The sequence below is a fragment of the Myzus persicae genome, unplaced genomic scaffold (assembly GCF_001856785.1).
Source record: "Myzus persicae strain clone G006 unplaced genomic scaffold, MPER_G0061.0, whole genome shotgun sequence".
Taxonomy (NCBI): domain Eukaryota; kingdom Metazoa; phylum Arthropoda; class Insecta; order Hemiptera; family Aphididae; genus Myzus; species Myzus persicae.
In genome coordinates this window covers 866,957-939,045 of record NW_019103123.1, presented here as the reverse complement: position 1 = coordinate 939,045, position 72,089 = coordinate 866,957, and the positions used below count along the sequence as shown (strand labels likewise).

Sequence of the window (72,089 nt, the reverse complement as noted above, 5' to 3'; positions counted from 1 at the left end):
CTTTATTCTACTGGGTCAACATCTACTTCAGTCTCGAATTCACCAATTTTAAATTTTAAATAATATAAAAGTATGTAAATATTATGAATGAGAAAAATGCACAGTAACTCGATAAAAGTTACCAACTGCAAAAGTAACTTCCAACTTAACTTCTAATTTTCTAACTAGTTAATACTCAATATTATTGATAGTTAGTAATTACTTATTGTACACACTACACATATATGGGACTTTCTGTCATTTGGCAACTTCTCAACGACTGTAGGGCAATTGAAATATTTTCTATATTTTGATGCAAGTTTCTGGTGCTTGGTAGGTATAATATACAAAGCTGGGTATTAACGTGTTAAAAAAATAAGTTACTTAACGAGTTACTTTTATTTTCATAAGTAACTTCTAACTTAACGAGTTTTTTTTTAAAGGAACCTCTAATTTACCGAGTTCATTTATTTTAAAGTTACATTAATTTATTTATTTTTCGTAATATAAATTCTATAGATTTCAAATTATACATATAAAAAAAATAATTGCCTGAAAAATCAAATACTATTTTATGTTATGACTTTTTATATTCCATATTCTAAATGAGCTCTCAATTTCAAACGGTCACAAGTGTTGTGCACTATTACTGCATTTGAGATTTTAATATGTATTAAAATAACGTAATAAATAATAAGTACAACTATCTTTACATACAATTTTGAAACGATTTACGAGTAAATAACTTGCGAGTAACAAAAATTCATTCAAATAATTTATTTGTTTTGTTGAATTTTTATTGATTGAAGTATGTAAGTCTATTATTACTTACTGTAATATTAATACAATTACATACATTTTTTTTAAATAGTAAGACCTTCTACATTATGTTATTTATTAAGCTGTAATGAAAAGGTATAATAATTAATTTTAACTTATTTTTAACTAAGTTAAGTTGCTTTATTCCAAATTAACTTTTAACTTTTAACGAGTCGTATAAAAAATAAAAGTAACTTTTAACTTTAAACTTAACTTAAATTGGTCCATATTAACTTAACAAGTTAAAAAAATGAGTTAACTTGCCCAGCCTTGATAATATTGAGATATCGTTTGACCCAATTTAACAAGTGCGTCATAAATTCTACTCATAATAATATACAGAAATTTGCAACACCCAATGCATTATTTTAGGGTTTTTTTATTATTATCTCTAGTGATATGTTTATAAATTACATTTTAAGTAAATGAACACGTTGCAGTGATAATAACATGCGGTAATTTACGATGCTCCGTTTAGGGTTGAGTATTTATATATACGACATTATATAATATTACATTAATACTTTGTAGGTTATCTACTATATTATATAATAATATTATTTGGTATTTTGGGCTGACTGGCGATATTATATTAATGTTGAACAATAACATGGAATAAACGGATCGAGTCATTATAATGCCAAAGTCAGTCTCGTAATATTTTAATATAAAAATGTAAAAATTCTTAAGTTTTGCAAGTCGCATCAATTTACAAAGCTACAAAATAAAAATTCAAAGTTTTTCTTTAAACAAGTAATTACCAGTTTCTATAATTATATTAGTGTTTATTTTTTCTTTATTATTCGAGTATTTTAAAAATTGAAATCAATTTTTGGTAGGTATTAGGTAAATTTTTAGATTTTATGATTTACAAATTTTATTTTTTTTTCTACATACCAGTAATGAAGTAACATATGGTTAATAAATGTTTTGATGTTTTAATAAAACATTATAAGAAAATATTAATTTTATTTTAATTAACAAGCGCGCTAGAAGTAATAATATCAAAAAAATCATAATAATTGTGTTCAGTAAATTATGAAAATAGTATGTTTTAAGTTTTCAATAATATATATCTACATTATAATTGTGAATATGTCAAACCCGTTTCATACACGTATTGTTAAAATACATATTTACCTTTTGTGAAATTGAACGTAATAAACACAAACAAGTAATAAATATGGTAAATTAACAATAATACTTAAGAGCGAACGTCTGTTTCATTTTTTTGACCGACATATGGCCAATAAGAGTGTACACAGATATTATTAAATTTAAATCGATTAATCTATAAGTATATGTTACCATACTTACTACCTATAACCTTCTGCTAACAAAAAACTCTAGCGGTGACCTCATTCGTATCCTCTCAAAATGGTATATATGGGTACCATATTATATACCTTATTCAATCATTGGGCTTAAATGCTCAATAAATAAAATCGTATCAAGTCCAATAGCTATTTATATATATACTATATAGAGACAGCCCCCTCGAAAATTGTCCATACATCGAACGTGGTCGTTTAAAAGTCAAAATCCGAATAACCAACTTGGCAACTTCACTGGTTTATTAGTATGACTACACCTACCGCTATAACCTGCGGAGTATAATTAAGTACATAAAATACCTATAATAATATCTGTACTCCATTGCTCTATCATTACGAATTATCGATATTATAATCATTCAAAAACTGGCTGTTTGAACCTATTTCAGTGCCCAAATCGTATCTACTTATTTTAACGCCCTATGCTTTGATTGGTTCGAATATTGGTTATATCTGGGGCGTTGTTTGAAGTGATGGCTAGATTTTTATAAGCTGGTTAAATTTTTAGTTTTGACCAATTTTAGAACGACTAAAATGGAGGCTCGCAGTCGTAAATAACTGACATTTTTAAGGAACTGAAGTGCACAAAAAATTATAAAAACGAAACTTTAAAACTTTAATAGTGGTTTGATATTTTTGTTACGATCACGATTTCGATACAGATAATGTAAACATAAGAAAACAAAAAAACCATCACGATTCAATCGATTCCTGTAGATATCCTTTGATTATTTTAAAGAGTTAAATAGTATGTAAAATATTGCGATTAAAAAAAGGATCAAATATCGCAGAAAAATTTTAATATCTTCAAAAAAGAAAACTTCCAAATACACACATGTTCTTAGTTCTTAACACACTTTCTAGACACATTAAGTTTGATAATAGATTATTTCACATTATCACTCTAATATTAAAGCTAACAACACAAAATTAACGATGCTGAACTTGAAATAAAAATAAAAAATATCCAAGGTTTTATTATCTCCATGTTTTAATTGAAAAGTTCTTTTCATTATTACCAAAATATATTTATTAATATTTGGACCAATCAAAGCATAGGACACGAAAATTGGTAGATTCGCACCAACCACTTCCTTTATTTATACCCATTCACCAACATTCTCGTTAAGTGTTACAATATTTCAATAATTATTAGGTATGTACTATAGTATAATATTATATAATACAATATACTATCCAAACAGTCCGATGCTTCTATTCGGTATATAAACGAGTAGTTTTTATCTAATGTCCAACGATTAATAATTATACCGCAGTGCTCGGCGTATAATAATATATACATAAAAAATTACATGTAACACACAGTAGAGTTTATTATATTATAGTTTATTATATAGTATACCTGCCTATTACATGATTCGCACAGACACCTATCAATCTATAACAGTTTTTTTTCCCCCGGAGCACGACGACGCGCCATAATAAGTATAGGTAGGTAGTAGGTACTACCTATGTTTTGCACTGAATAATAATATAGACACTATATAATAGACAGTATATTATTATGTATTAATTACATGCACATTGTCAAGAATAACTAATGTGTATGTTTATAGTTTTAATAATCTGTTTTAAACTATCATAAGGTATGCATATACTGATTTGGATGAGTGATATTGGCAATGTATTATTACAATTTATTGGTAAGTAGGTAACTATAGAAATAAGTAGGCATATAGCTTCAAATCTTGTGTATACAGAAAAATAGAAACTCTATAGATTGGTTTGAGATAATCGGTATCATAATACCTACGTATCTTGTAGTAATATAGAATTGATTGAAATGTAGTAACACAAAGTATAATATCTAAATAAAATGAATACTTAACAAATTAAATTTGTACCAAATATAACAATAATTATTCTTGCTTATTTTTATTTAAAATCACCTTGTTTAAGAAAAAGGAAAAAGATTTATTAAACTAAAATTGAATGTTAATTTATAAACTTGCTTCATTACTGTGGTGCATCTGTCTAATAATTAATTAATTAATTTAACATTATTTACTCAGTTTATTTAATTGTACTAAGTATAATGTGTACATTTCAATAAAAATTAACCACACATGTTGATATAGAATTTTTTACTTAAAATGAATAAAATGAATAATATTAAGTGATATTATGTCTGATTTTAGGTTATAAATAATAAGTAATATACTTGACATAAATAATTCAAATAAAGTTTAAGTCCATGTTAATTTATTAGGTATTAGTGGTATTACCCTGCGGCCTTTATAATACTTTTCAACGTACATGGTTATAATAATGGATATAAAATTATAATACTGTCAATATTTTATATTAATGTCCATTAAGAATTAGGCTTGGTTTTAGTAGTCATAATGGAAAAAGAGTTATCCTCGATGACGAGCAATGACAGTACAAAATATACCTAGGTATATCACAGTATAGTGATGAACCAATTTCACCAGCAAGTAGCAACACACGTCTCAATGTCACTACGAAGCACTATACAATAAAATATGTGTCCAAATAGTATAATTACTCGTTTTAATTATTTAATTTACTACATGTGTAGGGGATGAGAGAGAGAATGTCTCCCGCGGGTTACTGTGCAATATATCCGCTATCAAACGGTGTTTTCTAAACTAAAATCAGCGCACGTTCTATATGACTTATGTTCTTTAGTGGATCCGTACTCGTTATCGACATTCAAATAGTCCTTATTTTCTCCATTCCTTTCTGGTATTTTAGACTATTATTTTCTTTTAGTTTAAACCCTGCATGATGCACTCTCATTCATCTCTATTTTTCATTTCATATTACACAACCCAATATTCAAATTTTACTATGTTGTTTTTAAAATTAAAGTGAATTGACCATAATATGAAACATTATAATTTAAATGTAAAATTATTATCTAGAGCATTTTGGAAGATTTAATTACGAAGAAAGTTAAATCCATTTTTTTGTAAATGGATTTGTGTAGTGAATGCATTTACTCCAATTTTAAAAATAACATACCGAGTACAATTGATTACGAAAATGTGAACGCAAAATTTGGTGCTGTATGTTTCTTAAGGTGTATTCTGGACACAAGCCTGTTTTTTCTTTTGTAAATAAAATTATGATTTTCCAAGTTTAAGAATTCAGAAATAATTTTACTTATGACATAATACGTATACAAAAATATCGATACTTAATGACATAATAAATTATGATGTAAGTATTCAATAACTTAAACTATTAAAAATAATCATTTATTTGTCATTCAATTCACATATAAAAACCCACCAAATTATTGGTTCATAATATTCTACAACTTTTTTTTAATCGAATAATCCATTATAATTATATGTATGAGTATTAAGCTACAAATATATTTTAATTTGTATTGGATATATGACATTCGTTTAAATGCCTATACCTAATAAATCAACTGCTTCATAGTTTCTTGTTATGTGAATTTCTATTTTTAATAGTATGTGATTATATCATATTTTATTAAACGTAAATAAACTAGGTTTAGACATACTAATATTTGTCTATAAGGTCACCTACTATTTGGAAATCAAAAAATAGAACCATCGGAATCAACATCATAAAATCATATTTTTTGATTTCACTAGTGTGTACTTACAATAATGCCTGTAAGCTACAGATTAAACGATAACCTGTTGAAAGCTACATAAATTATGGGATTATATACCCATACAAAATATATAACAAATTGTAACGTTTAAAGTATGGCTCAAATTTGAATATAAAACAATTAAAACATATAATAAGAAAACGATGATATTTTGATAAATTACATTTTAATTAATTGTTTTGAAATCTGTATAATTTATAAAATAATTTATTGTATATAGTTTAAAAAATAATTTTGTTTTCAACTTCCAGATATCATATCTACCAAAGTTCATATAATCCTAAAATAATTTTATTTTAAACAATTTTATCATAAATGATTTTTTATTTAATATTATTCATAACATTTCAGTTATAAGAATAAAAAACGAAATAACCTAAGGGGCTCTGCTGTAAAGTGAATTTCAAATGTACCTTTCTCGTTTTTCAGTGGCATACTGTAATAATATTTTTAAATTTTTCTTTGAAATGGAATTTTAATTCAATGATAATAATCATTACGTATGAAATACGATTCTGAGCGGAGACAGAGCGTCTTTAATTCTATAAGACTAAATTTCTAATTGCGAGCTAAGTATAAATAGCTTAAAACGAAAATAAATGTTTCAAAAATGTAATTCTGTACAGAAAATTATAATATATATGATAGCGTAAAATGTCAATAAATATTTTTTTTTTGAATCACGACAAAATAACCATTAGTTTGGGTTTAATTATATAACTTTGTAAAATTTTGAAGGAAATTGTCTGATCTAAAAAGTGATGCAAATATTATTTTCTTTCTGCTTAGAACTAAAAAAATTATCTAATTTTCACTTTTTTAACTATACCTGCACATAATAATATGTATGTTCTTATAGTGTTAGCCACATTAGTAAACTATAAGTACAAATGTATGCAACATTAATTGTTACGAAATTATATAACTTAAATATAAATAACATACTACTCAATACTTATTTATATGATCTTAATTTCATAAGATCTTAATCGGTTTAAAATATTGGTTTCTTGGACTTTAAATATAAACATATTTTTGCCTTCAATAATATTATTATATGAATACAAATTGTTTTTACATCCATTTAATTAACAAAATATTTTTATTTAACCTGATTGATAAACCTCCCCAAAGATGGTCCTTAATCATCGTCATCATCTGAATGACTGAATCAACTTAATGTTGTATATTTTTTTACATTTATACATAGAGTACCTAAGTATTATTTAACACAAATAAGTATAGTTAATTTATGTTGTTTAACCTCTCAAGATGTTTACAAACAAATATATATGATAATAATTATTATTATTATAATGATACTAATTATTCCTAATAATTTGAGAAAATCGCAGCGTGTTACATGTTTCATATTTCAGTAATACCTACCATAAGCTATATTCAGTTAAATTAGAGAGTAACAAAATAAATGATATAAAGTAGGAAATACGCCCATAAAATAACTACTATTTAGCTAATAATTAGCATAAATGAAACTAATTGTTGTGTTCAAGTATAACCGCAACTAACAACTACTGGTTATGAATATATGGAAAACAAACTTTACAATTATGTACAGCGTTTTGATGGTTTGCTCTAGTAAGAAATAATGCTGATATTTGATTAAAATATTTCTACGAAAAATCGTTAGCAGATTCTAATATTAGCCAAAAAAGTTGTGTAACTAGTACTAATAGAGAATGTGTGTTAGAATAATATGATCGTGCGGAAGTTCAAATTAGTGTTAGTAAGCACTGAATATTCTTGTAAAATATTCATAATCCAAAAAAACAGATAGCCACCTCCATGGCTACAAGTAATTTAAAAAAAAGTTACCTACAATAATGAAAATAATGATAACATGTATAGAAAAATCGGATTTATATTACCAAAGCTATCCATCCGTCCATCGGTCCCATTATTTCGTGATACTGATTGCATCAGCAACGTGCCGCATGTGAAAACGTTGAGGATCATATAATATAATTCCTTTGATATAATAATCGGAGCTGATCATCTGGACCCATGAGTGCCGCGTTATGCCGAGTGGTCGAATGACGACATATATCTGCACATCACCCGTTCGGCAATGATGTTATGTAATAGATATTATGCGTACACATTTGTCTTTATAAATAGCAGGTTTCTATATACAAGGACTTCGATAGACCGCGATGGGTCGCATCGCCCCCTGGGGAGACAACCAGAGATTCTGAGCCGGTCTGATATTATATATACATGCACAAAGACAAAAATTCGTACGTACATACATGCATAAATAATATACATAAGGGTTAGGAGTGAACTTTGACACGGCAAACTCGGGGGTGGCGCCCTCGTGAATTTTTTTGTTAAATTTGTTTTTCTTTCTGAGGGAGCGTCTTCCAAAACGGGAGCTATGCATGGGATGAAACACTGGACAATTGTAATATAATATATCCCCTACAGCTGGTCATCGGCGTGTGACCTGAATGGGGTACCACGCATACCTTATAGGTGTAACAGACGACCAGGGAATCAACGCTGTCAGGTTTTATGCTCCAGGCGATAATATTATAATATATTATGATTTATAACTATGTACCAACGACAAAACATATTTTATCCTGTGATGATGACGAGGGATTCTAGAGTCGGAAAATGCTTGTCATCCCGAGAAACACAGTAACTATTTATATTATATCGTAGCAGAGAACACCCATATACCCTCTATGAGTGGATAGAAATGTTTTTTCGCTCAACGGTATCACTGTAACAACATTTTTGCAGCAGTATTAAATCTATTCTATAAATTTAAATTTTTCGAATTTTCAAATTGTTTTTTGTGAATATTGTCAGTAACAATTGTAAGAAACGTTGCATTGTCGTTTTCAGATTTTATTGAAAATCTTATGTATTAAGTGTTGCTAAAATGATATGCTTTTAATATACGATATAAGTGTTTGGCATTATTTAGAATAAATATCAATTGTCGTTTATCGAAATCGAAATCGAAATCGTTATCTTTATTAATTGAATACTATAACAATTATCATACTAATATAAATCTAATTTATAATCAAAACGGCGTTGAAGGATTTCTTCAAAAAAGCCACACTTATATTTAATTTATTCGTGCTACACGACGCATATTATTTATGATGTTTAAAGTAATAATATAGTTGATCAACTTGAACTAAGTGGCAGTTAATTGTCTGAACCTAGCAATTAGTACCCGATCTCATATTTGACAGTTTATTTTAAGCCATAATAAATATGATTAAAACATTTTAATTCAATAAATTATATAATATTTAATATACAAACTGTTAGTTTTTTATACCATTTAAGGAGTTCCCTATGACAATATCATCTATTACCAGCATCTATTTTTAAACGAGAAATACCTATTTTAATACCTATTTCACGTATAAATTGTAAATCAATTTAATTTTTTTCAAATTTTGAATTTTAATTTAAGCGAGTAGTTTTCGAGGTATTAAAATGTATATATCGTATAAATAATGATTTTACAAAAGTATAAAATAGATAAGAAAATCAAATCTAGTATTTATAATATACTTGGAACAATTTTTTAAAATTATTTAGTGTTGATATTAATCACTATAATTTTCATATCATTATATCTCCCATTGTATATCGTCTAACCATAAATTATCATGGACATGATATCCTTAGTAACAAAGATAAATAATTCAAAAACTGTTTGATTGAAATATGATTTGATACTTGATAGGAACATCAAAATTTCGAAAAGTAATTTGATTAACAATTTTTAAAAAACAGGGTGGTTCTAGTTTAAAATTAAATTTTGGTGTCGTCACTGGAAACTCCTTAGATAAATAGTATTAAAAACTAAATATTTAAAAACATGATTCCTAAGTAAACTAAAAAATTCAAAAAATCATAATTTGAATAAATTTGAGAAAATTGAAGTATCATCTAGTACATTATAAACTGAAGTCAGGTAAAAAATATGTATTTCAAATAATTAAATATGTTTTCGACAATTGAAAATTAGATTTAATTCCCATCGAGTTTTTAAATTTATATTTCATACGTTGTTTGACATTTTCTTGAAAACTCAAATAAAATTCTAAAAATTACATATTTGTACAAACTGCATTCAATTTACAACACGAAGAGGTATTTTTAACTGTTTAAATGTATCACTTTTCAATTACTTATTCAGTATTATAATTTATAACGCCTGTTTTGGGTATATTATTACAATTATATTTTCGTGCTTTCGTATAAAAATTAAAAATAGTAAACACGATTAAGGAATATTAAAATTTGAATATTAGGACACCCCTTGAGTAAGCTTATTTTTGTCCCCATATTAACTATTAAGCTATATCAAGGTTAGTAGATTAGTTAGATTGACGACAAAAATTATAATTAAAATAACTCAAGAAATAGGAGTACTTATTTCATTAAATTTTGAATACACCTTATACTAACTATTACTAAACACATAATATTTTGTTTTGATAATATGTTCAATTATGTTTAAAAATATTCTTACAGAAACAGAAAGTGAATAGACTTGTTCTTATTAATAGTTCTATTGCCTCAATCGACCTACTCTAATTATATATTAATGATAGTTGTAGCTTTAATGTATTGTGATTATTATAATATTTTACCAACCAAAAATGTATTTAATATATAAATAGTTCTAAGGACACCGGGTCGTTATTGTTGCACACTAGCACATGGATCTAAGCACATAAAACACATTTTAAAAATAAATAAATAATAACTTCCTCAAACTATAAAATTTTAATGTATAAATTGAATTTCCTAATTCGTTTTATATCACATTAAAAACTACTAAACAATATACTAGTAATTGTTTTCAATTATGATAGTACCTATAGTAACTATAGTAACTTCTAAAAATATATAAAAATATAAATATATCAATTAAACGTGCAATCAAATTATAGAAATCACATAATTTTAAAAAAACTGTTTACTTATATGTTGCCGTTATCCATATAGTCACTATTTTATTATGTAGTATGACTTGATAAGACACAAGACATAATACATTGCCTTAAAATGAATATGATTGGTTTCCAAAATAGTTTTGGCTGAAACGAGTATCGGATAGTGAACAAAATCTAGTATTTTTGTAACATGTCTGCAAAACAATAGAATATTATTTGAATGGAAAGTGTTTTGACTTTTGAGCACTACAATATTGAATATTCTAATTTCTAATCAAAATAAATTATCATTTGAGAATATAAATAATACCTCAAATTTTCCAGTTTATACCATTTGAAACGTCTCAGTTTGTAGTTTTTGTACATTTTACTATTTTTTTTTTTTTATTAGATTATAAGCTCATAATGAAATATTTGTTCACTTTAAATCAATAAAATTATATTTTTCACAGACATTCTAACTAATAATACCGTTGTTTTTATATTATTTTAGGCGATTAAAATATGTGAGTCTACACTCTACAATCTACATGTCAAATCAGGATTTGTACACAATATTTTAAAAGGACATATAAATAATAATAGCGTTATCTATAAAATAATAACACTCTAAATTTAGGATTATTTAAAAGTGCAAACTATAGGACATCGATGTTTCGATTATATTTTTTATCAAAAATGATCAAATTTTGTTTAATCGTTAAATTTTATAGACCAATAAAACTGAAGAATGAATAATTAAATATAATATTACACTTTAGGAATCCGACAGGAATTTAATATATCTACTAAATAGATGCTTCTGTCTGAAATCAATACTCCTAATTTGTATATAATTTATTCAATGAATAATTACTTCACACTCCACTATAATTTATATGTATATTAGTTTGTCTATTAGTGAGTAAACACCTATTTAATTATTCATTTTTATAACTTAATACATAATAAATATTGCACTATAATTTTTTTAGTTGTGTGTTAACATGACATTTAGTATAATAAATTACAAGTATGACTATAAAATTACTTTAAACTTGGTATTTCAAAAGCTTTTGCAAAACTTCTATTTATTCAATTTCTCTTATCTACTTCATTATTTTTATTTTTTAAAGTGGAAAAACAAATTATTTAAAAGAAATGTTTTGTTGTTTTTCTCATCTGAAGATTTTCAAAAATAGTGTTTATTTATTCAAGAAATATTTTCAGATTATTAGTATCAAATTATGTTATATTTTTGGTTTGTGAATATACAAAAATATTAATGAATAGATTTCTAGTATAATTTTATACAAATTATAGGTAGTTACTCTTTATGTATTTTCTTTTGACTCTAATACTATTCAAATTAGTTCATTATATTTTATGGGTTGTTTATCGAAATTATAGTTCAATAGATTATTGCGTTGTATAATATAGGAAAAGCTGCTTTTTATTACTTATACTCTCGTCTAAACAATTAATTTATGTTATGGTGATTTCTAATTTACCTTATAGTAATATTTTAAGTATATTGTCATTATCAACTGACAAATTAAATTAATTAAAACTATACATAAATTATTTTATATTTGATAAATTATAACTATTCTATTCCTATCAAAGTGTTGATTAAATTATTTGAAATATGCTCCAATCCTTATGATATATTTTTCAATGGATAAATGTTACCCATATGTTGTCATATTATGTTTCCAATAACTGATCCTCTCTATTAATGAATTGGAATTCAAATAATTAATCAATATAAATATTAAAAATATTAAATAATTCTAAGAACAAATTTACAAGCTGTCTAAAATATATATAGTTGATGCCCAACAATAAGAGGATCTAAGATCATTATGTATCGAAAATCAAACAAAACTTTTTTAAAAAACACAATATTGATAAATTTAAAACATTCAAGTGCAAAGTTTTAAACGATTTGTTTAATTTAACGAGAATAGACAACTTCCTAATCGGTTTTCCCATGAATTAAATAGATGCTATATTATGCATTACAATATAATATTTTCCTATTATGTAGTTATATATATGTATATATCTTTGTTCACGTTGAAGAACAAGTGCTCATCATTTTTTTTGCTGAACGTTGATAAATTTCCATAGAATGTTGGTTTTTATAATCAGACAATTTATCGATCTAATCAGTACTTTGAGAGGGTGAAGCCTTGGGATGATTCAGCCTCATTAGCTGTGCTTACATCGACTTCAAACCATTGTGATACATAAGCACAGTAATTTTTTTTATAATCTTTTGAAATTAAAATTGTTGATAAAATTTGTTATACCTAACATGGAATAATAAATATCTGTCTAAGACTCAAGAAAATAATTTAATTTAAAAAATAATGTATTCACGTGATGAGCTATATTATGATGTAATTTTAAGACTAATAGGTAAAAATGCATTTGGTACTTACCATTAATACGCATAATGTTACATTTAATTAATAATTTACATTAATTTTACTGTAACCTAACTTAAGTGGCTACACGTATGACTAATCAGTAGATTGTAGATATTTTTTTCGGTCTGAAACATATAGGTGCCGATCAAATTGCCATTTGGTTCACTTTACTATTTACCAAAACTATTAACTTATAACCTTAAGATTTTATAGTTTATACGACCCAATTTGATACATTGTCAATTATATATTTATCGTATTTTGTCGGAACACGTAATTTTATAAATTGTAACCACATTTATAGATATTAGAACGTTGCATTTTGAATATTATTACAAGATATCGATCTATATAATTATGAGTAATAAAATATTATGACCACCGAATTTCTTATCAAAATGGTGAGTTTAACTCGAGCAGAAGAAAGGACGAATGCCAAACAGATGGATTTCTCGTCGCTTGAAAAATATTAAACGCCAAACACTTATTATTTAGTACCTATTTTTATTTAATCGTTACGGACATAATACTGATAAACGGTTTTCAAGAATCAAGATTTTGAGTCCAACCGTAAACCAAAATTGTATTATGTTATGGTACGAATATATATTTTTTTAAATTAGTTATTATTTTAATAAATAGGTGTGTACCAAATATATTTTTGAAAACAATAATTATTATTTTAATAAATAGGTGTGTACCTATAATATTCATAAAATATTTATAAAATATTAATGTATATAATTATTTATACATTTATATACATAAACTAGATGAGTAGGTACTTATTTTGGCTCGAAGCCTGTACATTCAAACATTTAAATGGGGTAACCCAACAGTGACCGATTTTCATTTAAGGTGGATAAATAAATATTACAGTTTATGTGAAATTCCGAAAACAAAATTTACACTTCATTAGAACAACATAGTGAAATACATAAACTTATATATCTTTATATATATATAATTCTACTGTACGTGTGTGTGTCACTGAACTCCTTCTAAACGGCTAGACCAATTTGAATGAATTTTTTTGTATGCAATTGGGTGACGCCCTGGATGGTTTAGATTCACAATTGGACCCAATATTTAAGACCCAAGGAGTTGCTCAAACGGGGATTTTAAGATTTACGAAGGAAATATTTGTTTATATGCGGTTGCTATTGGTTATAGCCTTATAGGAGAAATATAAATATACTTAGTAGAAATTCATATTTTTTTTGTTTGTTGGTTGCCTGCAGTGGTTCATCGGGCAGATTAGGTATGAGCATACATACAATTGAATTTTCGCACATTGCCTAACAAGGTGGCTGAGTGCACTTATAGCCGCTCATCGGAGTGTCCTCAATCAAAATAAATATAAAACATATTATTTATATAAAGTTCTCATCAAGCAGGGTCGGCAATCGACAGCAAGTAGGCATAATATACTGCTCGCATTATCACCATCGAGTCGCATATAGAGTTGGCATTTTTAACGGGCAACAAAGTGCACAGGATCAGCTAGTATGTATAATGTATATAAAACCTTTGTGAATTATTGATATACACTATCGTAGCTACGAAAAAGATATAATTTCAAGATAAACAATTTTGAAACCTATACACAACCAAACAATCATATTAATATAATATATCTATTTATGAAATTTATAAACTTAAGCTAGGGGCATATTATCACTTTACCTGAACTCAAGTGCTATTCCGACCACTCACATCACGCGAGTACCTAACATAATATGAAGCATAGAAATTTATATAAATGCATTTATATTGCTTAAATAAATTAGGAACATATTATGTGTATATTCCCGTTCACGTGATATTGCAATGTTTGTGTCAAACGTGATAATATTACGTTTCTATTTGTTTGAAGTCAAACTTCTTTCTATTATTTTTATATCACTCCGCCATGGCTTCTATTTATAAAGTTACATAATTATGGAAAAAAGCTAATTGAATAATTTAAAATTCAAGAGATTTAATTTAGTAATAAATTGACTGACTATAAGGGACAAACTTGTCCAGTGAGAATTAGTATGGGAAAATATTTGGGGGGAATTGAAAATCCCAGGTAGGTTATACTTAAATCTATATTTATTTAATATATTTAAAAATATTCATACATTTGAAATTGTGTGTGTTAAAAAATATAAATAGTATTATTTGTGATCGAATTGACGTTGTGCATTCATGTAGTTATGATATTTTGTTACTTCATAAAAATAAATTAGTTGGGGGAAAGTTGTATCATACGTTCTTTTTTTTTAAACATATAACTGTCAATATTACTTATAGGTATTAACATTACATGTTCAAATCTTTAAATAATTTTACATAATAAATTTAATTTTCTGTACCGTAAATATAAAGAATTATCATTTTAGCTTTACTTTGCAAGAATAAAATTATTATTAAATCGATTATTTCGATTTTATTTTTATAATTTAACGTCGAAATTGTCAGTTTATTTATGATACGATTACGAACAAAATTACGCAAAAATATGATGTAGTTATTACTTATATTTTTATGATTTATACGTACTTAATTATTCGTTATTTAAATATTTTATGAATTTATTAACTAGTATTTTTAAGTATGAATACTTATTCAAAGATTAGGAATAATCAATCATTTGAAAATAAATTTCAAAAATTCAGGACATTCTGAGATAGAACAAATAAAACCACATGAAAAAGCTAAAAGTTATAACTTTAAGATAATCATACAAATCAATAGCAATAATAATCCGGCTCTTCAGATACTTGAAGTTATGAAAAAAACTTAAACACAATAAAAAGAATATAAAACCCAAAACTTCCAGTTAATTTTAAAGCATTTATGAAAACGATATTTTTGTTTCAGTAAGACAAAATGACAAAACCATTACCACGTGTAGCGAACAGGCTAAACTTTAACTGTCATTGAGTGATTCTGTATGACAAGCCTAAATTAGAAATGCAAACATTCATCTTTATCTACTTTGTATCGAGTTGACGAGTTCCACCTAAACAACTATTTATTACATTGGCATCTCAATGTACTCAACAATATCTATAAAGAATCTAAAATTGACCAAGATGGAGTAACAAATTACAAGCACACATTAATGCAAAATATGTGAAATATGGTTTATAAATAAATATGAATTTAGAATATTTGTAATTATTTATAAATTAATATTATATTTTTTCTAATTTATTCTAATTATTTTTAATCCTAACAAACATTTAATTTTAAATTTAAATGCGTACCTTAAACAAACAGGTTCATATGAGGAATTGCTTTTTTTATTTTATATATTTATATTTGGCCACAACAGGCGGGACAGCTAGTTCTAAATATTTTTAAAATACGATTGTGCCTAAAAAATAAAAATCATAATAATACAAATTGGTAAGTCCTTACAGTAAATATTATTGCTATATTCTTTTTACTCTCCCTCTCCCTCAAAAAAAAAGTGAAAACTAGACACTATTCATTACCAGAAGTCAACCCTAAAGAAGAAGATTGAACCATTTTTACTCATCCAAAACGCGACAAGCCGACAACAGACGCATATTTAAAATAATAATAAAAAAAAAACCCGTCATTGTAATCTGTATAGTGTCCAGTGCGAGTAAACATGGCTTCCGAATTATTGGTGATTGAGGTGTATCATAAGTTTTATTTATAAAATATTTTTTAAGCAATGAAAAGTGGATTGGATCAATCTACGAGAAATTATTTTTTATACACATATAATAAACATATACCCAAATTATACGCACAATATATTATTATCTATAAATCAGCCTTCTTTTAGTATTCCCCTTCCTACCATTTGATATTAATTATGTAAGTACGTCATATTAATCCGTCAACTGGTATTTAGATTTTAAATCATAATGTATCATTAATCTCAATTTCTCAAATATAAATGTATGGAAATGGTCTATTGAGTTTTCTTACCACATACTTTGTGAAAGTTAATATTTAAAACCCAGATATAGAAAAATTATCCAATATCCATGTACATACAATAAAGCATAAAAATTATTAAATGTAGGTAATTGGTACATTATATAACCGGACAGTGGTCCTATATTATAATTATTTCATTTTCTTAATTATTTTAAATTAAAAATTATAGTTTAAAAAAAATTATACAGGAGCAATAAAATTAACATAATGTATACCAAATGTCCAAATTGCAATAGAATCAGGTTAAATATTTTCTATCATTACATAAGTTGAGACAAATAATAGGGGATATGTATATAGGAAACGATAATATGGCATTACGGACATAAAGCCACAGGCTCACAACTCTAGAAACTTATCAGTTATCACTGAATATATTGAACATTTAAGTTGTTGCAAATATTATTAAAAAAATGTTGTAATATTTTCAAAAAATAATTTTAATTTTTCATTATAAATATATGGCTGAAACTCTGAACACATTGACTGAAAATAATCTTTTTCTCTGGGCGAAGTGATTAATTAAATCAACAGTATACAGGTGTCATATTTATTTCGTCAATATTTAATTAATTTAAAATCCATTGATATACTTATATCTTACTATATTTTATATATCTGGTTATGTTTTTTTATTGTTTGTAAAATTATTGTTGAGAGGGCATCTTACTTATTTTTTAATGAACAGTATAATCCTAGTTACTGAGCAGCAAGATCTCGAGATTAACTTTGCCCCAATCAAGAGTGCCACATTTTTTTCACTTTTCATAATTATTATAACTTTAGTTACGCAAAATTACTAAAACCTAAAGGTATAAAAACTAAAAAGTAATATAATTTATTTTTCTCGGAAGCTCGGAGCTATAGGCACCAATAAGCGATACGTTATAAGTATTAGCAAACATAACATATATTTACGTTAATGTCACCGTAGATTGTATGTTAAATAGTATAACGTTTAAAATACAATAATTGTCGTTCACTTTGCAGATATATAATAAAAAATCTATATGATATTTCATGAATAAATCATTCACAATCCCGTTGATTTGAAACCAGCCAAAAGCCGTTTGTTTACATGTTGGAATATTCCAAGTTCCGCTAAACCCGTTGCACCTGTAACATATTGTTGTATAGCGGTATGCAGTCTTGATCTATAATAACGGTATGCCGTGCATTCATAATACAGTTGCTTGAAATGAGAATATACCCAAAAACTTGGCACGAACAATCAAATAAAAATGAATTGCCATTTTTCTTGTATGCACGTTCTGAAAGTAGGAAAACCGGTCCAGATTCATCTTTCCTTCTGTTAAACGAGTCAATGCAGTAGTACTTATCAAGTAACAAAAATATAAACTACATTTTGGCTAGTCTGGCTAGAGATCCGTATGCTAACCAACCTCTCGCCCGTTTTAATCCTCCTTATTGTCTTATAAAAAATAAAAAATATATGAACAATGCCTTAACGACGGTTAGTTACCCTAACCATTTGTCTAAGGGCAAATAAAGTTCCCTTATAGACGGAAATCACTTAAATCCATAATATTCAAATGTTTTCTCCTAATATTTGAGTGGGAAGAGGTTTGAGACATATTCATATCATATGTGTTTACTTACTTAGCAAACGACCTAGACGCTTCCGGTGACAGTTTAACAGTGCGGTTTTTCTCAGTACATATTTCAATTATATCGGCCGAAGCCATTGTTAGGTTTTTTTTTATTCCAATGTTAATAATTACTAATTACTATCATTCATAACTATTAATAATTTTTATATAGTCTAAATTTGTATAGTCTAAAGGTATTATTGTGGTCATTCACGCCTAGGTAACGGTAAGTTGTAAGTTATAGTTCACCAATGATTTACCGGTGTTTTACCGATGTTATACTGACTTTTGCTGATAATATTCATACTATTGTGAAAAAACGATGAATTTTCAAAGAGAAATTAAGATAAAGAAAAGCAAAAATATAAAAAATTGAATTAACATACAAGTAATCTACTCTTGTAATTTATTGATATGAATAGTTGCGGAATTAATCAATAATATAGAAGCTGCCGGCTATGTATTGATGATATTATCTAGTAAGGCATTAGTTATTACGTCGACGACGCACACGTAGTTCGTGTAGGTACTTTCAATTTCCAAACACTCGTCTAAACGTACACACTGAACACTTGTGAATTCGTAAAACATATCTACCTAGAACACACAAGTAAATAAATTAACAACACGGCAATATGCGTTATAGTAGTATTACTACGCGTTATAATTATTTACTAATATGAATATAATACAGAAAAATTGTTCAAACAATTTTATTAGATACAACCTCAGCTATAGATAGTATGGTTACCGATCGACCGATGATTACCGTGTTTGAAAATTGTACCAAAATGAATATATGTAATCAGTTTTAAACATCTGAAAATTCCCGCACTATCGTGTTAATTTCATAGTGACTATCGTGGAACTACGATTTGCGTTCGAATGGTAACTGCATTTATAGTCACTATACGTCCTCACCATATAACTATATTTACTATATATGCGATAGTTGATGAATGTCCAGCTAATTACAGAGATTAATTTCGATAGACACTTTTCAAAAGTCGTTGGTCCACAATATGATCGTTAATCGTAGATACAACAAATTTAAAACGATGTACAAGCTTAATAATATCAAGCATAACTAATGTAAGTATAAGTTTTAATAATTCAATTTAATTATGAGGGACAGCGCGAACGCAGTCCCGCTACCAAAAATTACGTGACCGAGATATCCCGGTTAGGGTATACCCGCAGGGTTCAACTTTCCCAGTGTGCAATGGGAAAGTCTCATCCTGGAGGAACCGCCTCAGTGATCACGGTTAACCTCGACACCAAGTAAGTATGCCGGAGCTTTCAGTGCCGGTTACCTATATAATGAATCGGTTCCGATGGTCCCAGGTGGTTTGACGGTAAGACCGTCGGGCCAGTTCTCTAATTGTTCAAGACAAATCGGCCACAGTTTGGCTAATCACGGTCAACAATCGGTCAGTGAACGACCCGTGTGGCTGTCGGCGGCGGTCGGGCGCAACGCACAGGTGACAAATCGCAAGAAAATCGGTCGGCCAAAAGTGCGGCCGTTAACGAAGACCGGAGCTCCGCCATCTGTCGGCGAGAAATGACTCACGAACTTTAAGTCGCTGCTGCTACCGTCTACCTATAACCGAATAGTCGATCGCTCGAATCCAACTTTCTTACTATTTGGACTTTTTGCGAAATTTTATAAATGGCTGACGGTACGTACTTGGAAATTAATTTGGCATACAGGTTTATAAATCATAATCAATATGAATAATAATTGTTTACAAATAATTAAAAATTTAAATGTTACGACATTTTAATGGGCGAAGGTTTGAGACCTATATGTACAGTATACATATCACATATGTGTGGGTAATGTTTACTTACTAGCAAACGACCCAGACGCTACCAGTGGCAGCTTAACAGTGTTGTTTTTCTCAGTAAGCATATTTCAATAATATCAGCCGAAGCTATTGTTTGGTATCTTTAGTCAACTGTAGTTAATAATTACTTATTACTATCATACATACATATTAATAATTGTTATTTGTGATTGTAGTGTATAGTCTACAGGTAATATTGTGGTCATTCACGCCAAGGTTATAGTAAATTGTAAGTATTAAATACAGCTATTTCACCAATAATGTACCGACGTTTTATGTAAAATACTAACTTTTTGTGTTAATATACTTAATATTCATACTATTGATGAATTTTCATAGAGAAATTAAGACAAATAAAACTAAAAATATTGCATGAACATACAAGTAATCTACTCTTGTAATTTATTGATGTGCGTAATTGCGAAATTAATTAATAATATAGAAGCTGCCGGTCAAGTGTCGATTATATTGTCTAGTAAGTTATGTCGACGAAACTGATGTAGTTCGTATTTTCGAACACTCATCTAAACGTACACACTGACCACTTGTGAATTCGATAAAACATATCTAGAACGGCTAGAACACACAAGGCACCCGAATTAACACCACGAGTGCTTGAATTTCCAGCTGTTCAATATTCTGATTACAGAGATTCGTGTCGGTAGACATTTTTCAAAAGTCGTTGACCCACAATATGATCGTTAATCGTAGATACAACTAATTAAAAACGATGTACAAGCTTAATAATATTAAGCATAACTAATGCAAGTAAAAGTTTTAATAATTCAATTTAATTATGAGGGACAGCGCGAACGCAGTCCCGCTACCAAAAATTACGTGACCGAGATATCCCGGTTAGGGTATATCCGCAGGGTTCAACTTTCCCAGTGTGCAATGGGAAAGTCTCATCCTGGAGGAACCGCCTCAGTGATCACGGTTAACCTCGACACCAAGTAAGTATGCCGGCGCTTTCAGTGCCGGTTACCTATATAATGAATCGGTTCCGATGGTCCCAGGTGGTTTGACGGTAAGGCCGTCGGGCCAGTTCACGAATTGCCTACGAAAAATCGACCATAATTTTGCTTATCACGGTCGACGATCCGTCAGTGAACGGGTCGAGTGGCCGTCGGCGGCGGTCGGTCGCGACGCACAGGTAACAAATCGCAAGAAAATCGGTCGGCCAAAAGTGCGGCCGTTAACGATGACCGGCGCTCCGCCATCTGTCGGCGAGAAATGACTCACGCCTTTACGTCGTTGCTTCTATACCTACAACCGAACGGTCGATAGCTCGAACCTGACTTTCTTACTATTTTAATATTTGTTACAAAATCTAATGAATGGCAGTATGAATAATAATTGCTTACAAATAATTTAAAATTAAAATGTTTTTACATAACTTTTTTAGTGGGAGGAGGTTTAAGACCCATAACCTAACCGCCCTCCTAAGATAGATGGACCAGCATATTAAATTATGGCATTGCAGGGCGTATTACCGATTGGTAAATTTATATGGACTTTACTAATCGTATATGGTTAATAATTGGAATCTTAAATTGTGTGCAATTCAAAAATAATCTCTACCAAATACACTTTGAAAACCAATATATATATTTATCACTTCGTTCAGAATATTCAAAAACCAGTTTAAAAATGAATAGTTTTTACATTCAAAGAATTTTGACATTACATAGGCCCAGTGAAAAGTAAGTATACATGTAACCATTTTTCGTATAAACCCTGAAGGTTAACGAGACTATGTTATTGGCTTATTGCCATGCTAATGTCATGGTTGTTTATTTTTTTTTAAGACGACAAACGTATATTATTTATTTCAATTATAAATTATAATAATATAGGTACCTGACTTACAAAATAATATTATACGTTTATTATTTATCATATTAACACATTACGATAATATTGATTATAAATAATGTACTATGTATAATAATATGTGTAGGTATATTTTAATACTATAATATAGTATTATTAAATAGGTACTATATAATTATAGTATTTACTATTTACCATTATGTATAATCAATGATTTACAGGTATAGGTATACAGTAATGTGTTTTTTATTTAGTTTGTCGCTTTGGCCGTATAATATTGTTATTAATACGGTTGTCATCAAATTTTAATTCGCTACAACCTACAGTTGACGTTTTACATTAGTGAAAGAATAAGTGAAAACTCAAAAACAATCATTTAAACATTGTGATCATTTTCATTTTATCTGCAGTATGTTAAGTTACATTTGTAGTCTGTACTATGGCACTTTTCTTAAAATGTACATAACTATATATATATTGTGAGGATAACACTTTATTGCACAATAATATTCTGATATTTTGACGAAATAGATGAAACTAATTGTATCGCTTTTTCCCTATCGCATTATGCATTATTTAAGATGAATGACATTCATTGTATAATACATTGTATTGATTTTCTAATGATTTGTGCGTTGTTTTTTAGTGTGTGTAGGTAGTAGGTAGTAGGTACTTTAAAGATTTATAGGAAAAAATGCTTCAATTTTCAACTTTGGGGATAGTTTCTTGTTAAAAACTGGATCTAGTTTTAGTTGGTATTTAGGTGTTTAAAACTAAAAAAATTCTAATACTTTTCAAAATAACAAAAAAAATTTTAAAAAAATGTGAATTTCTACGCAAAATCTGTATTTGACAAAATTGGTTTTGTTTTTCAGTGTAACTCAAAAACTATTAATCATAAATACCTACTTTAAATGTTCACCAAATGTTTAAAATAATATTTTCTGTACATGGTTACATTTTCAATACATTTTTTATTTTTATATTTTTATTATTTTCTTTTATGAATGTGGATTTAAAAAAATATTAAAGATATTTAAATCACTAAAATGTGCAAATAATTTTTATTTAGAAGCTCATAAAAAGTTCAATTATTATAGAGTTATTTAATAATATTATTTAGGATTGAAAATGTAGGACAAAATATTTCACTTTTTCATAAGTAGTTCAAACTCAAGCTAAAAAATCTAAAGAAATGTATAAATACAGTTTTTTTAATTTTTTTATAGACGTTTTAACTTCAAGTTTGGACGAAATTATATATTTGTACGAAGAATAACGATTTGAGCTATTGTGTTGTGATATAAAAATTAAAAATATTATTCGTTTGTAGGTAATTGACACTTTTAACGTAAATTATTATATTTTATAAACTTAATGATATCTTCAAATGCAATTATTTTGTTAAAATTAAATTCAACCTGCCTTATTACTAATAGAAAAATAAATTATTTGAATAGCATTATAAATATATTATAAACTATAATGTATACGTAGTAATAATATAGTCTGACACTCTTTGCTCAGGATCGTTTTTCGTTTGGTATAATTTATAATTGAATTCTAATTTCACACATCGTACATTACAGTGACTCACTGTTAAATGACGAGGTATACTCGAAACCTACTGTACAACAGACTGGTTACCCACTTTCCCCCTTTATATACTTGAATATTGTACTAAATAAATGTTATTTTTAATAGGATTGCACTATGTGCGTTGAGTAGCCTACACATTCATGAATAAGGGACAATCAGTTTTCCGTTTGTATTTTATTGAATTCTTTAACAATTAATATACCATTCAATGAACAAAATTATTAACTTCCAACTCGTATGTATCTAAATCCTAGATATTAAAATTCATTGTATATTTCTAAAAATAATAATCTCACGGAAGTTCACTTTAGAATCACCTTTATAACAACCTTTATCTATAACAAAGATATTACTGAGATTTAATACGTATTGGGATAAAAAGTCTAGAATACGTCTAGAAAATAATATTATGTACCCGAATTCCGTAGTAATTATTGTTATCTCTAGTTCATACAAGTCGATAAATTATTTATTTGTTGGCTACTAGGCTGTACGTAGAACTATACTGAAGTCTAAACTATATTTCAATGAACTAATATTCATATAATTAACACAACATTTTCTGAATATCAGAAAATAATTTATTTCGCTAATTATGTTAAACATGGCCAATAGCAATTATAAAAATCTACTATGTAGTAACAGTAGTAACATATGATTATATATTACTAAATGCTCATTGGTTATCACTCATAAGTATATATAATGTGACTACTCATCATAATTAAATAATCAAAAATTAATTTTAATAGTTAATAATACGTTGTTAAATAATCAATACATGATAATTCAATAGGAATTCTAAAACTATTATTATTATATCAAAAATCGTTTTATTAATTGAATTATGTGTTAGTTAATAAATACCAATTTTATTGAAATATATATTTAAAAAATGATAGTGCCTTATTTATAGTAAAGTATGCAATTTAACACGTAATTTTAACACGTTATTACAGTGACGAACCTTTAATAAACAGAAGAATGGTACCCACTTCCTCGCCTTTTTTGAATTTAACTGAGAAAAAAATTCAACATCCCCTTTGAAATAAAAATCACTTAATTTTAACTGTTTATATTTATTTATATATTACCTAGAAAATACCTAAGACATCTACAACAGTGACGTCTACCGAAAGTCTAAGCCATAAGTACGCATACCTACATTTTTTTAAATTTTTTTATTTAAAATAAATACCAGGGCAGCTGTAGCCATTGATTTGACAGTGACTTAAATTATAACATATAATATTTTGGATACATCATACATACGTATAACTTAAAGATCGCTTTTATTTCATTATACAAATTTAATATTTCTTTTTAATAAATAGATTGGATCCGGACTAAGGATTTCATATAAATGTATACAACAGAAAATTTCCAATCGATATTTCTGGTGATTATTGCATTCAGTTTAGGATGTGCTGGATGTCAATTGAACACCGCAGGTAGGACATTTGGGTTGAACGTCTCTTGTCATAAGATGTCGATGGGTGAGTGAGGTGTGACCTATTCTGAGATGGTTTAATGTTTAAAACTGTTTCTTGTCTTCTGGAGCAATCTAACAGTGGAAGCCTAGTAGGAAGATTGACATTTTAATTTCATTGAGTTTAGTCGTCTGTTTTTCCCAGTATTGTTGCCACACGTGTGAATAAAATGTATATATTAGGAATTATATTCTTGATCATGAATATATAGAAAAGTATGGTGTTGCGAATAATATATAAATATATAATCCACTTTCAGAACTCGCAAAAACAACCATAAAATGAATTCTATTTGAGTCTAAAATTATAAAATAATAAAATGTACATTAACATTTAACCTTACACATAATATAAATTATGTTGGTTATAAGATCAAATTCTAGTACACCATATATTATATACCTATATTAATCACAAACATTTATAAGTGACATTTGATTATTTCATCATACATAGTATGTAGGTATATATTAGATTATATTTTGGCATTTTTAAATTATTTTGCGATGTTGTAAAATTTACCTACTCATCAGATAAAATGCTCTAAGTGTATTTAATTACATAAATAACGATGTATAAGTAGCCGACTCTTACGTAACCTAGTATTTATTTACTGTGTAAAATCTTTAGTGAACGCTGTAACTTATAAGGCTACTAATTATTTTACAAAGTAAAAACAAGGTTAACGATGTAATATATTTTTTTTCGTACATTATATTGTGACTGCAGTCAATAGTCTTACAAATATATGATTTGATTCACATAAAATACGGCATTCACCGTGATCATACTGCTTTATTTAATTCGCTCATTTTAAACCATCGACAATTTACCTATTAATATAACATACATTCTATCGAGCTTCCTATAGTCCTTACCAATATTATATCATTATAACCTTCGTCATATTTTGTTTACTTGTTCAAAGTACTTTTCACACCTATATAATATTTCAGTACCTAATCCATTATCACTATAGAACTGCAGCGTTGTGTATATATTAAAGTATTAAATTTATCCTATAGCAGATTCCACAAAACAATATTAATCCAAAGCGTATTACGAATGGTACTGAATTTCTTATTACAACACAGTAATCTTTGCCTAACGATTATAATTAAACATTTTGTTTTTTTTTTAATACATCAACGAAAACGATCATGACATGCGTTGACATATTATTATCTTTATCACTATTCACTAAACACATAGAACAAAACTCAATCAAGTTTCAAACATTATATATTTATATTGAATCAGTGGCGTAGCCAGGGGGAGGCTGAGGGGGCTGCAGCCCCCCCCCCCCCCCCGAAAAAAAATCCTTGCTACGCCACTGTATTAAATAGCTGCATTTTAAATAATGTGATTTTTAAAATATTGTACACATTATAATAAATTGTAAATAATAAATATACTGTTATATAAATAACTACAAGGCTACAACAATATAAAAATATAGATAAAATCACTTGTACTCTCATATTAAATAGGTACACAATATTATATCAAAGCATTCCTTAATAATAATGGATATATTTATATATATAATAGATTTCTATGGTTTTGTTTTAAAATGAACCAACTTTAAACCCTAAAATCTATTTAAAAAATACTATTACATTCACAAGTACTATCACAAGTAGCAATCGTAGTAATGTAGTACTTATACTATAGGGGCTGTTCGAGTTAGTGGGGAACTCGTTACCTGTCTCCAATTTAGAGTTATGCTATATCAAAAATAATAATAGCAGCGACTGTTATTTTATTTTGTTGGTATATTTCTCTATTGCCTACCCTGATGATATAAATGATTTGGCCGATGTTTAACTGTTAACTGATATTTATATTTAGCTAGCAACACGTATTAATAGCACAAAATACAAATAAGTTTAAATATATGTATATAATACAGTGTTGTACACACGGGTGGGGGGGGGGGGTTCAAACCCCTCCTCCCTTTAGTATTTTTTCAGTTTACGTAATTACGTAAAAATGTATAATAAAAATGATGACAATTTAAAAAAAAATTAATAGTACTGATAAAAATAAATACAAAATTAAATTAAGGGAATTTCAGTGTTACCGTCACAATCGAGTTTCGATTAAAAATGTACGGCGAGAAGACCGTCGTCACCGAAGTTATTATTTAATAATTATTATTATTAGATATGGGATATTCCAAATTATACTCCATTATATTATAACATTATATTTTAAACTGAAAAATAATTATTTACACAAGACATGGATTGACCATGTTGTCGGTATACCGTGATATAAATTTAACTCCTGAAGAAGTCATTGATGAGTTGGGACAAAAACCCAGGAAAATAGACATTGTTTTATAATGAAAATAAATATTAGTTAAACAACATATTAGGCACAGTATTACAATATTATAGCAGCTCTTAGAAGTACAGGCTAAGATAACACCTCCATTTGCGTAGCGGCTAGCAAAAGCGATTGCTAGATACATGTTAAATGCATCGTGCCATCTCGGTATCTATAAAATGATCATGGTAAATATGAGGGACGGCGCGAACGCAGTCCCAGCTATCAAAAATTGTACGTCCGAGGTATCCACATTAGGGATATTCGCAGGGGTCAACCGATTCTATGTGCAATGAATCGGCCTCACCCTGGAGGAACCGCCCAGTTGATCACGGTTGACCTCCACGCCAGGTAAGTATGCTTGATAAGAGTTTCGGGGACGCTTATATGCGGTACTCCGACCCGGGGAAAACGGTTCTCATCCTTAGTTTACCGGCAATCACATCAGTCGCCCGTCAATTGTGTTGGCCGGCAATCGGTATAGCGGTTGTCTATGAAAGTCTTGGTAAACTCAAAATGTTTAGGAGTTATTCAGGAAGTAGTCAAGTACCTAGACGGTACTGCGAGCACATGTCTATAAAGTCAGTCGGTGCACAGCGCCACCTATGAGCGCAACACTTGTCATTTACTAACGCCAATAAATTTACGCATTTATTCACGGATAGTCAACATAAATGTTCGATGTCACATACCGTAAACGTTAGGTTATCTATATGGCTATATGCTTTTTTTATACATATTGTATATTATTATGTATATAAATTAATTTTAGATACTTATTTGTATAATATACATACTACATTTTTTTTTTCAATGGGGTTTTTTACTAGATTATTTTGAAACGATAGTCTGAAAAAGTATTTACACGAACGTCATAACTAAAAACAAATTCACAAACCAATATTTCCTTCTCTTCACTCCTGATAATCTAAAAACAATTATAGATATTCATAGATATCTACCGACCAGTATTATTACAAATATTTAGATGTACCTACTGGCAAGTGGCAACTGACTACTGGATAATAGTCATACACCAAGGTGTCTTATATGTGTAAATTTATCAATATATGGTGTATAATATAATAATATTCTTAGTGTGACTCAGTGTCTGAATGTAAGCACCTGCCGGCGTAGCTAACTCCATGATGAAAGAGTATGTACTAGTGTACTACCGAAAAAATAATCGATTTGAATTTTAGTGTAAATACAATTAATGATTTTTACCTCCCGAGGGCTAAGACGGAGCAAATTACAAACGCATTTCAAAAAATATGTTGGTGCAAATTTACTACCGCCTTATTTTTATAAGTTAGGTTTTTTACATTGCATCTACATCGCCAAGACAATAATTGATAAATTCCAGGAATAATAATATATTTTATATTTAAAATATTTTTCACATACGTTTAGAAATGGAAATATGTACAAATAAATACACTAAAAATTTGACAATTTCAATTTGTGAATGTTATGCGTACATGAAATTATAAGCAATATAAAAAAAAAACAACAATTTCTATAAAATACTTTTAACTAATGATGTTGCCAAGTTGTATTTAAAAATCAAAAAAAAAATTTCAATAAAATATAATTTGCTTACAACATTTTAAAAACTTACTTAATTTGCCAACTGCCTTAATTGAATATGAATAACACAATACACCAATCTTAATTAAATACTTAAGTTTAGTTATAATAGTATTATAGACGTGAATAGAGGCGAGATGGTTATATACTTATATGACTAACAACGTATGGACACACAAATGTTGAAGTATTATCTGGATGTGTTGACTGTATTCATAAATAATAAAGATAAGGATAGGACATAACGGTCTTATCAGCAGTAACCGAGTCGGTGATCCAATTCAGGCCAAAAAAGTATACCTATATCGGCTATATCGACTGATTGTTATTATTTATTAAATAAAATAATCAATTTAGTCGTCATACCTGTTATTGAAAACGACACCAACTTACTACTTTACTAGTATAGTTCACAATCCGTAGAAACGTTATTTTATCTTAATTTTTTCCAATGTATACACAATATAACTAAACTAAACAATAAAGGGGAACTTATACAATATCTAGTTAAATTCATAGGCTTCTATTACCGTACTACACTAGGTATAAGGAACTACTTTATTATTCATATTGTTGTCAGTGAAGCTTGCATAGCAGTTGATCGGCGATTTGGTCGGTTGGCAAACAATTTCATTCATTGTACTAAATGTGTTAGTAATAACATTGTTTTTAATGGTTTAATAAAATAATAAATGCAAAATATGTTTATTTTTAACAACAGGTTTAGAAATAATAAAATACAATACAACATAGGTAATCAATATTAACCATATAAAATACCATATAATGCCAACCGACAAAAAGGCGGAGATCGCTATCTAGTAATATATAGAAATCTGTGGTTAAATTATAAATTATATAGTTTATCGTCTGTATCTAGTTAGAGAATAATAAAACTAGAAATTTCATGAAATTCCACCATTTCATATTTTAAGTCGTAACACTGACATACAAGCTAATAACAGGAAATAGCTAGGAAGCAGTGTTATGCATATAAATTACCTCGATTTAAAAGATCGGATATCATACATCATACTTATAATATTGATCGTCTTTGTTATAAATTTAACATACTTATATAATAATATTTTTTTATAAAAAGTTAAAATTTAAAACTATGTAATTTGTGTACACAATATACATCAGTCATCAGTATGTAGATTAACAGATAAAAAGGTCCGCAGTAGATAAGTCCTAAGCCTAAAAAGTCCGGTAAATATAGTATGTAACAATATAAAAAATAATTAATTTAAAAAAAAAATGATTATAATTAGGTACTTAAAGTATCATTATCATCATATTCGTAATATATTTAAATGATTTCTCAGTTTAATTATATATTAACTACTATGAGGTTAATTATCTTAACTAAAAAAATGTTGGTATATATTATATAATATATATAACAATCTTAAAAAAAATTTAAATTATTATAATGTTCATATAATATTATGACTTATCAGTTATTAATTTAATTAACTATCGTCAAAAATATAATGTACCTATTTAAAAAAAATTCCTGTTTAATATATGGATGTATATAAATATTTAAAATAATATATTTAACCGATATATTTTAAGAATATTTTGTCGATATTGGTACTGTCAAGATTATTTATTAATTTTGTCTGGTAAATAATTTAGTTACAATTTATATTAATACCAATTGGAATTCAATTGTGCATCACATCATATTTTTCATTCTACCTAATTATATGTACCGGTCTTTTTATGTCTAGGACTTTTACCACAGACTTTTTGCTTGGACTTTTCCTTAGTATACCTACACCATCATTATATACAACTTGTGAAATCTCAATTAATACGACCTATATGTCTTATTATACAAATCTGCATGACTTCATGATTTTACCACTAAAAAAATGTATTCGAGGACTGAGGTTATGATCAGAAATAACGTAATTAATTCCTATAATATGTTATTTTATTATGTACACTTGATGACGTACTGTTTATACTTATTAGTTATTAGCAAACGACCTAGACGCTATACCGGTGGCAGTTTAACAGTACTGTCTTTTTCAGTGTATATTTCAATTATAAGGCGGAAGCTTGTTGGGTTTCCTTAGTCAAGTGTACATAATTATCATACATAACTATTAATAATTGTTATTTGTGATTGTAACTTATAGTCTATAGGTACTATTGAGGTCATTTACGCCAAAGCATACCTTCGTATAGTAATAACTAGTAAGTACAGATATTTCACCAATAATTTACCGACGTTTTACATTAATTACTGACTTCTAGTGATAATATTACTGTAAAAAAAAACGATGCATATTCAAAGAAAAACTAAAATATCACATTAACATATACAAGCAATGTACGCTTGAAATGTATTAATGTGCGAATTACAAAATAAATTAATACAATAGACGCTGCTAGCCGTGTGTTGATGAAATTATCTAGTAAGTTAATACGTCGACGACGCTCACGTAGTTCGTGGAGGTACTTTCAATTTTCGAACACACTGAACACTTGTAAATTCGGTAAAAGTGTATAACATATCTACCATAACACACAAATAAATAAACACCACGACTGAACGCGTCATAGCCGTAGCACAATACGTTGTACTAAAATATAGTCATAGGCCCGTACAATTAACGGACTAAAATTGTCAAAAACATTTTAATAAGACAATGGATAACATTATTAAAGTTGTATTTAATCAAGCATGATTTTACTAAATTTTGGGGAAGTTTAAAAATTGAACTTGCAACATTTACATTAGTATTAATAGTTTGGTTTTGTTCTTGATTAATAATTTTTTTCATGAGGGACGGCGCGAACGCAGTCCCGCTACCAAAAATTACGTGTCCGAGATATCCGCATTAGGGATACTCGCAGGGTTCAACCGTCCCGATGTGCAATGGGAAAGTCTCGTCCTGGAGGAACCGCCGCGGTGATCACGGTTGACCTCGACACCAAGTAAGTATGCCGGCGACGGCTGTGCCGGTCTTCTATATAATGAATCGGTTCCGATGGTCCCGGGTGGTTTGACGGTTAGACCGTCGGGCCAGTTCTCCAATTGTTCAAGACAAATCGGCCACAGTTTGGCTAATCACGGTCAACGATCGGTCAGTGAACGACCCGTGTGGCCGTCGGCGACTGTCGGGTGCAACGCGCTGGCGACAAATCGCAAGAAAATCGGTCGGCCAGAAGTGAGGCCACAAACGACGACCGTCGCGCCGCCATCTGTCGGCGTGAAATAACTCGCGCCTTTGCGTTGCCGCTGCTACTGCCCACCGCCCATCCGAACGATCATCACTCGACAACAAATTACAGACTTTTATTGCTAATATTTGTTTACACTTGGCGGTATTCAATAGAAAATGTGACGAAAAGTCGAAGGAAATTCGTTTTCCGTGCTGGAAATTGGGATTTCGTACGTCAAATAAATATTAATCCGTTATCCTGAGCCGCAAGTATTTTAAAATATAATATTATAAATGAGTACTTCCACTTCTTAGACCAAACTCGTGTGGCATGGTCGTTATAAGTTTATTTAGTGTTCCGTTTTGTAACCAAAAGAAGTGTATTGACATTTTATGAGTGTTAAGTCGAACATATTGTTATTAAATGAACCAGTTTTATGAAAACGGATGTCGAACGTGCGTACCTTTTCATGTTCTGTAATGTTTTATTATCGTGTGTAGTTGTAGTATAAATGTATTAGAGCCCGTGAATTAATAATACTTAAATATCACAAAAACATTCAAACATAATGTACAATATTAAGGGTGTAATATAAATTATAAGGTATTCATAATTATATTATACCGTAAAAAAGCAGCCCTACTGTTTCACGATTCGATAGATTATCGTATTATTTAGTTGTATATTGGGTTCGTAGATGGCGCAAAAGATCTGAATAAACATTTTAGCAACGCACAGTAATAATATTATGTTTATTCATTGATTGTAAATATATTATTGTATAGTTATCAATGATTTAATCCAATGTTTGATTTGAATCTGTTCAATTCCATATTTTAAAGACGAAAATACTACTCAAAAGGGGGATTCACACCTCGTCGTATCCTGCAGTTTTCTATACATTTTATAAATAGGTAAGAAAATGTGGTCACACGATACTCAGATGAATTCAAATCTACACAACACGTCCAGAATCCATCAACCATCATCCAAATTTTAAAATTTCGGTAGGCGCCTTACCATGCAGCAAGATGATGCCACACCCACAAGGCAACGACCCAGACCTTATATGTGATCTTTTCATATTGTCAAATGATTTATAAAATATTTTGCATTGTATGTAACAAATCATTTATGTGACATTTTTGGTGATAGGTAGTTATTTGTAATATTTGTATGACTAATATATTTAAAATGTTTAAATGTGTGCATAATAAGTGATTAGTTGACACATTAATTACAAATAAACAAATGTATGTATTTTTAATTTTCATAATCAATTAGTATTATATTTAAAATTTTTAAAAATTGTTCTTTTTTCGATGTTTTTTTTTGTTGTTCTTTTTACTGTTTTTAGCCTTACAGAGTACAACATTGAACATAGAACAATTTGTGTAGATAAAAAATACAATTTTGGTGAAGTTTTAATTTTAGAGTGAATACTGATTATTGTGCTATTGTGAAACTTGAAGCTAAGAATAATATCTATTTTTTTTATTTTAAAACATGTGATACTTCACTATCATTCGTAATTTTAAAATTAAAATACCAAACAAAAAACAGACAAAAAATCAGATTATGTTTTCACCTTTAAGCTTGATATTAAATTTTTTTTTAATTTTATTTTTATTACTAAACATGACAGTATTAAAACTTACTATCCACTCAGTTTGAATGTATAATTTATAAAAAGGTTGTTACATATTATTTGTTCTGCATTTTATTTGGTAAATTGTAAATCAAAGAATAATAAATTGCTAATTGCTATGTAATCAATAGTAATAAATAATTATCTTTAAATAAATACTTCTGATACAAAATTATAATTTTCCCAACCACCTCACTCCTGACTAAACAACATAATATTGTGAAAGATTTTTTGATGTATTGAAGCAGTAAATTAGTATTAAAAGAAATTCAGTTATATCATTTAACTATTAGGATTTAGGAGGCCTATGACAGCCTACCATTTATTTTGTTCAATATCCTTAGTATCGAGTTTAAATAATAGTATCAAGGTACATAATACTTGGAGTATGATTTGAATACATTTGGTTGGAGGCCTGATCTAAGTACCTAAAGTATCTATGCACTCCAAAGTGTTCCAGTTATTTTCTACCAACTTTTCTTTAGTAAAATTTTAAAAAAAACTCATGAAGAAAATAAATCAAAGCTAATGGCACTCATTTTTTAAAAATGTACAAAGAAACTATTAATGAGTTAGATCTTTTAACTTTCATGCGATCGATATGAGTATAGTGTACTGAACATCTCTAAGCATAAATTATACATGAAAATAGAATTCCTTAAAGGAAAATAAAATGTTATGATGAGCTGTGAAAATTTTGTTGATGAAATTGAAGTGTAAACAACTATTCTAAGTACTTATTGATAAATAAAGGTAATACAAGTCTAATATAGGCCTAATCATAATTAAAATTTAGTAAAAATAACCAATTTAATTAATTAATTAAACGGTCAATATTCCATAAATAAAAGTTTGTGTATTTTTTATTTTCTTGTAAATCTTTTCATGGTTATGTCTCCATTGAAAATGAAGATCACTTAAAAGATCTAACTGCATTTAAATTTAACATGTCTTAATGATTTACCTATATGTATACATGAACAATATACTATTTTATCAAAACGCTAAAATCCGATTGAAAAATGGATTTTACATCTAGAGTGCATTAAGTATTAATTATAAAAAATTAGTCCATTCACTACATCCTACTCTATCCAATGACAATAGTTGGAATCCAACAGGAAAACAAATAATTCAATATTAATAATAGTAATATGTTTATATTGTAAGCCGAGATACCTACTTAAGACTTAACAATAATATTAATCATAGGTACAGTTATAATGTAAAAGAAATAATAATATTTTTAAAACAGTTTAAATAATAAATATTTTTTTCTACATTTATTAAATTTTAATTGTTTCAATAAAATTTTGTTTTCACAATGGTTTTAACAATGAATACAAGTTATAAGTTACAATATTGTAGTTTATATTGGATCAATATTTTAATATAAAAATAATAAAATATAACTATAAGGAAAAGAAATGTATATTATTAATTATACTGCATAGGGAGAATTTCCGAGAGTCCATGATAATATTGATGTGAATTGTGGAGATATAAAAAAATTAAAATTAATTCTGTGGAAGGTGTGGTTTCAGTCTGAATAATAAATATTAACTAATCAAAACAGCAGGTTTAAATGAAGTGCAATAAATAGCAAATACCTATCATATTAAAAAGCTCTGTCAGCTATCACTGAGAATAAAATATTAAAATATAATAAATTAGATACCCAATACATATTGCAATAATATTATTTTCGTTAAATATTAGATAGGTATAATATGCTTGCAATTTTATAGTTTCTAGATACTAAACAGAGAATATTCCAAACATCAACATACCTACATCGCTTGAACAGTTGTACACTTTATTGTGACTTCAATATAGTATTAAAATAATACAATTCCGAGATGTAACGTGCGTCTTACTTTATATTTAATTTACGAACATTATTTTAATAACATTTTACAACTTTTTTTACTATTACAAAATGTTTCAAATTTTTAACACATATATTACAAGTTTGATTATATAAGAGATACCTACTTATGTTTATACTATAATTTTTTTTCATTAATTTGAGGAAAATTGCGTTCATACGTGACAATAAATATTAGATTAGGTAAATAATATTATACACATATTTATACATCTTTACCTAACAAAAAGTCTGAATGCTAACAACATAATAGGTTAAATATATTTTTGAAGGTATTTTTGTGTGCAAACGAATGTTTGTGTTACTTATTGTCGTAAGATTTATCAGTGTCTTCCAATAGAAGTAGATTCTATTTTGGTCTCTAGTTTGTACTTTGTAGTTTCGCCGTAGTAGTGTAACAGTCACACAGGTATCAAAATACATAATATAATTAAAAATGTTGAATGGCGATTGTTCCAAACCAATAAATTACTATAAAGTATAAATTACTTAACTCTAGGTATATTATATTATACAGATATTATACAGACACTAGTATAAAATCATCTCGGTTACCATAATTGGATAATTAGTAATTACTAATTACCAATAATTACAATCGTAAATAAAGTGTACATGCGTTATTAAGGTTATAACGAGGTGAATTAATATAATAATATCATTTGTGTTATTTCTTGTCTTACAGTCGAAACAAGAAATACTTGCGCCAGGCGGTGAAAATTTTCAACTTAAAATAGCGGTGACGACAGAGGAATACAAATATACATTTTCGGTTTTACTCATAGGAAGCGCTGCACGTCGGCCGCCTCTTTCAGCTGGCACTTACCGTACCGCCTTACCACGTAATAACACCCCTAAAATCTCCAAAATGTTTCTAATATATAAAAATGTTCTTAGACGACCGCAGAAGCTATCGCCGGTTACCGTAACCTTTGGGTAACTGATGCGGTCGCCGGTGTGCAACAGGCGTGTACCATTTTTGGATTGCCAGGGAACAGCATATAAGGTCTCGGCAGAGTTGAAACGAGCATACTTACCTGGCGTGGAGGTCAACCGTGATCAGATAGGCGGTTCCTCCAGGGCGAGGCCGGTTCATTGCACATAGAATCGGTTGACCCCTGCGAGTATCCCTAATGTGGATACCTCGGGCGCAGAATTTTTGGTAGCTGGGACTGCGTTCGCGCCGTCCCTCAAATCGTTTAAAAATCATTTTAATATCAATCTCAGACTATATATCTCTAAGGAACGTTGATGGTCCTCCCAAGCCACTCGCTCTCGTGAGAGTTGGGCAGTTGGGCTACTTGGCACACGTGGAATCTGTCAGGTCATGGTACCACTCTGACATGAACTTTTACTTAGTTTCACAAATCGTTAGTATCGTGAAACGTCCCCCGAGACTAATTAAAATTTAACACTATTTTTATAATTTTGAATCTAAGCTTATACCATTGATTTTATAATATACAAAATCAATGCTCATACTTTAATATACATTTAAGTGTTAACTATTAATTATTTATGAAACCTATACATGGATTTGTTCTTGTTTCTGTCATTATAAACATATGTATAGCCGCAATGTTCAGCAACAAATGATTCCACCTTTAGCATATGGGAAATAAAAATTATACTTTCGACCATTTATTATATTTTCAACTACCTATTCGTTTAATAATAGTTATAGTTAATTGGTAGATAATATTATTCATAAAACTACTAAGTTACATAAATTATTTATATGAATAAAAAATTGCTAAACGATTTTATTTAATTATACTGTAGCAATAAAATATATTTTTTGAACATTAACATACAATTTTAATAAAGTGTTGACGTTTAAAAATAAATACCTACTACATTTACCGCTTTTAATATACATGTTAATAGATAAATTGCATTATATTATTCTAAATAATTTATTAATCATAAACAAATTGCATTCAATACTACGAAATATTAGAATATTAATATGTAATAAATTACAATATAACTGTACATTTTATTGAGCCAATAAAAATTATATAAATAAATAATATTTAATTTAAAATTGTATTCTATCTATATTCTTTACATTTCATATGTATAGTCTGTGGTTAGTGGTTTTTGATTGACATAAAAAATATGCATACGTTATTACGTTAAGTGCAAAGTCCGGTAAAGTCGGTAAAGATCATCTGATAGGAGGTTGGAATAATATTAATATGTTTGTATTTAATTATTACGGCCTACGGTTACCTATAAGTATTGGCTTTAAATTTATATTACCATGTATATGTGGATACTTAGGTAACAATATTAATATTTTTATGTTGCTGTTTTCATATATTAGTGTTTATCAATTCTATTTTGATAATTTAATTTATCTGTAGATCTACAAAATTGCATATTAAATTAAAATAGCAGGTACTGTATTATATGAAAACAGAAACATAAAAATATTTATGTGCTTACAAGTACGAAAAATAAATTTAAATCAAAACTTGTTGACACACCATAATATGTCCATGTAACCACTAGAGATATCTTTGAACCAACCAAGCCATTAATAGGTTATACATATAGTATCTGAAAAAACTCGTAAAAACATCGTTAAGTTATTTTTGTTTTCAGAAAACTTCTTATTAATATGCTTTTCCGTTTTCACCTATACAAATCCTATATTCTTATGTCGCTATGTACCTAGTACTATGTGTGATCATTTTGAAGTTTATTGGCTTTATTTTATGTATATATTAATAATTATTATATAGATCTCTGATAATATATCATTGGTTATAAAAAATATATTAGTGATACAACTATAATATCAGTGCAAGATGCCTGGATCTGAATTTTGCAGACCCCGGTGCAAAAGAAAATGTCGGGCCTCTAAAAAAAAATTCTGTAAGGTATTTACTAAAAATATCTATACTTGTACTTACTTATTTTTATTAGAAAAACAAATTCATTATTTATTAGATTATTGGGAGGGCTGATTAACATTGGGAGTGATGTTCTACTAATGGTTAAACGGGTTCCGAATACGTGATAAGTCGAGATACAATTTTCAGATTGTATGTATTTTCCCGACATTTCTTTGGTATATGTTTTGCTTTCAGTGAAATGTATTTGAAATTTGAATATATTTGATAATATCATTAGAAGTTGTACATACCAGGGTGTACAGTTAGTTGTTATTTGTTAAGGTATACCTGCAGCGTATATATGAAGTTTCAATACCAAAATTAACTTATTAGAAAAAGTTAAATAACCAATATAAAACTATATCCATACGTACCGAATCAGAAGGTAGAAATTGTTTCCACCAGAGCACGTTTTGTTAATCTGTTTTCCCAATATACAATTTTAAATAAATCATTATTATAGCTGTCCAAATAATTTATTCATGAAATGAACTGCGAACATGGGTGTCGCTTGTGCGTGGTTGCGATGATCCCCTGTGCAGTGGTTTGCGGTTTCACTGATATAAATAATAATATGTAACCACTAACCATGCAGGTATTCAAATGTTTAGTAATTTGTATGTTATATTACTTGCATTATTGCGCTAAGACCTAAGGTTGCTACTTGCTGAAAACGTTAAAAATGCTATATACCGAAGGCATACTAAACTTAAGATGAACGATGGATCCTATAGTTATAAGTTTCTCCAATATAGCAAGTTTAATTATTATTATTAAATATAATTTTATTTTTGATGACAATTGTCATATACCTTGGTTACACGACTAAATAAATTATTTTGTTATTTTAATAAAATATTTGTAAAGAAATTCGAAAAATGATTGCTATATTGTTTACATTATACAAAATAATTCTTATTAGTTGATATCATTTTAAAATTGTATTCTATATATTTTGTCAAAACCACATAAATTACTGTGTAGCTTACATTTAACGAAGTTTAAGAGTTGAAAACGGGGTAAACCCATGGGTATTTACTTAATTACTGGAAACGCTGTGCAGGACCACTATAACTCCTGAGGTTTAAAGTCTATACCATAATGTTAAGTCAATAATTAATAAAATTAAACCACATAGATACCTTCCACTCGCCAAAACGGTGTAAATGAAGTATTACAAACAGAGTTAAATTTTTTGGTCAAAATGAGAATATTATAAAAATAGACTAAGTGTTAATGCCTTGAAAAATGCTTTTATCATTTATGAGTTTAAGACATAAAAAACACAAAAATGACCTAAAAATGTTTATATAATTCTATTAATACTTAAGCTATTGAAGTTAGTGCAGTAAAATAATTATTTATTGATTTTAAAATGAAATATTTATTATTTATTTTATATTGATTTAAATTTGATTTCCAAACTGGTTTTGGTTTAGAAAATAATTAAAAATTTTGTTTTAAATATTGTTAACAAACAACCAACTCGTCATTTACCCACGATAGTTAAAAAAAATTTTGTTTTGTATTTTTGTCCCTCGTGAGTCGCGGACCCAACATTATGACAACGACATCTAGCGTTTACTGGAGTTGAAAGAGCGGTAGACTGGCATTAAATTTTGATTTAATATGATATTTATGATTCATGCATGTTCCGTGACCCGTGTGTTCGTCTTTATTGTTTATTACTCTAATGCTGAGTTCCATGAATAATCACTAAACGAATAAACACCTAATTTAACGAAACAATAATATAGTCCCTTAAAAATTTAGTAGCACATTTTTTATTTTATTGAACCATTGAATTAATAAATGTTTCATGCGACCCGACATAAGTTCTTGTTTTATAACATTATCATTGAGTACAAATTGCTCAAGTCCTATATAATAACAATAGAATATTATTTATAAATTATGTTCAGGAAAATCGCTCAAATATAAAACAGATAAATTCTACGGTTCTGCAGCAGGCTGGAAACTATGAAAGTAGGAAAAAAAATTATATTCTACAAATAATATTCATGTGACTGCTATTCTAAACATCTATAAAATATAAATCAGTATCTTGTTTACTTGTGGTTAATAGATTATATTATTATACTAAATAGGAGTAAGAGGTCCGTCGTCCGTGCAAGAACCAGACAGCTCCATTTTTCAAAACTTTTCAAGAAGCAAAAAATCTCCGGAGCTATCTGGTTTTTCGACCTTATACATAATAATTTAATTATTTCAACTCGTACTCCGTTACTCCTGTGATCTTCAATATACTACCCTTAAGAACAGGGTTACTCTGGTGATAGTGTACTGTATAATAATATTACTATTCAAATATTTAATAAACCTTGTATACATTGCTATATAGTGTTCAATCGTGTTAGTTTATGAACGCAGTTCATAAGTTTCTAGGGCCTGCAAAATATATAACATGCAAATTTATTTGTACCAATTCAACAACCCGGTTCACGTGGTGGGATCAGCTAATCAACTACTCGTCGGACCGGGTAGAAATAGGTATAAACATCGACAGCCACTTAGGTTTAAATTAAAAAGTAGTAGGCGTGACGGATTTCAGTGTTTCTATATATGTATTGTACTAAAGTCATATAAGGGACGGCGCGAACGCAGTCCCAGCTACCAAAAATTCTGCGCCCGAGGTATCCACATTAGGGATACTCGCAGGGGTCAACCGATTCTATGTGCAATGAACCGGCCTCGCCCTGGAGGAACCGCCGAAGTGATCACGGTTGACCTCCACGCCAGGTAAGTATGCTGGTTGAGATTTTCGAGTACTCTTATATGCGGTTGGCGGGCTACCGGGGATGGTGCGAGTCGGATACTGACTTAGGGCTCGACGATGACGTTCGGTCCCTTTGAAAATCTGGTCGTGGCCGTCGCGGAGCGTGGATTACACGACAGAAACATCTACGCGTCCATATTGACCGACAGTCCCTGGTTATCCTGTCCGAAAATCGATCAGTTGGACGTGCATGTTCGGCTGTCCCATGGCACTTCCGTGGACAGCGCCATCTGTGGCATACAAAATTGTCAACAACGTCGCCGCAGTCAAATTAAACGCATTTCTATATTATATTATTCCCCACACTCGACGTATCGATGCGTATTTGAACAACCGTAAATAAAACTTGGTTTCGTATTGGGTACTTGTGTGGTTAAAACCACGATTAAGGATATATCTTAAATCTTTAATCGTGGTTAAATTAAACTAAGTACACGAGTCTCTAAAACACCTCTGCGAATATTACGTGTTTTCATGGTATACAAATAAGTAATAACGAGCACTGATTAAATATTTCTTACCATTTATTTTACTATTTTCACATTAACATCTTTGTCTTGTAAATCCAAAAAATGAATTTGAAATTGTAACGTTTTCGGTTTTGGTTTATCGTAACATAGAATGCTTACTTATAAATAAAAAAAAAAAATAGTAAATAGTAATATAAATCATGGTGGTGGGCTATCTACAGATATTGATGGAAACTATTAGCAATGAATAATCAATAAAGATTAAGGTATGTGTATATTAAAAATAGGTACATATTCTGTGAGTAAATGGGATTTTGACTGGCTAGAAATATGTCATCGCTCTCAAAATCTAGTTAATTTAACAATTTTAATGTCTTATACTAAGTAACTGAATTATCAATTAATAATTTGATATTATCCTTTTAATTGGTACTTATTTTAATTAAATTAGTTAATAAATCAATTTGGGTCACATTTTTTTTGGTGGTTGGGCGTTAGCTTTCTTCCCGCCAAGACCTCTTAAAATGTCCACTAAATTATGTACATCTCATAACACAGATGCACTGCTTCTTGTCAGACACAAATAATCAATGATATAAATATGTGATGATATCTTGCAACAGTAGAATTATGTTTATGGTGTATTGTATATTGCATATTATGCATATTTAGTAAATTTTTAGTACGTTACAATTACTTATCACTAATCTACCTTATTGTCTACATTATTAGCTTTCACAAACTTTGAGTAAAAGATTACCTTTTTATAATCAATATATTCTAATACAACTATATTGTGCAACATTTAAAAAAGCATAAATTAAAATAACCGACACAGTTATTATTTTAAGCACATATTAAAAACATAATACTGATAGGAGTATTATTATTTATGTATTAATAAATTAGAATGCCAATTTTAATTTCTTTAGAGTGCAAGTTGGGACAGATTACTTGCTAAATCAAGAAATCTGTGTTTAGCCACTTATTTTTTTAGAAAATGAGGTATTAACTATTCAATAGTTAATTTAAAATTTATAATCAAAAACCTAGATTTAATATCAACATTTTTTTATTATGAAAAATAACATCACACCAAAATACAACATTTAATTTCTTGTAAAAATAGCAACTCATAAAATCAAAATCAAAGTTTACATTTTGAGTATAAATTTCTATTAGCTATGATTATAAATAGTATTTATAATCAACGCTTTTAGTTGTATTCACTAACTTTATAATTTGATAAAAAAAAAATTAAAATAATACTTCAAATACATGTTTAATTAGTGTTAGAATACAAATTTAAATAATACAGGACATGTTACATTATTGTTCAATATTTTAACCTAGATACAGGGTGTCCCGGGTGGATTTACCCATTGCAATGTCTATACTCTTCATGATTTATAAAAATTATTTTAGTTTATAGGTAAAACGGCAAAAACCAGTTTTTGTCCAAGCGGCGGTCCCCCTCTATGGCTAATGGGTATATCCTAACAGGACACCTATGTATCAAAACATAATTACATAATAACACAACTGATAAATGATAATTAAAATCACCTTTAATCATTTAAGTATCAAACAAATATGGAAATAATAAGAAACTATTTTTAGAAAATAATTGTTGGCTACAACATAAGAGATTATAGATTTATTAAATCTGTTAAGTAGGTTTACTACAAATCCAAGGAAAAAGTGACATGAAAAAAAACGAAACAGTAAAATACTAATAATTCCTTATTAGGCTAACATGCATACATAAAAAAATAATTTGGTACTCAAATAAATACGATTTGTTGCTTATCAATCTTACGTTATAATGATTTGAATAATAGTTATATTTATCGAACAGCATTTTCTGTTATCTAAAGTTCAAGTATTTCTACAAATATAAAAATATCATTACATGTTATAAAAGTACATACGAGAAATAAGAGATTTAAAAAAAACTTAGTTAAATGTTCTTAAATATTTCATATTTTATTATTTAAATAGCTTCTATAGTGTCGAGTGGTAGCCATTTAGAACTTTCAAGTGCATCCCATAAATTGTAATCTTGTGTGACGAGGTCTTTGTTTAATGCATCTATGTCAATTGACACTTTGTAATCTGCAAAAAATTGTATTTATAAAAATTATACAAAAATGACATTTATGTTTTTAAATCTTATTAAGTTTAAAATGTATTTTTTTATATTTTGTTCAGAATTAATGACATACCAACTAGATTTAAACTGCTATTTGTTTTAATAACAGTAATTTCAGTAGCTGGTTCTGGCTTAAGCATATAATTCTGACTTTCAGGTTGGTTCCATATTGAGTATCGATGCCAATAGTTAGTTTCAAAATATTGTCCATAATCTTGACTAGCTTTATACCCTTGAGAGTCATTTGAAGCACTAAAATAATAGACCAATTATTGTACTGAAATATAATTACCTACACTACAATATTATTTAATACTAAACCAATAATATTTTATACTATCATTTTAATTGTAATACAATTATTTTTTAAATTATCTAACTTTACTTAAGACATAAAATACTAAATTATTCAATATATTAAAAATTATAATACATATTAATATTAATAAAAATATATATTTTTTATTAAAGAAGAAAGCCTCGATGAAATGACCATTGGCTTGTTTTACATAATATGGTACTTAGATAACTTAAATTAAATGTAAAATTAATTAATATTATATATATTATAAAAGAAAAAAAATAGTTAGGTATATAAATAAATATGATATTAATTCACAATATTATTTAAGTACTGTGTACCTAGTAGGAAAATAATTTTTACGAGCAAAGGATATAATATACTTACTGTATGGAATACAAATTCTTGATTGTATAATAATAATATATAGTAGGTATAGGTAGGTTGTGATTATTCTTTTATTATTCTTTTTTTATAATAAACATAAAAAAAGAACAAATGAACATCATATTAATTCCATGATATTCTAGGGCCCAGTATTCAGATTACCAACAAGACTTTAAGATTTTAATAATCAAAATTATATACATCAATATACGTAATTTGTTTATAAAAAAAAAACATTTAAATAACTAATAATTGTAAACTGAAAATAATTAATAACCATTGCAACTAAAGATAATCTTTTTTTTTATCTTATAACTCTTAATATTTTCCTAATTAACAGTTACACTAACACCTTTTGAATCTAATTTTTGGGCTATCTCAGATATAGATAAAGATGATTTAATTTTATAGTAATTATATTAATAATAATAATGATGGTAATATTCTTTATTTATAGAAATAAATTCCAATAATATAATTATAATTTTAGTATTTTAGTAAAAAAATTGACAGTAAGCTGTAAGCCTATGTAGAAAGTAAACAAGACATGTACAAGGATTGTTTAAAATTAAAATAATAATAAAAACAATTTTATTTAGAAAAAAAAATGTTAAACCAAACAATGCAGTGTTTGAGACAACAGTGTGTTTGTTTTCTCTCTCTGACAACAGATACAACAAAGTCAAAGAGCATTCACTTAAAATTTTTTTTTTTGTTATAGAGTAATGTTAGAGTAAAACTACCGATTACACATTTTTATACGAGTATGACATATAGATTAGTCTAAATATTGTATCAAAACAATTTATTATTTAATATTCATTTCAATATACAAAACATTATTTTTATTTTCAAAGTCAAATAATAATAAAGTATAAAACTGATGTCAAACCCTCAAAAATTTTACCCTCTTTAATTATTATATATACACATATTTGTGATAAGTAATCAACTCTAAGATAACTCAAAAATCTTTGGACAAAATTTTTTATATGATTGATTCTTGTACGGGTGGGTAAAAAATATTGTGTTGAATTTAAACTTAAATGATTTTACAGTATTATTTAAATTTCTTCCAGAGCGTAGACATGAGAACATTTTCCAGGAGTGTACAACATATATTTTAATTTAACAGATGAAAGATAAAATATTGATTTACTTCTAAAACTAATTGGATTCATCCTAGATTTAAGCAAAAAGTTTAGGACACATATTGTAATTTATGTCAAACGAGTTTTGTTATTATCCATGTTAATTATATAATATTAATATATTGATATCTGCTGTACAGTGGTAGCCAATTTATAAATATTGAATATTAGTAAGTATAGATATTTTATAATAATTTATTATGATACTATATTTTGTCAGTAACAAAATAAATGTGGTCAGTGGAATCATTTGTAAATTTATTGCATATAATTGCAATTTTTTAAAGTTTTGAACATAACATAAAAATAAAAAAAAGTACAAGTATTACCACATCTACATTCTGGAATTTTTTAATGTGATATTTAAAGATAAATATCTTAAAAATTTATTTTGAGCTATAGTTAAACATTGATTTTGGGAGATAAATATTAGCTGTATCCAGAATTAAAGAAGTGTAATCAAAATGAGATCAAAGTAATAGAAGTGTAGAATGTAACTCTAAAAATGAACTGACATTGTTAAAACCTTTACATATGTGTTTTGATAATCTTAATTTCACTTAAGATTCTCATTTCTAATATAATCAACATGTGATTCAAAAGTTTTGAATAAAAAAAACACCAAGGGTTTTTCTAATATACAATATTTTAGAGTAGGTACATAAACACTTAATTTGGAGCATGTTTGGTCTTTAAAGACATTCTAAGAACTTATGAAAATGTTAATTAAAAGCATAGCTTTTTTTATAGTTTAAAAATCATGTAAAAAATAGATAAATTAAATTAGTTAATAGATTAGTTTTTCAATTTTATAAATTCACACTTAACAATAATAAATTGAGATGATTAATTGCAATTTTAGAATTAAATACTAACACTGTTACACATTTTTAAAATTGTTTGTGAATTAATTAAAATATAATAAAACAATTAAATCATCTTACACAACAATATGGCGTTCTGATTTTGGTATGACACTGCTAACTTTTATGAGTTTGGAACCAAGACCAGGAAAACCATTCATATTATTAAGACAATGTTTTTGTTCTTCTTCACTGCCAAAACGAATGAATCCATATCCTTTACTGTAACCAGCACTGTCCAAGACCACTGAAAAGTTATAACTATATATTAAAAAACTATTACAGTAGAACATATTATTTAAACATTTTCAGTACTACCTTTGGCTGTGCGTATAGATTGATAGCGACAAGCAAATGTTTTATATAACTGATAGTCATCTACATCTGAGCTAAGTTCACCCAACCACACAGAAAAATCTTTGTCACTAGTAGTATTTTTTCCAGGATTTCCAGCATGATTGAGTTTAAATCTTACAGGCTATAAATAATTATCCAAAATCAGTGGCATCTTATGAGGTTCACATAATGTGATGCACAAAAAACTTATACAATTTAATTAAAAAATATATATCTGAGCTTTATTTAAAAAAAAATACTTAAGATTTCTATTAATTGTTAAAAAATAAGTTATATTTACTATAAAACATTTTAATAATAACAATAATTTATATTTAGCTCATCTTATATACATACATAACACAATAATGTAATGTATAATTTGTAATAATAATATATAATTAGAAATTAAAAATTAAAAATTAGAAATAATATATAACTATAAATTAGTAAATTATACTGGTAATAATTTTTTTAATTAAATAATTTGTTTGTAAAATTATTGTATGATTTTATTAATGAATGATATTTTCAAGTACAATATTATTTTGCTTAGGGCTAGGGACTTCATGCCCTTAAAAACCTTAAAATATGCATGCATTTACGCCCTAAAGAATCAATAAATATGCTATTAAAATATGCATTTAAAAAAAATTATATTCTTTCGTTAAGCTAGGCATTTTTTAATTATTTTATTATGGGCTCACTCGAAAGAATAAACACTTCACGAAACCAAAATACGCAGAACGCACAACACCAACTGTCAACTATTACTATTCAAGGGACCATCTGGCCTCTATCTACAACTAGTCATAGTCTATAAAATGTTTTTTGGTATCATTATTGGCTTATCGCCTATGGGAATCACGAGTGTGATATACCGATAAATAACAATACAGTTATAATGATAGGCAAGAAAAATGCAAACATTAATTTTTAAATATTTATATCCGGTCCAGGAAATCTATTTAAAATAAAATTTTTTTTATAAAACTAAAAACTTACTTCTCATATAAATAATATTGTCAAATATGCACTAATAAAATGAAAAATGGTCAAATATGCAAAATATGCAACTATAAATTTTAAATATAAACTTGTAATGCTATGAAACAAATTTTTATTTTACTTAGCTATGTTTTTAATGATTATTTAAAAACATGCAAACTCTTAGAAGTCCCGAGCCCTACTTATTAATAGAAAAAAATGCAAATAATTTGAGTTATTTGTCATATTTAGTATTATAAATAAAAGACTTTGAGTGTGTGGCAGCAAGAATTTATTATATTATTATTGGTTGGATGGACAAACTAGAAGTAGCAGAGTTTGTTACAAATTATTATTTTATCAGCAGAATTAAAATATTATTTATTATTATTATAACAAAACAGAAGAATTATTATCCTAGCAGCTGTGGCTAGCTACGTTCACTGTAGAAATGTTGTTTATATTGTTACTACCTGTTTTGTGGCTGTATATATGAATAAATCTTATATTATACATTAATGATGTGTACTTGTACATTTTTATAATAGATAGGTACTAAACATAAAGGTTTTATAGGTATCATACCTAATATTATTATGAAGTTCCTACAGAGTATTGAACTAAAAATTATCTTATATATATTTTTATAAAGTTGCTATTTTTTACACGGTTCTATGTTCCGAATTTCTTTTAATTTTAACAAATAAAATTTTTAAATTTACTGGTAGTCGATAGAAAACAAAATCACTATCGCATTTGGCTAGAGACCCAGTGCGAATATAAATAAGAAAATAAAAACTAAAATGACTAGGTACTTACTGGATTAGTACCAGGTATATATTTTCCATTGAGTTTATGCATAACAGATACTGGATCATAGAAGTCAACAAATGCATAACCAGCAGTTTCACCCGTATTTTTATTACGCATCAACTTAACATTTTTTGGATATTCTCCCATCTTTTGAAATGCACCTGTTATGAAGCTCTCTGTCATATAAGGTTCCAGCTAAAATAATAATAGGTACTTCATGATTACCGAATAACAACAAATTATAAAATATGGTTTCACATACACTACCCATCCACAAACTTGTAACATTTTGTCCGGGAGTTGAAACTTGTGGCTGTTGGACCGGTACATTTGGACTAAACGTTGTAGCTGTTTGTGTCGGTGGTGGAACATTATAAGCAGGTTGCTGGTTATAATTGTACATTTGATAGTAATTAGCTGGATATTGTTGATATTGTTGATTATATTGAGAATACTGAGGAGTGTACTGATTTGTATACATTTTGAAAGAACTTAGATTACAATTATACAAATAAAAGAAGATCTAGATACTTAGATAAATTAACTCTTTTCTAAACACTCAAAAATCAAATGAATTCAATTATGTAAGACCACGGCACGATTAAAGATATTATAATATCATTAATCGTGGACCACGGACGTAAATAATCATAATAATGTACAAATAAGTAATAACAGACTGTTCTATCCAGACTTCCAGTATCCACGGGGCACTGATTAACAGTCCTTCAGTTTTTGTCGTAGAGAGCAGCAAACATAAATAAATACATCTTAACCATGGGCAGTCGCCAGACGGTAGATGTCCGAAAAATAGTAAATACTAAAAATGATAAGGACCTTAGCACGATTTAGATAATATTATGGATGTGTAGATAATCTAAGACCGTGATGTGTAGTCACCTCGGCGTCGAAAAGTGAGTTGTAATTTTACGATGTTGTCCGTCAGGAGCGCTAAGAAGGCCGAATTTAAAAAAAATATAATTCTTTGTCAGGCCGCAGTCGTGTAGAGGTATAATACGATTAGACTATTATAGAGGGCAGGGCCTAGATAATATTACTCCATGAGGTATACGCATTAAAACTTAAGGAACGAATATGTATGGTTTACTTCCCAAGCGATTTCATTAAATGTTTGTTTTGGATATGACAGTATTTTTATGCCCTATAACATGTTGATGAAATCAGAATTTACCAACAGAATTTATTATCAATACCTAAACAAAAATACTATGTAAGATCGGTAAATTCCGGTTTCACTAACACATAGTGACCACAATCGACAAATTACGTTTTCGTAGTTTTGTAATTAACTTTTACGATTTAATTAATTAAAATTTGTATATAATAATAATACTTATAGTACATATCCACTATCCAAAGATATCATGCTAACTATTATACCAACAGTATAAGTTTAAAAATGACAAATTCATTGGTGAGTTTAATTCTTTAATGTTTATAAATCAAAGTACAAACAATAACAATATACCCATGACATTATATTTAACAATCAAATACAAATATGTAGATGCCTAAAAAAAAAGGAACTGTAATCGCAATAATCCAGCCAGACCTCTAAACAGCAAATCGGATATCAATAGGTGCATAGCTCAAATTTAGGAAGCTGAATATCTAGCTCTATTGAAAGTCACAGAATTATCTTTCTCCGCAAATAATCAATGCACAACCCCGTGTACACTGACTCACTCAGTGCTTTCAAAAACTTGGACAATCCCAAAAAAAACAACCCCATATTATGCACTATCTAATATTGTATATTCTATTTAAAACCAAAAAATATATTGGATTCCTCTGGGTACCTGGACGCAATAATATTACTGGACATGAAACACCAGACAATATAGCTAAAAGGCAGCCAAAGAGCCTACAGCTGATTTTTGAAACACATAATATAACAACTCACATCGACACAAGACTCCTAATAAATATAAACCTAAGTCAAAGGTGCTCACAAGAATGGAGACTAATAAAAAATAACAAACTGAGAGAAATTAAATTAACCACCCTCCCATGGGTGCACGACTACGTGTCTCTTCCGAGCAAACATAAAACCATAATCAACAGATTAAGAATTGGTCACACCTTATGCACTCACGAACATCTAATGAACAAAAAGGAACAACGTAAATGTAACTCCTGTAACACCACAACTACTGTTAAACACCTGTTAACCAAATGCCTCCAGACAAAAGATTCCAGAGACAAACTGATGCTCCCCTACAATCTACGCGAAATAACATCAGCAACACAGAAAGAACATCGAATCTTTTGGAACTCTTCAAGGAGACGAACGTATTTCAGAAAATATAGCAAGAACACATAGATTATATCACATGTATTTTCAACAACTTTAATGTATAATTTTAAGATATTTTGTATAGGTACAACTTAGTAGTTAGTAGTAATGTATTTTAGAAATTATGTAATGTGTAAACAAACGTAATGTGTTTCTTCAGAAAGCCAATAATCCTGGTAGTCGAGGAGTGTTTTTAAATTAAAAAAAAAAAAATCAAATACAAAATATTACACCAGTATAATGTTGTAGCTGATGACGGTTTCACGATATACCCGATAATTTATAGGTAAAAGCTTTTTTTTAGAATACATCAATATACCTACTCAGATCACATTTCTGTATTTAAGTACTGGAAGTCGAGTTTTAGCCTAGTATATAAGTTATAATTAGGGTTGTAATTTAATCAGCAAAAGAATGTAACTTTTCTACTGGACACTGTGTCCAGTGTCCATGCACTAGGTATTGGGCCACCTGCCGGAGAATGCATTCTAAAAATGTCTATAAACTTGTAAACTATGGTTTGTATGGTTCAATTTGACCTGCGACAAAGAGCTTGAGTAGAAAACTAGATTACATTAGATCACAAAGATGTCTGTAAAAGAACATATTATTGTGATTTATCAATAGACAGTATGCTGAATATAATATATATTATCTTAATTAATTAAAATATATAAATTATTATTATTATACATGAATTATTAATATTTATCTTATTATAATATATTTTATATATTATTTATATCATCCTTAAGAATCTTCAATTGTCGACATTCGTCGGAGACTATTAACTGTTCTAATACTTTCATCGAACAAAATAAATAAAAAATAAACCAACAATAGACGAAAAAGTTGTTGAGCATTGCATAATGTAACTTGGACTCGCACATTTCGTTAGGTTCAGGTTATTTTCGAAAATATCTCGATGCTTTCAAGTTTCAGTTCGGAGAGAAGTTAAAACGGACGAAGATTCCTCCGGCAGCTGAGTAATGCACGTCTGCAGCACTTCAGATATGACATAGGCGCACAGCTATATAATATGTTTCACCGGAAGAGTCGATGTTTATGCGTAGTACGTTTGTTTTCATATTATTTTGGGGGCTTACATTCAATTTTTAGACTTACATTAAATAGTTATTGACACGGGCATGTGTGACGTTGAAAGCATATATTTTTATTCTCGAAATCACGACATATTATCTAAAATACGTGAGCTCGAACAATCTAAACGCCGCATTTGATTCATCGCGACTCACGGCAGCTCCGTTAATACGCAGGTACCTATTTTGCCTACGCTATACGCCGGGTAACACATTGGGTTTGCGTGAAGTGTATAAAACAATATATTGCATATTATTTTATATTTTATAAAAGTTCCTGATACGTCTCATAATTATTAATATTTACACCAATTTTAGAGTAGTTTAATTACCCTGGATATAGGTATTAAATATTTTAGAATTATATATTCAACTATGCTTTTGATATAACAATGATAATGATATACAATAATACACTCCAATAAAAATTGGTCGTTATTAAGACTCACAGTTACAAAATGATGGCACGTTCACTGTTTTGAAATTTATCATCATTGAGCTTCATTAGTTAAATAAATAATAATAGATAGATAAATTCAGTTTAATACTAAAACTAACGAAGCTTTTTTAATTAATATGAATGAGATCTGCTGAATGTGCTAGGTACGCAATTGTAAGACAAAGACAATACCTAAATTTAAATCATTATTACTTAAAAGTTATTGCCTACTTTTTAATTTACATCCAAATATCCAATCATACTAACATAAGTTTTGATCACTGCTGATATTGTGTTAACCTTTAATCAGATCTATATTTTTTAAGGTACGTGGCCCGACAATGTGAAGCGCATTATGACAAGTCTCAGACTGTAAGTTTTTATTATTAATAACATAAGTACCTACTACCTAGGTATGTTGCATATTTCAGAAACGAATCGTTTTAAGCAAAACAAATTCAATATTCTTTCGTCGTTACCCAATTTTTTTCGGGTACGTCCTTCCCCAGATTGGGAACCGCTGTTCTATAATACCTATTTATATTATCTATGCTTGTAACATTCCTAAACATTAATATAATAATAAAATCTTTTGACAAAACTATCTTGTGAGGTAGGTACTTACCTTATAAGTGAAATACAGAAAGAGTATTGTACTATATTTTAAGTAGAAATGCTACCAGAAACCACCTTAAAAATTAAAGATTGAAGTATTTTTTCTGTCTTCAGACGCAAAATAAAAAAACAATTGTTTTATTATAAATATTATTATTCCCTAAAATAAACCCGTGTCCTTCAACTAACAATATCATTTATTGTATACCTACTTTAATCTTATTTGTATTATTTTCCTCGACATACATGGTTATATTAGGTAAACTGGCACATGCAATACGTCCCGATACCAAGAATGGTGTTCCACTCCGTGCTTGAATTAAAAAGTCTCTAGTTGAATTTTATACTTAAACCCTTCAGCACTAAAATTTAGTGTACACTAATATTATAACTGGTATGTAAGAAAACAACCAATAAATTTAATAATTTTTATGATACTATGTGGTATAAATATATGGTCAAAAGTTACAGTTGGAATTTCATTATGTGGGAGATACTAACTATCCAGATTTACAGGGAAGGTGTATTTTATACAAATACACACTGATCACAGGTATAGGCAAAATGGCCAAAGAGAATTAACAAATAACAGTAGTAATAGCAATTAGTTTTGATTAATTTATGATAATACAACTTTTATTGTATAATGAGATTTAAATATAAAATACATTTTAATAATAATATTGACAATAAAAATACATTAAAAACAAAATAATAATAGAGTAAAATGCAATAAGATATACAATTTTTATAAACATAAAAATAATCGTGCAGTTATTAGATAATTCAAAATCTTGAAAAACTATATAAATTTAATTCTTTTTGCTCATAAATAAGCCAAATAATTTGTTTGGAGTACTGCTGGCTCGTCTTTTATTAGTATTGGTTTCTTTAGATTCTTTCAATGTGATTTTCGGATTATTCTAAAATTAAAAAAAAATTGTAAAATTTAATTATTCATTTGTAGCACAACATATTATATAATATACATATTAATGGTTCTAAATTAAAAATATCATCACAATCTTAAATTTATAAACAATGGTATAAATGCAAATCTGATAATGCATACATTTTATCAGCCAAGATTCTATAGTACTTGCTAATCATGATAGAATACAGGTAAAAAAAGCAATATGAACTACACATTGGTTTTATACTTTTTAATGGCAGAAATTTTAATTATATGATTATTTATTGCACATTTTAAGTTTGTAGTGCTCTTTACTAATGCATACATTTTAATATTATATTATTATTTATCTTGAAATTTTAATAATAATAGTTTAAAAAACGTTATTTTGAAGATAAGTTAAATATCCTCATTTCATTGCATTTAATTGATGCCTACACATAATAAATCAACATTTAACATAAATATTTAAAATGATTTTATGGCATATTACAAGATTTTTTAGGTTATACTTAAGTAATTTTTAGTGCTATGAATTCCAAGATCTATATATTATAATTTTTTAAATCTATTAATTTAGTGTTTTTGGTTTCCATCCAAGAAATCAACATTTTATTGTTCAGTTCAAGACCATATTTTTGAGTTTGACCCATCTCTAATGATTATCAAAAAATGCATATTTGCTAAATTAAGGTAAACGGCTTGTTTAATAATTATAAAATAAAAACCATCTACAAATATCATCCTATTCAATGAAAAAATGATGGTCCTGATAATTTTTAAAATATGAAAGACAAAATTAATTTTAATACAATTTGGCATCATATAAGAAATAATTTAATTTACTGACAATTAATTAGTAAGCAGCATTAAGAAAAATCAAGTACAAAATGAAGTATGTAATTGTATATAAAATTACAATGAGGGATTAATTAGTTTCTGCGTAAAAATATGAAGGTGTTTAAATTTAAATAATGTTTTGCAAATTCATAAATATTTATTTGTAAAATAATTATAAAAAACATACCGATAAAGACACACGACCTCCATTTTTACTTGGAGTTGGTGGTCCTGGTTTCTTATAAGATGTCTGAAAATAAAATAAAACAAATATTATATTAATTATAACACTTAAATATATATGAAGTAATAGAAAAATACCTGATTTCTATCTTTTTTCTTGGTACGATCATTTGGGATAAGGTTTTCAGTCTCATAATCACTATAATTAGCTGTTGTCTATAATATAGAGATTAAATTTAATTGATTATACAAATTATGATTGGTTCTAATAAATAAATAATAATAAGTCACCTTAATATCTTCTTCTGAAACTAATGAGGTATTTGGCAAGAAATTGGTCTCTGCAGCATAACAACTTCTTAAATGTGGTGGACAAAGCGAGTTGCGGGCTTGTAGTTCTGACAGTCTTTCATTAAATTGTTTTTTATTATCATTGAGTCTCACCCTACCCTGTTTTAGATCTGAAAGGCATGAGTGGTTGAACATTTCACCTTCCTCATCTTCTTCTTTTGGAAATATTTTACCTAAGAATATAATTATATTCTTTAATGTCTATGGTTGGGTCTAAAGGGTTGTTGGTCAGTTTTTTTTTCTTAATATGATAAAGGTAGCCACTATTTTGATATAACTACATAAGACAGTTTTTTATTTATTTTTTAAATGTACAAAATAATTGTTTAAAATAATATCATGCATGGTTATATTGATTTTATTTTAATGTTGGTATAGAAAGATAAGTATACATATTATTAATTATAATATTCTTTGCTAATACTACTATATTAAGTCTCATAGTTTACACAGAAATAAAAAAGCTATATATATAATAACTCTTTATTTGGCTGATTTTTTTTTAATATGTCTAATAAAATTTATAATATAATATATAATACACAAATATCATTGATTTTATAAAGATATGTTCACACTATAATACATGCATAATAAACTTTATTGAGCTTTAATAGAGCCATACATAAAGGATATGCTCTTTATTTATTAATATACTTAACTAATTTATTCTAATTGGAGTTGTATATTATATAGTAATAACTTTCAGTTTGAGTTACAGTTACTCTCAGTTTAAATGCAATTAACAAAAATTAACAGTTACATTTCAACAACAAATTAATTGTTTTTATATTTGTTTATATGGAAAATTAGTTGAGTAAATTAAGTAATCTTTGTAAAGACTTTCTTAATAAATTATTTTTTTTTGTAATGTTGATGACAATGAACATCGTATTATAGTGTATTCCAGAATTTAGATCTCATACATGTTGCGTGAAATGGCTGACACGAGATAAAGCATATTTATTATTTGATTACAAACATAATAAAAGCTTAAAGCATATTAAGTAACAGTAAAACCATTATTAATTATCCAAGCAATATTTCTGGTAACAATGTATTTAAGTTCATAAATAGATATTTTACATATTAAATTAATTTTGATCAACAGAAGTATTAATAAATTAAGAGTAGCAAAGCATATTTATTATTTTATTTTCTAATATAAATGTAATATATTATGCAAACCGCAACCAAGTAAAGATCCAGTTTAAATTTAAAGTTTTGCAACTAAAATTATTTTTATTCAATTTGTTATAAGTTTTAGGTTTTTTTTAATTTTAAGAATCGTTTTGAAATTGGCTTAGACTAGAATAGAATTGTACGGTCTAAAAAGGTGTAAAATATGATGCAAGTATGCAAGATAAAAATATGCACCAAATTAATACAAGTTGATAACAAGACAGGTAAATCAAGTCCACATAAACCTTGGTAATAGTACCTATCTAATTATTTCTCTTCTTTGAAGATCATACTCTCAGTTTGAATACGCAAACGTACATAATTTTGGTCTCTAGACTATAACTCATAATGACTAAAGATTAAAGTTTCATATATTATAAGCTAGAAATGACCATTTTAGTAGTAAAAAAATATTTAAAATATGTCTCATTATTTTGGATGGGTATTGAAGTAATTGGTATTAATTTATTATTATTATTTAGGCCATGGGTTCTCAACCTTTTGAGGTCCATGCCTTCTTTCAAACTATTTTATGAGTTCACGCCCCACCTCCTTACCCGCAAGGCACAGCGTAGGAACAGCATGTTTTCATTTTTCGCGAATTTTTTCAAAATTTTCAAGACCCCCTGAAATGTTGTCACGCATCCTCCAGGTTGAGAATTACTGATTTAAGCAATAGTGTTTAAATAAGATAATAGTCAAAAATATTAATAATGTTAGATTTTTGTTAGTAACGCACCAGACGATAAGCTGAATTTTTTACCAATTCCTGCAGGCACATTTCGTTTATCTTGGTAACAACGAGTGGTCTCTTCCACTAGTGACCTGAAATTATAAAACGATACATAAAAATATTGAACAAAAATATTATTTGCTATAAATTCTTACCTCATTTGACCGGCTGAGTTAGACTTTGGCAATGTAAAAGAATTATATTTTGGGAGAGTGGTTGTCTGTAAAATAAGTGTACATAAAAATGACTGTTCAATACCTTAAACTTTTAATTTATAATTTTTTTCAAATACTTACTGTTTCAGAAATCACGGACATTTCAAATGGTAAGGACATTGTTGATTCTCTTCTATCTTTTTGTTGTAACCTTAAATATTTTTCACTAACTTCCCATAACTGTTGACCGAGTTCTTTGATGTGAATTTCATCTTTAGATATCTATTAAAAAAATGCTTATATTAATAAAAATTAATAGAGAACTTACAAAACATACTTTGTCCTTGTATTTCGACAGTTTAGCTTCAAAATCTTGATGAATTTTTGCTTCTAAATCTTTACAAAATTGTTTCTAAAAAGAAAAATACAATTGATATTAATATTTACTTAGTATGATAGTTTATTTCTTTACCATTTGTTCTCGTTTTCGTTCAAACTTCTTTTCATATTCTGAAGTTACATACTCTTGAGTTTTTTGCTGCACTTTTGTCATTTTATAAACACATTCAGTTTTCAATGTTGACATTTCAGTTTCCAAACGTTGAATGGTTTTTTGTTGACTGAAATTAAATATATTTAATTTATTGTTCATGATAAATTTAGTTAAATTAAATACATACGTTTTTGATAAAGCAAGTAATTCGGTATAAGCTTCATTGGATTCATTATTAGTATGATTCATTATTTGTTCGTTTCCTTGAGTTTTTAAACTGATTATAAACACTTTCAAGGCTTCAAATATTTTTTTCACCCTTTCAATAATTGAGTATTCATCACAGTTTTCAACTCGTGCCAATTGAATACCATTTTGTTCGATAAATGTATCAGCAGAAGTTATAACTTCTACTAATGAATCATGTTGATGATCTAGTATAGGTTTGTTTTTAATTTGATACAATGAATTCAAACAAGTTTCAAAATATGTTTCAACATTTTTTCTTTCATTCTTTAGCATTGATTCAAGTTCAACTTTCACATTTTTTAAGTAATTTATTTTCTGGTAAATATCTGTTATTGAGTCGTTCTTCAGTTTAATTTCAGATTGCTTATGGCTTAGTTGTTCTTGAGCTTCCAATAATTGTTTGCTCATTTTATCAATTTCTTCTGTGGATTCTTGACGTAAGTTATTCAATTGACATTTCAGTTCATTCAATTCTATTATCAACGACATATTTTGGCATTCTATTTCTTTATTTTGTTTATCAAAATCCTGTAATTTATTTTGATTTAACCCTAAATCAAATTCATTTTGAACTAAACATTCTTTGAGCTTATTTATCTCATTTACCAAATTATTTTTTTCACACATTAATGAATTGATTTTCTCCACTTGTTCAATAGAACATTTATTATGTTCATCCAATTCCTCTTTCAGATTAATTAGCTGTTCCTCAATTTCTTGTAGTTTTGTATTGCTTACTTCAAGTTTTTGAGTCATTTTGTGTTGAGTGTTGTCTAGTTGTTCTCTAGTATCATTCAGCTCTTCTTCTAAGCATTTTTTTTGACTTTGAAGTTCTTCCAATAATGTTTCAAATTTAATCAATTTAATATCATTCAATGTTAAAGTTTTTTCTTTTTCCAATAAACAGTCTTTAAGTGTTTTTGTTTCATTTATTAAATTATCTTTATCTGAAGTCAAACTTGAGATGGTCTTTAAAAGTTGATCATTTTCCATTTCTCTAGTTTCTAAATCTAAATTCTTGCAATTTACTATTTCTTGTAAACCAGATAAATTGTTTTCCATTTCCTCAAGACGCTGTGTTAATTCCACTTCCATTACAGTCTTTTCGGTTATTATTTTATCATTCATTTCTTCATACACAATTAATTTTTCTTGATTAGCAGTAATGTCATTATCTTTTTTTAATAAAGTACTTTCAAGCACATCAATTCTATTTATCAAATTATCTTTTTCTGAGGTTAAATCAGTAATTAATTTCACTTGGCAGTTATATTTACTAATGTATTCATCAAGTTCAACCTGTTTTTTATTACATTTTTCTAGTAATTCTATGTATTTGATATTTATATCCTCAAGTTCTTCCTTTGATTCTTGGCATAAATTTGTTAATTTCAACTGGCTTTCATTAAGTTCCGATACTAAATTCGTCTTTAATGTTTGTAATTCATCGTACTGTTTTTCACAAATAAGAACTTTTTCCTCCAATGATTTCAAAGTACATTCATTTATATTCAAACATTTTTTAAGTTTATCGGTTTCTTCTTGTAACCTATCTTTATCAGCATTTAAAAGAGATATTGTTTTTATTTGTTTATTTGACTTTTCTATTTGTTTCTTTAACTCTTTTTGTTCTAGAATTAATTTTTCTTCAATTTCCAATGTATTTGTTTCATTGTTTTCCAGTTTTAGAGTAAGATCTTGATTTGCATTTGTCAATTTAGAAATAGTTTCATTTAGTTGCAATTCTAAAATTGACTTTTCATTATTCATCATGTTTAATTTTTTTTCTAAATCATTAATTGTGTTACTACAATCATATAATTTCCCTTCGCATAAATTGAATTTGTATTCATTGTGAGATAAAGAATCGTCAAGGTTTTTAATTTTATTGTTAAGATATTCTTTTTCGTTTTTTAATTGGACAATAGTATCTTTCTGCTCACTGCACCACTGAATTTGATTTTCCAACTCAATATGTTTGTTGTTCAAATTTTGTTGTACTTCAATAATTTGTTTATGCAAGTTTTCTTTAGAAACTGAATATTCTGATATCTCAACTTCAAATAATTTTATGTCTTCTTCCTTCTTTAATATAATGTTTCTCAACTCTTTTAATTGTTGTTGCAAGTCAATATATTGATTTTCAGAAAATTCAACTGTTTCTTTCAATTTAATATTTTCTTCAGTGGCTTGTTCAAATTCTATTTGTTTTTGATTTAAATCTTTATCACTTGATTTTAATTTTTCTTCGAGTTCATATTTTTCCAAATGTAATTGAGAAATTGTTTCTGTTAGCTTACTACATGTCATTAGCTGTTCGTCAAAATCATTCTGCTTTTTATCTAAAGTGTCTTGTAATTTCTCAACCCTTAATACACACTGATTGTTTTGATTTTCTAATTCATTTTTCATATCATTAATCTGACATTGAAAATCTTCATTCATAGATTTTATTTTCAATTCATAGTCTTTTAAGTTTGTTTTTATTTTATTATTCTCAACTAATGATGCATCAAGTTGTTCTTTTAACTTATTTAAATCTAAAGTAGATTCTAGTACTTTCGCGCATAAATCATTATTTTCAGAAGATTTTTGTCGCAAAACTTCATTAAGCTCATTTATGATTAGCTGTTGGCTACACTGTTCTGATTGTAATGTTTCAATTCTATCTTTATGGCTGTTAATCAGTTTCAGTTGTTGTTCTATTTCATTTTCTTTAGAATGTAAAATATCTACTATTTTTGTTTTTTCATCCTTGAGATCTTTCAATTCATCAAGATAATATTCCAAACAGTTTTCCATTTCACAATTTTTTTCACTAAAATTTTTCTGTTGTATTTCAATTTCAATTTTTATATTTTTTAAATGGGATTCCAACATAAGTTTTTCTTGGTACATAGTTTTCAATTGTTCTTCTTGAACACCAATTATTTGGTAATTTTCAGCCATTTTTTCTTCATAAAATATTATTATGTGTTCTTTGTTTTCTAAATTATCTTGAACATTTTTCATATTATTTTCTAAATCCATCAAGTTTTGATGAGATAATTTTTCTGAATTTTTATAGTCATCAATTATTGACTCCAAATTTTTTACTTTTTCATCATGTTCTTCATGTATAGCTTCAATTTCTGTATTAGTTTTGGTTAAAATTAGTTCAATCATAGTTTTTGATTTTTTCACAGAATCTATTTCAAGGGACAATATTTCTATATCCTTTTCTCTTTTATTTAATTTAGAGCACAGTGATTCAATATGATTTTCATTGTCTTTGATAGTATCTTTAAGATGCTTAATTTTTGATTCCAAATTATTTTTTTTCTTTTGGCATTCTTGAAGTTCTTTTATTTTGTTTGAGAATTGGTCTATCAGTTCATCCTTATGAATTTCATAGTCATTCAACTTTTTTTCTAATGTTACTATTTTCTCATTCAATTCTTCTACATGAATTTTGGTCTAGAAAAACCATAAAAAAAGGAATAAATAAAATAAATTATATGATATTACAGTTATAAGTTAATTTAACTGGCAGGCTATTTTGTGCAATAATGTATTATTAATTAGTAGTTCTTAACTCATTATGCTCTTTGGCCGGGTGACTGATATAAAATAAAATATTGGGAGTATTCATTAAATAAACAAATATTGCTACTTCAGTTTTTTAATTTTAGTTGAAAGTATGTCTTTATATTTTTCTTTCTCATATACCTATAACATGGGAAATTTGTGTTTTTCATTTTTAGCTATAAAATAATAAATAATTAAACTCTGTCCCAAAAGTTAATATACCAGGCAACAGGTTTTTTTCTGGCAATGAGTTCCTTTTACCAATGAACTGTGTAACCTAACAATAATTGTAGAAGTGACAGTTTGAAGGGGAAAGGTATGTAGAACTAGTTTATTATTTTCTTTTGAAACAGAGTACAGGGTGAATTAATCTATTATTAATTTAAATGTAAAATTTTATGTAGGACATTGTTATATGCTTTTAATGATTTAAACTTTAAGCCAAATTATGAATATTTCAGGTATATACATTAAAATAATAAAATTCTACTAGATGCCCAAAATAATATTTTTACATTCAAGTTTTATTATAAGTTCAAGCAATTTTGCTATGTTGTACATTTCTAAAATGAATACATCACATGCGTGTGTAGCATATTTTTAATTGATTATTAGTGCTACTTGAATTAAATTTATATTGCAGGAAACATAATGTTAGATGTGTTTAAAACCCTCTGTTAGTCACTTTATTGGTTTGAACAATTTTAGTTACTCAGGATAATATTAAACCCCATGTGATAAATTTATTTCTGGAATGCATAATTTCAAATTTCATAGATTATATTATTTTTTTGCTAAATTTTTGTCTTGGATGTATGTATAATTAATATTAAAATAATTAAATGTGATTTTTTTTAATATTTCACAAGTAATATGAACATTCATTCCAAATTAATTAAAATATATGAACAGAATATCATATTAATACTTTTATCACAAATGATAACAAGGGTGGTGGAGGTTCATATGTTTTACCTCCCAACAAACAAACGTTTTTAACAAGTCGGGGGTGTTAAAATACCCTGTAGTGACAAACAAAAGGTTAATTTTATTATAATAATAGCACTAAATGTTAAAAATTGTAAGGTGTTTCAAGTGACTATCAATATACCAAGGTAAATAATGAGACGACTCGCATTAATTAGGTAGCTACTATAATATTTAGCATATATACGATGAGTAATATTTTAAGTATGAAATTGTGTAAAAAATATTTATTGATAATACTTACATTTGATAGGTCTTTTTTTATTGATTTGTACTTATGCCTGTACTTTTCTTTATCATGTGTTATTTCTTCTAATTTTAAACAACTCAATTCATTAAATAATGTATTTGAAGTCATAGCATTGTTCTCTTGACCGCTTATATTTGTTGGATTATTTGTAATTGATTTATTACATAATTCATCTTTTAATGACTGAAATAAAAATAGTCATACATTTTATAAAACATTATATTTTATGATAATAACTCATTGAATATATAGCTCTTGAGATTTATAGTTTGAGAAGACGTGATTGTACTTTTTTTAGTCAACCACATTAGATAGTAATTATAAAAAATGTCATGATAAACATATGGATCAGCATTAATATGTCCACAACACATACACTTTTAGGAAAACATAATAGAGATAAAAATATTGGTTTTCACTAATACAGAAGCTCTTTAGCCATAAAGAAACTAACATTTAAACAAGATAAAAATATTAGTTGTGTTGGCTTACAAACAGGTTAATGCCACATCTATACGTTTATTTAATATCAATATAAAGGTCATGTGATGTTGCAAAATTAAACAGTTCAATAGTAGATTATAATCTATAGACCTGAAATTGAATATAAATAAACAACACTCTAAATTCATCAAAAAATTTGTCATTTTCAAATAATGAGAAAAAGTAAACAAGTCATTTAAACTAAATCATGACCATTTTCTATTAAGTCAAGCTGAAATTTTAAGTATAAAGCACATTCATTTTACTGAACTCTATACCATTTAAGGTAAGACATCCAGTATTTTATAAACTTACTATTATTTCGGTGTCTTTTTTTTGTATGGTTTCTTCAAACAATTTCAAATTTGATTTTAACAACATATTTTCGTTTTCAATATTTTCAAACATTAAAATAAGGTTATTATAATCTAAAGTTTTCATTTCAAACTATATAAAACAAAAAGATTAATAAATTAGTTATAAAACTACAAGAATAATTATTTAGTTATCACAGACAAGTCTGACCATATTATTTCGGTGAAGCGTATTCTTTCACCTTAAAAGAAAGTTTGGATACCATTTACTTTACTTATAATATACCTACAGTGCATACACTGTATAACTTAATTACATAAATGAATGTAGGATTTTTGGTTAGATGCAAATTTTAGGATATCAGACAGATCTCATATGGCTCAACTTCAAAGCCATCACTGATAGTCCAGATAAGTAATTTATAAAAATCATAATTTACATACTTTTCCATTAAGGTCTTTGTGTTTTTTCTCAAGTTCTGTTACTTGCTGCTTTAATTCATTGCAATTCATTTCCAAATCTATTTTATCTCTGTTTAATTTTTTTATAATTAAATCGCTGTCTACTCTTAAACATTCTGGAGATGGGTTTGGTTTGGAATATTCTTTGATTTCATCTTTCAATATTTGTAATATTTTATCTTTGTCTTCTAATTTATTACCTAAATTAAACATTTTAAGTAAAGCAAGTAATTTTTAAAAAGTAAAAAACAATTTACTTTTTTTTATGCATTATATAAAAAATATAATAAGCTATATAATACATGCTAATAAATAATAGTTTGAACATTTCAATTAGTCTTTTATAATTTACTTAATAGTGAAATATAATTTAATTTTAATTTTATTTATATCAAATGTATATTTCTATATAACTAATTACAAATCTTAAAATGTATGTATATTTGATTTGTAAATTGCATATTATAATTATTTACTTAGTTTTGTATTAAGATCTTGCAGGCATTTAACATTTTCAGCTAACTTGTAGTTTTCTTCACATTCGTTTTTATAGTCCTCGGTAAGTTTGGTAATAAGTTTTTCTTTTTCTTGATTTATCAAGGATTGAGATTTTGGTGACTATAATAATAAATGATAAAATTATTAATTATAAAATAAATGCAAATAAAACCATTTATTGTTTAGTATTGTAAGTTTCAATAACATTAAATACCATAAATCATGAATCAGTATTAAGTATAATTTAAGAAACTTTGGGACGTATAAACCTATAATCAAAATACACGGGGGACCAAGAAATATATGATCTCAATATTTGCCGGGTACAGAATGTCTGTAAAATCAAGTTTTTGATAGCAATAAATGTTCATTTACCCCACATGGTATATCATATTATACTTTTCCTAAGCATAAAATGTAGTTAGTTAAATATACAATAAAACCGCCAACCACATCCTCTTAGAATGCTGGAGCAACAAAAATGACAGAAGAGATGCCGACCTGCCAGACCAGCTCTCTAAGTCACTGAACCCTGACCCAAGCAACAATAAAAGTACCTTAGAATTTATTAATAATTCAAAACTAATCATCAAAAATTTAAAAATTTAACTATAACTAACATATATTTATTTACCATACAGTGTATAAGAATGTAAATTAATTAACCAACAATGTACAGTAGTATGTAATAATATAAAATAATGTTAGTTCAATGGCCACAGCTGCTGTGGAAATATTTTTAAACGTCTTGAGCTTGTCCAACATACTTTATTATTCCAAAGTTGGATCGGTTAAACACAAATATATATACACTGCTATGAGAATACTTTAGAAAATGAGTAATTAATTTTATAAATGTTAATAATACCTGACAAAATTCTTGTAAATAGCTTCGGCGCATTGATTTTGATTTGATTGGCGTGTCGTTATTTGAACATATTTCTATCCATACAAATTTTTAAAGTACAATTATTTATTTCAACAAGTATAATTAAATTTTAAATTAGAAATAATAATTTTAACATTTACCTGAAACGTTATTACAAGTATGCTTAGAATCTTTTAATAACAGTAGTGCCTCAGAAATATTTTGTTTAGTGAATAATGAAGGTTGTGTAGCTTCTAAGAAATTTGCTAGAAATATTTGTTCTTCGTTATCCATTCTCTCACTCAACTGATTTCTGTACTGGTCATTAGTACATTTTAATAATGCATGTAGCAAAACAATGACACATGCATAAATTGCATTGTCTTCATTATATAAGTCTTCATAGTTTTGAACTTCAAACTCACAGTAGTTTGCTGTTTAAAATTATTTTTAAAAAATATTTAATAAAAAAACTTTTGAATAAATTCACTTTCAAATCAAATAATACCTTTTATAGTGTTGTAAACTTTTGTATCATCTGTGCTCAAAGCAGAAGAACATTTCAAACAAAATCTAATTGAAAAGTCAAAATACAATTAATATTTTATAATACTAGGTTTTAATTAGAATTACAGCAATGATGAGTTGCATGAGACAAATAAGTAACTAAATGGTTCCCTAAAAATGAATTGATTAATCATGGGCTACTAAATCATGTTTAAGAGACCATTATTGATTGGCTTACTATTGATTTATTAATGTTTAGTGATTGTTTACTGCAACCCAGCATAAGTATGTTAAATCAAATAAAAATGAATATAATAGTTTATCACAAAACATTTTCTAATTTGTTAGCAATCTATATTTTAGGACTAATTAATATAATAAATGAAATACAATACTTACACATCATCAACAAATTGTTTAAATGATGTACTGGATATGAGATGTTTTGTATTTGAATATTCATTGTCATTAAATTCATCAAATAAACACATCTGAAAATTATTGTGTATAAATAATAATTAATAATAGTAATAGTAATAACAAATAGTATATGCATAATAATAGTATGTTATAATAGTTATCAAGTTAACAAAAGTAGGTACCTATTACATATTAAATGGCCATTCTACCAAAAAGTCTGGTACATATAATTAGGTAAAAGGAAAAATATAATGTGATGCACAATCAAACTTAAAATTAGTATTGATATAAATTGTAGGTAAATGATTTACCGGACAAAATTAATAAATAATCTTGTAGGTACCAATATCGGCAAGATATTGGAAAAATATATTATTTTAATTAGTTATACATACATATACAGTGGAATTTTTCAAATTAAAATAATTAATTCTAAATTAAGCTGAGAAATCATTAAAATATATTTGTTCTGTCTTTTCTAACCACAGTTGTTTGATTTAAAGAGAAATAAAAACTATAACATTCGACTTACCCAACGAAGAATAGTGCTTTCAAAATTCTCCATTTTGATTTAATATAACATCAGACACATGAATATTGAAAAATGAAAAATTAGCACGTTATTACTAATTCGATAGCCGGTAGTTTATAATAATTTTTCAGCTTTTCGGTTTCGGTATTTTGAGTACGAGACTTCGAGAGTAGTCTGTGGTACGACCGTCGACCGTTAAAATAAATACGTAAATACGTTAACCTGTTAAGCGTTATATTATGTCCGACACTTTGACGACCGACGATTACGACGAAGAACTTACTGTGTATATAGATAATATAAGTATTATGACTACGACAGTAGGACTATGGACAAGTATTACCATATTATTATTATGTATCTTGTTATGAGTGTTAATGATTACGACCATGAACTAGTGACTAGTGATTACGGCCCACTTGAACCACGAAAACGAAACAACTACGATTCACGAACAGTACGAACCATTACGTTATCAGTAAAATTAACCGTTAACGGAATTTAGCCAATGCCCAACCGGTGAATATTGGTAATGTAAACAACATAGCGTAAACAACAACAAAACCGTGTTCCAAGGACGCTGCAGAAACATACGATAGTCTTTGGAATAAACTCGTCGAGGCTGTAGTTGAAAGCTGGTCATTTTTTCGTGCATTTAAACATTGTATACCAATATTAGGTACTTATCGTGTACACATACAAAAAAACAACAACACATCATTGTAAAAATACACTCATCGCTCAGCTCAGAGTCCAAAGAGTTATTAAATATTAGGTTAAGGTAATGGTACATCGACATTTTCAAACTGTATGTAACGCAGATATAAAAATGTTGAGAATCTCTGCGATAGACGATATAGCAATTTGCAAACCACTGAGCCAGTAAGCCACACAACAGTATCAATGTTAAAATAGATTGAACGAATATACTATTATAATTTATAATGCGTATTCAGATAAACTATGTATAAAAATATGAAAAAAAAAACAAAAAATAATAACTCATAATGAAGAATTATGACTGCAAAACTGTTTGAAACAAATTACGCCATTTTGCTCCAAGTTTACCTAGTTGTAATAAACTAGCACAATATTTAGTGGCCGCTGTATATTTTATTTAGTATTGATGAATTCATTACAAGACTTTTTACAAGCAAGTTACAATTAAAAATGTATGCACACCTCCAAACTCGAATGTCGCCGGTAGGTAGGTACCCAAAAAAATAAACATTTATTTTGTTGTATTTGTGAATATATTTTTTTTTTATGAGGTATATACAATCTGTTTCTTCAGGGACAATAAGAATATGTGATATTAGAAAATATTTACATGAAAACGTGATGGGAGGAGTCAGCCAGTGGTTACATTACCCTTACTTGATAATTTTTTTTTTTTTTAATGTATAAATAGCTACTTTAATTACTTATTGAGAAGATCTCTACACCATTTCCTTCTGAGCCTCCTGGGAATCCTCCCAGGAATTGTGAAGGTGGTAAGGTTTGAAATTAAGGGGTTGGTATGAGAAGGGAGTTTTGAGTGGAAACGTTTGTAAAAGGTTACTGCTTCTTCGTGGACTGTTTTAATTTCTAGATCGGTGTGTAAAGTTAGGTTTGAAATATAAGGAGGAGAATTTATGATTTTACGAAGGATGTTATTTTGGAAGGTTTGAATTTTATTAGTGTTGGATTTTTTGAAATTGCCCCAGAGTTGAAGACCTTAGGTTCACATAGGCTTAAACAAGGGTTTATAAATTTATTAAGAGTTTAGTATTTAATGGAGTGTGTTTGTTTTTGGTAATTAGAGTTTGTAAGATGCGGAGTCGTGCATTTAAGGCAAGCCTTTTAATTTGAATATGATGAATTTGTAAATATGTTACAAAAATAATAATTATATTTTTGTTCAAGCGGATTTGGTTATGAAATTCGTTTGAACTTTTAATATCGTATTTGGTACTAGCATTGATTATAAACACATAATACTGATTAGGTATATAATAGTATTTAAAATCAATGGTACTAGGTACATATAACATATTAACATATAGTATATATATTACAGTGAGCAAATCCCTCATCAAAAATTCGATGGTAAAAAAGTCAGAAGTATAAGCACTATAAGCGCTCTTGGGTGGTGCATGGATTATATAATTATAGCCGGTTCCACTTGAAAGCATTTTTATGTAACTTGACCTAGAAATCTGCTGTCGGCTAATGCGTCAGAACGTTCACCTCACTACCTCAGATATTAATATTTTTACGTGGAAAAACAATTTGACATTAAAAATAAATCCCGAAACAGTGTTTTTCATAAGGGTTAGTCTTAGATCTTTTTCGAAGATAAAAACTAACCTTTTGCGTAGCCTAAAAGCAATGTTCATTTTACTTTTTCATGTTATACGTCATTTGAGAACATCCATTATAATGAATTCGAGTGAACACCAGATGATAGATAGTTTTGAAAGAGAAAAAATACATTTTTAGGTCATCACTAAAAAATAAAAATTTCTATTTTGTTCGTGCATAACTGCAGTCTGCAAACCATAGGTAGGTACGCGATTCTGTGATTAACATTACCTAATTTACATTATTTTATAATAATATACTAGCTGGTATCTATATTAATATATTATGATAATTATTTTGGTAGTATATTATATATTATTTGTTTTATATAATATAGGTATTAATCATTATATTTATACACATATATAAATATGTATTAACTATAAAATATATCTTGAAAAAATAATGTAGTACTTACCTTTGCCAAAGTAGGTATACCTATACAGTGGCGTAACTAGACCTCTAAAACGTGGAGTGCTAAATCTGTGAATGCATCACAGAGTTGTGGGGGGGGGGGGCAAAGCCCTAAACACCCCCCTACAACTAAACCTACAATACTCGATAAATCAAAACTTTAAAATACATATTAACACACTTCACATAAATAAAAGAAAAAAATTAATAATACTCTTTTTTTACTACAATATCAATAACATATTGGTACATTTTAATCTCATAATCTTGTTGATTAATAACTAAGATATCATACATTTTAAATCAGCATAATTTTTCTGGGTTTCATGCAGTATTTATTCAAAATAATTTCGGTATTTAGCTGATTTAATAAATCTTTTTCAATATTCAACAAAAATAAATTAGTAAACCTTTTCTGAAGCATGCTTGATCTTAGCCAGTTTTTTATCCGCCACATTGTCGAAAAACTTCGCTCACAAGTCATAAGTAGCTGCAGAGCTTATCGGAATTGTAATTGCAATTTGCAAAAGTTCTTAAAAATTTGGATTTTTAATTATTTATGTATAAAGATTAAAGATTATATAATAAGGATTTACCAAATAAAACGTTATTATACAACTTATGCGGGTTCACCAGTAATATTGCAGCCCCCTAAAGTACAGATAATATATATAGTATAATAATTAATATACTATGTAGTGCTTTTTGATGCGACCTATTACCTATCGGCTAAAAATAGATCGTGAGCAATATATTTCTCGGCAATGTATACCTTATGTAGTTATGTCCTTATCGTTAATCGTCCAACTATTATAAAAATATTCGAATACGGAATGAACTGTAATGAATTATATTATATGACTTACGACCAAATAATTATACATTTTTTTTAGGAAATTTTCGATAATTTCAAAACATAAAATTCATGGTACTTCAATGAAATAATAAAAGTTAGATTTACAAAACAAGGGGTACTACATTTTAACTTGGGGGTTCTAAAAACCTTTGTGCATCCCCTAGTTGCGCCATTGTACCTATATTATATTACATACCTGATAGTATTATTGTACTAAACAACAGAACATTGTATTTATGGTTGTCTGCGTGGAGGGAAGAACTTCAAAGTTTGAATTTTTGTGATTTAAGACTGACTCACTCAGTGATCAATGGATCATCAAAATTATAAGGTACCTACTATTCCCGTATACATTGGGATATCTATATACATTTTTACGGAGAAACTCGCGTTTAACAAAGCTCTACAAACATTAATTTTATCGATAGAGTGCAGCACATAAACTGTAATTTGTAAGATAATGTAAGTGGCATAGTGCGATTCCAGCAAAAGGGTGTATTAAATGGTGGGTGTGTGTGTGGAGGGGGGGGCGTATCGATTATCTCTTTTGGATTTTTTTTTGAACTGATTTAATTATTATAGTTTATTAACGATCTTTAAATATCATCTTTATAGCAACAGAATTGTTCTATTATAAGGCGGTTTACAAATCAATAAATATAATCATTATTTAAATATTAAAAATAATATTTATGAGTAATCTATTAATATTCTGTCATAACCTTGGAGGTGTGT

The 72,089-nt window shown here is 27.7% G+C and overlaps 2 protein-coding genes and 1 long non-coding RNA gene across 6 annotated transcripts in view; all 3 read right to left on the bottom strand.

The window, feature by feature from the left end:
- LOC111033823 overlaps window positions 1-7,830 on the bottom strand; it is an 11,270-nt gene extending 3,440 nt beyond the window's left edge. For both annotated transcript variants that reach the window (XR_002604471.1, XR_002604472.1), the window contains exon 1: window positions 7,659-7,830. This is a non-coding gene — a long non-coding RNA (uncharacterized LOC111033823). The remainder of the gene's footprint in view (window positions 1-7,658) is intronic.
- A 35,726-nt stretch (window positions 7,831-43,556) lies between these two features.
- LOC111033824 (tRNA selenocysteine 1-associated protein 1-like) lies at window positions 43,557-50,159 on the bottom strand. Of its 2 annotated transcripts, none has more exons than XM_022314751.1 (6): window positions 49,509-50,159; window positions 49,290-49,444; window positions 47,466-47,625; window positions 47,229-47,394; window positions 44,519-44,697; window positions 43,557-44,408 (listed from the first exon to the last, which is right to left on the bottom strand). In XM_022314751.1, the coding sequence occupies exons 1-6, from the start codon at window positions 49,762-49,764 to the stop codon at window positions 44,287-44,289; spliced, it is 1,038 nt and encodes a 345-aa protein (XP_022170443.1). In that variant the 5' UTR covers window positions 49,765-50,159; the 3' UTR covers window positions 43,557-44,286. The 2 variants fall into 2 exon arrangements, with proteins under 2 accessions (XP_022170443.1, XP_022170444.1); XM_022314752.1 differs by having other exon boundaries at window positions 44,287-44,408; window positions 49,290-49,478; window positions 49,546-49,764.
- Window positions 50,160-54,449: 4,290 nt separating this feature from the next.
- LOC111033821 (putative leucine-rich repeat-containing protein DDB_G0290503) lies at window positions 54,450-68,081 on the bottom strand. Of its 2 annotated transcripts, none has more exons than XM_022314748.1 (19): window positions 67,742-68,081; window positions 67,189-67,280; window positions 66,791-66,855; window positions 66,444-66,716; window positions 66,283-66,356; window positions 65,393-65,534; window positions 64,899-65,116; window positions 64,456-64,587; window positions 63,652-63,840; window positions 58,792-62,309; window positions 58,584-58,731; window positions 58,449-58,523; window positions 58,253-58,393; window positions 58,112-58,176; window positions 57,987-58,048; window positions 55,982-56,214; window positions 55,829-55,906; window positions 55,695-55,757; window positions 54,450-54,677 (listed from the first exon to the last, which is right to left on the bottom strand). In XM_022314748.1, exons 1-19 carry the CDS (start codon window positions 67,772-67,774, stop codon window positions 54,567-54,569), a joined length of 5,712 nt encoding a protein of 1,903 aa, XP_022170440.1. In that variant the 5' UTR covers window positions 67,775-68,081; the 3' UTR covers window positions 54,450-54,566. The 2 variants fall into 2 exon arrangements, with proteins under 2 accessions (XP_022170440.1, XP_022170439.1); XM_022314747.1 differs by having other exon boundaries at window positions 57,963-58,048; window positions 67,742-68,080.
- Between the last annotated feature and the right edge of the window lie 4,008 nt (window positions 68,082-72,089).

What these genes read in the sequence shown, in the direction of transcription:
- LOC111033824 (XM_022314751.1), bottom strand. Translation starts at nt 49,764, where the DNA reads ATGTATACAAATCAGTACACTCCTCAGTATTCTCAATATAATCAACAA. An exon ending in ATCTATACGCACAGCCAAAG is followed by an intron (nt 47,395 to 47,465) that starts GTAGTACTGAAA and finishes ATAACTTTTCAG; the next exon opens with TGGTCTTGGACAGTGCTGGT. An exon ending in TCAGAACGCCATATTGTTGT is followed by an intron (nt 44,698 to 47,228) that starts GTAAGATGATTT and finishes CTATTATTTTAG; the next exon opens with TGCTTCAAATGACTCTCAAG.
- LOC111033821 (XM_022314747.1), bottom strand. Translation starts at nt 67,774, where the DNA reads ATGGAGAATTTTGAAAGCACTATTCTTCGTTGG. An exon ending in TTACTTGCTTTATCAAAAAC is followed by an intron (nt 58,732 to 58,791) that starts GTATGTATTTAA and finishes ATTTAATTTCAG; the next exon opens with TCAACAAAAAACCATTCAAC. An exon ending in GAGGTCGTGTGTCTTTATCG is followed by an intron (nt 54,678 to 55,694) that starts GTATGTTTTTTA and finishes TTTTAATTTTAG; the next exon opens with AATAATCCGAAAATCACATT.